The 72,089-nt window shown below is 49.1% G+C and overlaps 1 protein-coding gene and 1 long non-coding RNA gene across 3 annotated transcripts; one reads left to right on the forward strand and one right to left on the reverse strand.

Annotated features, from left to right (window-relative positions):
• The first annotated feature begins 22,582 nt into the window (after positions 1 to 22,582).
• Positions 22,583 to 27,581, forward strand: LOC137309128 (uncharacterized). The gene is made up of 2 exons (XR_010959759.1): positions 22,583 to 23,007; positions 27,192 to 27,581. It is a non-coding gene; the product is annotated as an uncharacterized lncRNA (long non-coding RNA).
• On the reverse strand, positions 25,034 to 55,952 carry LOC137309127 (E3 ubiquitin/ISG15 ligase TRIM25-like). 2 transcript variants are annotated; one of them, XM_067977418.1, is made up of 6 exons: positions 55,337 to 55,952; positions 46,312 to 46,407; positions 45,388 to 45,618; positions 36,457 to 36,479; positions 35,371 to 35,504; positions 25,034 to 28,039 (listed from the first exon to the last, which is right to left on the reverse strand). In XM_067977418.1, the coding sequence occupies exons 1-6, from the start codon at positions 55,895 to 55,897 to the stop codon at positions 27,516 to 27,518; spliced, it is 1,569 nt and encodes a 522-aa protein (XP_067833519.1). In that variant the 5' UTR covers positions 55,898 to 55,952; the 3' UTR covers positions 25,034 to 27,515. The 2 variants fall into 2 exon arrangements, with proteins under 2 accessions (XP_067833519.1, XP_067833517.1); XM_067977416.1 differs by having other exon boundaries at positions 35,296 to 35,504.
• Positions 55,953 to 72,089: the final 16,137 nt, after the last annotated feature.

The following is a 72,089-nucleotide window of genomic DNA, read 5'->3' on the forward strand; positions in this document are numbered from 1 at the left end:
TTCCTGATTTATCTCATCTTCTCTTTTCAAACTCACTCCTGTCGGGTATTGTGGGTCTCGGTTTCTCAATATCCATTATCAATATCAACCATCCCTGGATATGTCCTGTCCCACCAGCAGGACAGACCAACCAGAGGTGGCGGTACAGTGATATACAGTCAGGAGGGAGTGGCCCTAGGAGTCCTCAACATTGACTCTGGACCCCATGAAATCTCATGGCATCAGGTCAAACATGGGCAAGGAAACCTCCTGCTGATTACCACCTACCGTCTTCCCTCAGCTGATGAATCAGTCCTCCTCCATGTTGAGCACCACTTGGAGGAAGCACTGAGGGTAGCAAGGGCACAGAATGTGCTCTTGGTGGGGGACTTCAACGTCCATCACCAAGAGTGGCTCGGTAGCACCACTACTGACCGAGCTGGCCGAGTCCTGAAGGACATAGCTGCCAGACTGGGCCTGCGCAGGTGGTGAGCGAACCAACACGACGGAAAAACTTACTTGACCTCATCCTCACCAATCTACCTGTCACAAATGCATCTGTCCATGACAGTATTGGTAGGAGTGACCACCGCACAGTCCTCGTGGAGACGAAGTCCCGTCTTTGCACTGAGGACACCATCCAACGTGTTGTGTGGCACTACCACCGTGCTAAATGGGATAGATTCAGAACAGATCTAGCAGCTCAAAACTGGGCATCCATGAGGCGCTGTGGGCCATCAACAGCAGCAAAATTCTATTCCAGCACAATCTGTAACCTCATGGCCCGGCATATTCCTCACTCTACCATTACCAACAAGCCAGGGGATCAACCCTGGTTCAATGAGGAGTGTCGAAGAGCATGCCAGGAGCAGCACCAGGCGTACCTAAAAATGAGGTGTCAACCTGGTGAAGCAACAACTCAGGACTATATGCATGCTAAACAGCGGAAGCAACATGCTATAGACAGAGCGAAGCGATTCCACAACCAACGGATCAGATCAAAGCTCTGCAGTCCTGCCATATCCAGTTGTGAATGGTGGTGGACAATTAAACAACTAACAGGAGGAGGAGGCTCTGTGAACATCCCCATTCTCGATGATGGCGGAGTCCAGCACGTGAGTGCAAAAGACAAGGCTGAAGCGTTTGCAACCATCTTCAGCCAGAAGTGCCGAGTGGATGATCCATCTCGGCCTCCTCCCGATATCCCCACCATCACAGGAGCCAGTCTTCAGCCAATTCGATTCACTCCACGTGATATCAAGAAACGGCTGAGTGCACTGGATATAGCAAAGGCTATGGGCCCCGACAAAATCCCGGCTGTAGTGCTGAAGACTTGTGCTCCAGAACTAGCTGTGCCTCTAGCCAAACTGTTCCAGTACAGCTACAATACTGACATCTACCCGACAATGTGGAAAATTGCCCAGGTATGTCCTGTCCACAAAAAGCAGGACAAATCCAATCCGGCCAATTACCGCCCCATCAGTCGACTCTCAATCATCAGCAAAGTGATGGAAGGTGTCGTCGACAGTGCTATCAAGCGGCACTTATTCACCAATAACCTGCTCACCGATGCTCAGTTTGGGTTCCGCCAGGACCACTCGGCTCCAGACCTCATTACAGCCTTGGTCCAAACATGGACAAAAGAGCTGAATTCCAGAGGTGAGGTGAGAGTGACTGCCCTTGACATCAAGGCAGCATTTGACCGAGTGTGGCACCAAGGAGCCCTAGTAAAATTGAAGTCAAGAAGGTAGCTCACCACCACCTTCTCAAAGGCAATTAGGGATGGGCAATAAATGCCGGCCTCGTCAGCGAAGCCCACATCCCATGAACGAATATAAAAAAATGACAGAATTTTCTCGGCCGATTGTAAACAATCTGTCCTTTTGTAAATATAAATAAAAATTCAGCGTGACTTTAAAAGGAAAGATGATGAAATTAAAAGCTGTGGAAAAGACGGAGGGAGTGCTGCACTGTCGGAGGGTCAGTACTGAGGGAGTGATGCACTGTCGGAGGGTCAGTACTGAGGGAGTACTGCACTGTCGGAGGGTCAGTACTGAGGGAGTGCTGCACTGTCGGAGGGTCAGTACTGAGGGAGTGCTGCACTGTCGGAGGGTCAGTACTGAGGGAGTACTGCACTGTCGGAGGGTCAGTACTGAGGGAGTGCTGCACTGTCGGAGGGTCAGTACTGAGGGAGTGCTGCACTGTCGGAGGGTCAGTACTGAGGGAGTGCTGCACTGTCGGAGGGTCAGTACTGAGGGAGTGCTGCACTGTCGGAGGTGCTGTCTTAAGGATGAGATGTTAAACTGAAGCCCTCTCTGCCTTCTCAGGTGGATGTAAACTATTCAAAGATAAGCAGGAGAGTTCTCCCCGGTGTCCTGGCCAATATTTATCCCACAACCAACATCACTAAAACAGATTTTCTGATCATTATCTCATTGCTATTGTGGGATCTTGCTGTGCGCAAACAATCACATCTTCAGACGTCACAAGTGAAATATTTACTGCCTCTGATGACAAGATGTCCAGTGAGGGTTAAATCATATTGAAATAAATAGGTCGTAAAGATCAATAATTCAAAGATGTGTTTCTTTATTCTGACTGCAGTCAGTTAAAATATAAATCTTATCCCTGAGCCCATGGGTCAGGGAGGGTCTGTGGGAAAGTATTTGTGTTTCTGTGCGTTAAGTTTCCAGTCACCTGTTTATCATTGTCGATGTTTCTTTGTAAACTTCTCCCTTCTTCCTCCTTCATTGTTACAACCATTTCATCTTCCCTTTCACTCCCTCTCACTGCCCACCATTCACTGGATGGGAGGGTGGGCATGTAACTCACTCCCAGACCTCTGTCACAGCTGCTGGAACATCAGGGGACAGGGACAGGGGAAGGGCCTTCGACTCAAACAAGGACATCCCTTTCAACAAAGGAACAACTTGCATTTTTATTGCTCTTTTCACAACCTCAGGACGTCCCAAAGTGTTTCTTTTCTCTCTTTGTTGGTTTGAAGTGGGGATTCATTGATTGGAGACTGAGCTTGTTATCGAGCATCATTCAGACACCAGTCCATTGAGACCAGACTCTGTTCTCAGCCTCCACTTCACTAATTGTCACCATTGGGTAGAATGGGCCCAAACTCTCTGGGGTTTAGGAGAATGAGAGGTGATCTCATTGAAACATATAAGATTCTGAGGGGGATTGACAGGGTAGATGCTCAGAGGCTGTTTCCCCTGGCTGGAGAGTTTAGAACTAGGGGGCATAGTCTCAGGATAAGGGGTCGGCCATTGAAGACTGAGATGAGGAGGAATTTCTTCACTCAGAGGGTTGTGAACCTTTGGAATTCTCTACCCCAGAGGGCTGTGGATGCTGAGTCGTTGAGTATATTCAAGACTGAGATCGATGGATATTTGGACTCTCGGGAAATCAAGGGATATGGGGATCGGGCGGGAAAGTGGAGTTGATGTGGAAGATCAGCCACAATCTGATTGAATGGCGGGGCAGGCTCGAGGGGCCGAATGGCCTACTCCTGCTCCTATTTCTTATGTTCTTATCTCCTGATCTTCAAAGTACAACTGATGAGATTCGCCCTCTCACCACAAGCTCATTCCCTGATTGGTTTTATTATTGACATCAATCAGCTCCAAATAAAATGGAGCAATCAGTGAGAAATGAGGGGAGGCGATGAGTTTGTGAATAAACAGACGCTTCAGTTATAGATTCAGGGCGGTGCTGGAAGACCCAATGAGCCCAGGAGCTGCCTCGTGTTCAGGGTCCAATAAGGTCACGGTTGGGAGTTAATTTGTGGATCAAATCCTCTGCACCGTGAAAAACACTTTCTATAAAACAATCACTGTCCCTCCCCCTCCCCAAGGGCACTGAGGCCAAATGTGCTGCCCGTACTGTGGTTCTAGCTGAGTGTGATGGGTCAGGGGTGACCAGGGGTCAGGCCTACAGGTTATGTGAGGCCAGGTGGAGGTTAGATGTCAGGAGGTGGTTCTTTCCCCGGGGAATCGTGGGCCTCTGGAACAGGCTGCCGGCTCGTGCGGTGGACGCCGATTCACTGAATTCCTTCGAGCGAGAGCTGGACCTGTTTCTGTCTGGGGCGGAGATCTCCTGGTACAAAAGGTCGGTACCTGGTGACATTAATCAGGGTCAGAGTGACCTCCTGGACTAGTTTCAATCACCGAGGGGGGTCGGAGAGGAATTTCCCAGATTTTTCCCCTAATTGTCCTGGGTTTTTATCTGTTTTCTCGCCTCTCCCAGGAGATCCCATGGATTCCGGGTGGGTGGGGAGTGTCTGTATTGTGAAGCATTGGGCACCGTGACTATATGGGACAGGCTGGATGGACCAGAGGGTCTTTTCCTGTCCGTCCGTTTTGTAATATTTCTATGTTCAGAAAATCTTCAGAATAAAATCAGGCACCGACAGCAGCTTGGATTTATCTCTGGAATTTTTGGGAAATCCCGCTGTCATCGAAGGGTTAAAACTGCGGAGGAGGCAAAGCCCAAGAGAATCAACTCCGATCTAAGGGAGTTTCGGATTTCCTGCTGAAATATGTGAATATAAATCACACACTCGAGTTAATACCGGCCGCAGGTTCATCACTTTGTAATTTCTCCTGTTCCCAACATTATTCTTCATATTCCAGTAGAATCTTGTGGGGTAAAATCAGTCAAAGTCCAGGAACCAGTTCCAGATCTCCAGACTCACTGACCACAACCACCAATGTTAAACCCGGGCTGATTATTACGCTTCTCACTGAGGGTGAGGGGAGAATGTGATTCAAACACAATGCAGAGGAGATTTACCAGAATGGGACCAGGGATGAGGGACTTCAGTTATGGGGAAAGACTGGAGAAGCTGGGATTGTTCTCCTGAGAGCAGAGAAGGTTAAAGGGAGATTTAATAGAGGTGTGCAAAATCATGAGTGGCTTTGATAGAACAGAGAGGGAGAAACTGTTCCCACTGGCAGGAGGGTCGGTAACCAGAGGGCACAGATTTAAGGTAATTGGCAAAACATTGAGGGGAGAAATGAGGAGTTTTTTTTAACGCAGCGAGTTGTTCTGATCTGGAATGCGCTGCCTGAAAGGGCGGTGGAAGCAGATTCAATAATAACTTTCAAAAGGGAATTGGATAAATACTTGAAAAGGAGAAGTTTGCAGGCCGATGGGGAAAGAGCAGGGGAGTGGGACTAATTGGACAGCTCTTTCAAACAGCTGGCACAGGCATGATGGGCTGAATGGCCTCCTTCTGTGCTGTATGATTCGGTGATTTTATCCTTATATACTATGGGCACACTCCTGAATATAAGAAATAGGGACCACTTGTGGGAGTGACCAGAACTGGTGAAGCCCTGAACCCCTGAACACTGAACCCTGAAGCCTGGGAAATGTCAAAGGCAGACATGAAATTTATATCACTTGGGACAACACTCCTGAATTTATAAAGCAACATATCGAGTGACTCGCGATGAGTGATGCCATGGGAGATCTGCTGGACATTTTAAACAATGTCCTCTGTAAAAGTTAGAATAATGTACAATTGTTAATCGCTCTTTTTGCAGTGAGCAGAGGGGAGAGTCATTGGATCAGTTGTCTGGTGGAGTCAGGATAAAATAATCTGATTAATCGGAGTATTACATTCTGCAAATATAACGAGCTTTGGGAGTTGAAGGGGAGGAAGTTGCTGCGATTAAATTCATTCCCAATTACAGATAAACGGAGATGTTTCTGTCCATGATCCACACGATTAGATTAACTCCAGCTGGTTCCTACCGACACACGGAGTTAGAAATAATAATGTTTCATAAGGGAAAGATTTCATTCATCAGTGTCAATAATGGCTCAGTGGGCAGCACTCTCGCCTCTGGGTCAGAAGGTCATGGGTTCAGGTCCCACTCCAGAGATTTGAGCACAAAATCCAGGCTGACACTCCCAGTGCAGCACTGAGGGAGTGCAACACTGTCGGAGGGTCAGTACTGAGGGAGTGCAGCACTGTCGGAGGGTCAGTACTGAGGGAGTGCTGCACTGTCGGAGGGTCAGTACTGAGGGAGTGCTGCACTGTCGGAGGGTCAGTACTGAGGGAGTGCAGCACTGTCGGAGGGTCAGTACTGAGGGAGTGCAGCACTGTCGGAGGGTCAGTACTGAGGGAGTGCAGCACTGTCGGAGGGTCAGTACTGAGGGAGTGCTGCACTGTCGGAGGGTCAGTACTGAGGGCGTGCAACACTGTCGGAGGGTCAGTACTGAGGGAGTGCTGCACTGTCGGAGGGTTAGTACTGAGGGAGTACAACACTGTCGGAGGGTCAGTACTGAGGGAGTGCAACACTGTCGGAGGGTCAGGATTGAGGGAGTGCTGCACTGTCGGAGGGTCAGTACTGAGGGAGTGCAACACTGTCGGAGGGTCAGCACTGAGGGAGCGCAGCACTGTCGGAGGGTCAGTATTGAGGGAGTGCAACACTGTCGGAGGGTCAGTACTGAGGGAGCGCTGCACTGTCGGAGGGTCAGTACTGAGAGAGCTCTGCACTGTCGGAGGGTCAGTACTGAGGGAGCGCTGCACTGTCGGAGGGTCAGTACTGAGGGAGTGCTGTACTGTCAGAGGTCAGTACTGAGGGAGTGCTGCACTGTCGGAGGTGCCGCCCTTCGAATGAGATGTTAAATCAAGGCTCTGTCTGCCCTCTCCGGTGGACATAAAATGATCTGGAAAGGGCGGTGGAAGCAGATTCAATAGTAACTTTCAAAAGGGAATTGGATAAATACTTTGAAAGAAAACATTACAGGCCTATCGGGAAAGAGCAGGTGTGTGGGACTAATTGGATAGCTCGTTCAAAGAGCCAGCACATCGTGCACAGGCACGATGGGCTGAATGGCCTCGTTCTGTGCTGTATGATTCTATGGTTAAGCAGAAATGAATTTAATGATCTTCAATAATTGTCTCAGTGCCGACACATTAAAAACAGCTTCAGTCAAATTGTTTTGTGCTGATAGAAATCCCCTCAATGTACACTGGGTGCACGCTGATCGAAACCAACCTCCAATTAAACACGACACGAGCATCTTAAGTACATTTTAATGACATCCCATAATTTCCGTGCTCTGACTGTGTTTCTGGCCCCGGGTCCACCGTCAGTGTGATGCCCTCCACAGGCGATCAGCCTGAAAGGCCTCAGTCTATAAAGTGTGGCCGGGATCTGGAGCCCCGGGATTGTCTCAAACACCCACTCCCTTTTTAATGTTGGGACATTAAGAGATTCTTTGTTACGACCCCAATCCCAGGGAAGTTTTACTTTGCACGAATCCGGGTGTTTGAGAACTGACCCAGCCCATAATTTACAGGAGAGGAAAGAATTAGGACTTCAATTCCAATCAATTAACATCTCGTCAAATAATCTCCAGTAATGAGCGCGAGTGATTGGCATCGATCCTATCCAGCTGCTGAATTATTAATGGAGGGAAATTATATTCACAGCTCTTCATTCACAATTAAAACCTGTCCTTATTAGTTGATTTGAGGTGTACTCGGTACATTAGAACTGCCAGAACTACCTTTACCATTGTTACTAGTCCCCTAACTACTGACACGACTCCCCTATCTACTGTCACTCCTCCCCTAACTACTGTCACTCCTCCCCTAACTACTGCCCCTCCCAGTGTCACTCTGTGAATTCCTGCCGTCTTTTAATCCAATAACTGTAATGTAAACAAACCCAGCTCGAATATTCTTTATGAATGAATTGACACTAATTCTGGGCCAGGAATTACAGTAACTGTCGGGAGGTTGGTGTGTCGAGGGGAGAATGGTTTCTGTAACGATCGGATCCAAAGGTTGCAGCAATGAGGAAAGTGTATTTCAGAATAGTTATTCCTGGTGTTCCTGTTCACACTCACACTGTCAGACCAGAATCTGCCCTCCCCGACACTAACAGGGTCACTCTCTGTTCACACTCACACTGTCAGACCAGAATCTGCCCTCCCCGACACTAACAGGGTCACTCCCTGTTCACACTCACACTGTCAGACCAGAATCTGCCCTCCCCGACACTAACAGGGTCACTCCCTGTTCACACTCACACTGTCAGACCAGAATCTGCCCTCCCCGACACTAACAGGGTCACTCCCTGTTCACACTCACACTGTCAGACCAGAATCTGCCCTCCCCGACACTAACAGGGTCACTCCCTGTTCACACTCACACTGTCAGACCAGAATCTGCTCTCCCCGACACTAACAGGGTCACTCCCTGTTCACACTCACACTGTCAGACCAGAATCTGCTCTCCCCGACACTAACAGGGTCACTCCCTGTTCACACTCACACTGTCAGACCAGAATCTGCCCTCCCCGACACTAACAGGGTCACTCCCTGTTCACACTCACACTGTCAGACCAGAATCTGCCCTCCCCGACACTAACAGGGTCACTCCCTGTTCACACTCACACTGTCAGACCAGAATCTGCCCTCCCCGACACTAACAGGGTCACTCCCTGTTCACACTCACACTGTCAGACCAGAATCTGCCCTCCCCGACACTAACAGGGTCACTCCCTGTTCACACTCACACTGTCAGACCAGAATCTGCCCTCCCCGACACTAACAGGGTCACTCCCTGTTCTCTTGATCTCCGGCAAGTGACAAAAACAAATTAAAATCCAGGAATCCCTCGAGGATCAAAATCCATTTTCTAGAAACTATCCATTTAATGAAAACAATGTGCCTTTTAATCGAGGAGATGATGAGTGGGAATCTCACAGTCACTCTCGGGAGACACAGCCCAGCTTTGGGAACTGTTTGTATCGAATGTGGACCATCTCCTTACTTTAAATTCAGCCATTATATCGTTCCATGTCGAGTGTTATAAAAGGCCAGGGTCCTGGGTCCCTCACTCTGTGTCCTCAGCCCCAGTCCTGGACCCACTCTATGATTCAGTATCTCTGTCCCCGGGGACACACTGGGGGAGGTTTAATGAAGAGGGAGCTCAGACTACACACACCAGTCCTGGACCCACTCTATGATTCAGTATCTCTGTCCCCGGGGACACACTGGGGGAGGTTTAATGAAGAGGGAGCTCAGACTACACACACCAGTCCTGGGCCCACTCTATGATTCAGTATCTCTGTCCCCGGGGACACACTGGGGGAGGTTTAATGAAGAGGGAGCTCAGACTACACACACCAGTCCTGGACCCGCTCTATGATTCTATGAACCCAGGACTTGGGGCCTGAGAGACAAAGTACCTTTTTATCCTGGAGTCTCGCTGTCAGAGGCTCAGAGAAGAGGACGGGAAACCTTTGACCAGTGAAGGTCCTGACCCCTCTGAGAATGGCCAGTGACAGATTCACACTCAACATTAGAGGACAATTCAGAGGGGAAATCCCCTGAGGTGTCAGTGTGGTTCAGTGGGTCGTTCTCTCACCTCTGGGTCAGAAGGTCATGGGTTCAAGTCCCACTCCAGAAACTTGAGCACAAAATCAGAGGAGAGTTTTGGAAGATTTACAATCAGCACTGACTCCACTTTGTGAAGAGGCAAGGTTACCTCGATCAAAAGCCCTTCCCTTTTACACAGATATATGTTTAATCCTCGGGCAATGTTTAGAAACAAGCTTTCCAAAATATTAATCTCTCATCTGATATTTCTTCGTGACGTCAGAAGATTGGATTTAAAATCACTGAATGTTTTGCTGTGATGGGAAAATTCTGTGAAAGATTGTTTCCAAACGTCCCCTGTCTGTTAAAGACATCGTACAGCTCGATTGTAATATTAGAATCACACTAGTTTTACATTACATCGACAGAAGGTAAATTTAATCAGCATCACAGCATAACTGCAGTGTAAAGGGGCAATGAGCTGGGCAGGAAACGATATCTAAAACTGTCTGTGGATCATCAACACAAGGGACATCGGCCCAGAAAATTAATCCTCCAAAAATAATTAAATCCTCTTCACCCCCAATAAATATCCATCACTTCTTCACAATTAATTTTATTCCTTATCAAAATTACTGATCTAATCCCCCCTCCAATATCTAATCCTTTCCGATATCACAGGATTATAAAAACCTGATCCTCTTTCCCCAAATATTAAATCTCAGTAATAAGTTGGGTCTCGATGGCCCCAATCTTTGCTCCTTCTGTCCCCTGTTTGGTCTCAGAGGCCGGAATGTGTTTTCTGTTTAATTTCTCCTGGTATTTTTGAATGAAAGATTTCTCCCCCTCACTAATCTAATGATGGGCCTGAGATCAGAGAGCTCCAGCATTCCAAACCAGCCCCCTTTCCCCGATAGAAACCTCAGATCAAAGCGGCTCCCACACTTTCTCACTTTACTCCTTGGGTTTTACAGCTCGGGAACTCCTTCCGACCAATCTCCCCGTCATTGGAAAATGGCCACATTGATTTGTGGAACTGCAGGGAGCAGAGTTCAGGATTCCACCTCTCGTTAAATGTGGAAAGAAATCAGATTCTAATCGTGGGTTCAGTATCCAGGGTCACTGCGAGTAAAGTTATAATACAGGACAAGGCTGGTCCAGGATAATAAGGGGCAATAACCCCAACCCCAATCTCACCCCCAATATTAATATAATACAGGACAAGGCTGGTCCAGGATAATAAGGGGCAATAACCCCAACCCCAATCTCACCCCCAATATTAATATAATACAGGACAAGGCTGGTCCAGGATAATAAGGGGCAATAACCCCAACCCCAATCTCACCCCCAATATTAATATAATACAGGACAAGGCTGGTCCAGGATAATAAGGGGCAATAACCCCAACCCCAATCTCACCCCCAATATTAATATAATACAGGACAAGGCTGGTCCAGGATAATAAGGGGCAATAACCCCAACCCCAATCTCACCCCCAATATTAATATAATACAGGACAAGGCTGGTCCAGGATAATAAGGGGCAATAACCCCAACCCCAATCTCAACCCCCATTTTAATATAATACACACATTAATATAATGGTCCAGGATAATAAGGGGCAATAATGGAGCAAACGTTTCGATGAGATTATTTGTGTTTGTAAGAAGATGGAAGTTTGCCTCAATTCTCTCTCCCAATGTATCTGTGGATTATTATAAATACACAGATTATCTTATTTAGAAAATGAAAAAACGATTACAATCAAATGTCGACACGGGGGAGGGGTTCAGGGGGAGGGGTTCAGGGGGAGGGGGTGGGGATTACAGCCGAGTCTGGACAGAGGGGGTGGGAGAGTTCAGGGGAGGGGGTGGTGATTACAGCCGAGTCTGGACACAGGGGGGAGGGGTTCAGGGGGAGGGGTGGTGATTACAGTCGAGTCTGGGCAGAGGGGGTGGGAGAGTTCAGGGGAGGGGGTGGGGATTACAGTGGATTACACTGAGAACAAAGATGGGAAGGGAATCTGATGTGATATTAAAGTGAAATTGTATTACACTGAATTTTGCCCCACGATCCTAAAGACCATAAAGGGAAATATCTGCAGACTCACTGCTGTTTGTCTGTAATATGACAGTCCGCAATGTGACAGTCCGCAATGTGACAGTCTGTAAGAACATAAGGACATAAGAAATAGGAACAGGAGTGGGCCATGAGGCCCCTCGAGCCTGCTCCACCATTCAATCAGATCATGGCTGATCTTCGACCTCAACTCCACTTTCCCGCCCGATCCCCATATCCCTTGATTCCCCGAGAGTCAAAAAATCTATCGATCTCAGTCTTGAATATATTCAATGACTCAGCATCCACAGCCCTCTGGGGTGGAGAATTCCAAAGATTCACAACCCTGTGTGTGAAGAAATTCCTCCTCATCTCAGTCTGAAATGGCCGATCCCTTATCCTGAGACTATGCTCCCTCGTTCTAGACTCTCCAGCCAGGGGAAACAATCTCTCAGCATCGACCCTGACAAGCCCCCTCATAATCTTATATATTTCAATGAGATCATCTCTCATTCTTCTAAACTCCAGAGAGAATAGGCCCATTCTACTCAACCTCTCCTCATAGGACAATCCTCTCATCCCAGGAATCAATCTAGTGAACCTTCGTTGCACCACCTCCAAGGCAAGTATATCCTTCCTTAGATAAAGAGACCAAAACTGTACGGAGTATTCCGGTGAGGTCTCACCAAAGCCCTGTACAACTGTAGTAAGACTTCCTTACTCTTGTACTCCAACTCCCTTGCAATAAAGGCCAAAATGCCATTTGCCTTCCTAATTGCTTGCTGTACCTGCACGCTAACTTTTTGTGTTTCTTGTATCAGGACACCCAAGTCTCTCTGGACACCAACATTTAATAGTTTCTCACCATTTAAAAAATATTCTGTTTTTCGATTCTTTCCACCAAAGTGAATAACCTCACATTTCCCCACATTATATTCCATCTGTCACCTGCTTGCCCACTCCCTTTGCAGAATCTTTGTGTCCTCCTCACAGCTTACCTTTCCATCGAGCTTTGTATCGTCAGCAAACTTGGATACATTACACTCGGTCTCTTCATCTCCCACCTTTAAGGTGGGGGAGGGAGGGGGGTGTTTAAGGTGAGGGGAGGGAGGGACGGGGGTGTTTAACGTGAGGGGAGGGAGGGACGGGGGTGTTTAACGTGAGGGGAGGGAGGGGGTGTTTCAGGTGAGGGGAGGGAGGGACGGAGGGAGGGGGTGTTTAAGGTGGGGAGGGAGGGACGGAGGGAGGGGGTGTTTCAGGTGGGGAGGGAGGGGGTGTTTAAGGTGGGGAGGTGGGGTCGGAGGGAGGGGGTGTTTAAGGTGGGGGAGGGAGGGACGGAGGGAGGGGGTGTTTAAGGTGGGGAGGTGGGGACGGAGGGAGGGGGTGTTTAACGTGGGGAGGGAGGGACGGAGGGAGGGGGTGTTTAAGGTGGGGGAGGGAGGGATGGAGGGAGGGGTGTTTAAGGTGGGAGGGGGTGTTTAAGGTGGGGGAGAGAGAGGGTGGGGGTGTTTAAGGGGCGGATGGAGGGACGGTGTGTTTTAGGTGGGGGAGCAGGTGTTTAAGGGGGGAGCGGGTTTGGGAGGTCCCGTTGAAGGTGTGGGGGGGCGGTCTTGGGGGGTCCTGGTGAAGGGGGTGGGGTTTGGGAGGTCCTGGTGAAGGGGGAGCGGGTTTGGGGGGTCCTGGTGAAGGGGGTTTGGGGGGTCCTGGTGAAGGGGGAGCGGGTTTGGGGGGTCCTGGTGAAGGGGGAGCGGGTTTGGGGGGTCCTGAAGAGGGGAAGCGGATTTGGGAGGTCCTGTTGAAAGGGGGGGGAGCGGGTTTGGGAGGTCCTGTTGAAGGGGGAGCGGGTTTGGGGGGTCCTGGTGAAGGGGAGCGGGTTTGGGGGGTCCTGGTGAAGGGGGGTGTTGGGGGGTTTGGGGGGTCCTGGTGAAGGGGGAGGGGGTTTGGGGAGTCCTGGTGAAGGGGGGAGCGGGTTTGGGGGGTCCTGGTGAAGGGGGTGGGGGTTTGGGGGGTCCTGGTGAAGGGGGAGCGGGTTTGGGGGGTCCTGGTGAAGGGGGGCGGGGGTTTGGGGGGTCCTGGTGAAGGGGGAGCGGGTTTGGGGGGTCCTGGTGAAGGGGGAGGGGGTTTGGGGGGTCCTGGTGAAGGGGGAGCGGGTTTGGGGGGTCCTGGTGAAGGGGGGTGGGTTTGGGGGGTCCTGGTGAAGGGGGAGCGGGTTTGGGGGGTCCTGTGAAGGATCCTGGGCCAGTTGCTGCAGTGGAACTAACGCCCAGAGCAGCAGCTGTGTGGATCCGGCTGCAGAGAGATCGGGGCATAAATCCGTTCCCTCCCGTTTCTGGCCACGAACCGATCTGTTGCTCCCGTTGTCTCCGTCCTTCCATTTAAATTAAACCGTCCCGTGTTCACCAGCTGAAATATCACAGCTCCGAGACATTTAAATATTCTGAGATTGTTTTAATCTGGGCCCCGCTGACCCTCAATAATCTGTTTAAAGTTTCTGGTTAAACTGAACAACAGGGAACATGTTCACATTTTCTGTAAGTTTGTTCCTTCAAAAAGATTTCTCCCTCTGGCAGCGAATTAAAACCTGAACTCCCGGACATCCCATAATCCGTGGGCTCCACTCTCTCCCTTTGATGCTCAGTTCTGTCTCTCGGCCACATTTGTCTAATTGCGATCTGTTGATCGGAGTAATTAATTTCTAATTGTGTGAACCCGGGTCCCACAAACCATGGGATTTAGTGCAACCCCCGCTGATATCTCAGATCCTCAAACACAGCTCAGTGTGTGAACAGGAACATCTGAGACAACAGGAAACTCCACACACATTTAACCCCTTATTACTGCCTCCTTCTGGCACTCTCCTTCTGCCTGATATTTCTGGTGATCAATCAATGTGATTAAACCCAGGGCCGGCCGGGATACTAATGACACAATTGGGACCAATAACCGGTCAATCAGACGCGCTGATTGATATCAAGCGGCTCACTGTTGGTGAACGAGTTCTCACCGACTGACAAACGGAACAGAACCTGGAGCAGAAACTGAGCCCATCGGGACCGACATCTCTGCCGGTGTTTCTGTCCCTGAGAGATGGGAATATCAGCGTTTAATGGGATTGTTATTTCTCTCCTGTTTGGAGCAGAAGAGGGAGGAATCGCATCGCTCCCAACACGCAGAGGACTTTCTGGAACCAAGAGGGAGCAGCGAGATTAGACCCTCATTAAAAGGCAAACACAATTCTACTGATATCGATAGTCCAATAAACAGGAGAGTGTCTCAGGCCCAAAGCATTAATCAGAGGACGGAGGAAACCCAGGTGTTTCCCTGTGAGTGAGATTAGAAAGTGAGACCGAGCCAGTGCCCTGAATTACACACAGCCCCCGATTGATGGTCCAACTCTCCTGGGGGCAGGTTTTCCCCTCCCTCGGGGGCTCCTCACTCTTCTATTCACAGCTGATAATGATCTGAATGTCCCACAACACAGAGTTATTGCTCCAATCGCTGCCTTGCCCTGCGAGTTCCCAATATAACGTTGCTCACTCTGTGAATATCCAGGCAGCTCATTCCAGTCCTGCATCAAGTCAACCAGTGACACAAATTAAAACTCCTTCCACTTAAAGGAAGAATCAGACCAATTCCCTGAGACTCCCTCCAGCACGGGTCCATTTTAAAGAGGTCTGACGGTGTTAAAAGGAAGGTCATTCCCCTGTGTTGTGAGATTGAGAAGTCCCTTCCCCCACTGCGATCACTCCGTCCCTCTCAGTTACTCTGCCGTTTATAGCCCTGCGGGACAGAGCCCCCAGAACGAGGAAACAGTCCCAGCTCGGGCCGTGTAGAGATACAACACACTGAGGGGACAATGTAGGGCCCAGGGATCTCAGGATTCATGCTGGGCCCTGTAATTCCACGCACAACGACCTGCATTTATATAGCGCCTTTAACGGAGTAAAACGTCCCAAGGAAATTCACAGGAGTGTAAATCAGACAAAACATTTGACACCAAAACAAAGAAGGAGACATTAGGACAGGTGACCAAAAGCTTGGACAAAGAGGCTGGTTTTCAAGAAGCATCTTAAGGGAGGAGAGAGAGGTGGAGAGGCAGAAAGGTTCAGGGAGGGATTTCAGGAGCTTAGGGCCCAGGCAGCTGAAGGCACGGCCGCCAATGGTGGGGTGATGAAAACTGGGGATGCACAAGAGGCCAGAATTGGAGGAGCGCAGAGATCTCAGAGGGTTGTAGGACTGGAGGAGGTTACAGGGAGAGGGAGGGGTGTAGGGCTGGAGGAGGTTACAGAGATAGGGAGGGGTGTAGGGCTGGAGGAGGTTACAGGGAGAGGGAGGGGTGTAGGGCTGGAGGAGGTTACAGAGATGGGGAGGGGTGCAGAGATGGGGAGGCGTGTTGGGCTGGAGGGGGTTACAGAGAGAGGGAGGATTGTCGGGGTGGAGGAGGTTACAGAGATAGGGAGGGGTGTAGGGCTGGAGGGGGTTACAGAGATGGGGAGGGGTGTCGGGCTGGAAGGGGTTACAGAGATAGGGAGGGTTGTAGGGCTGGAGGGGGTGACAGAGATGGGGAGGGGTGTAGGGCTGGAGGAGGTTACAGAGATGGGGAGGGGTGTATGGCGGGAGGGGGTTCCAGAGATAGGGAGGGGTGTTGGGTTGGAGGAGGTTACAGAGATCTGGAGGGGGTTACAGAGATGGGGAGGAGTGTCGGGCTGGAGGGGGTGAGAGAGATGGGGAGGGGTGTAGGGCTGGAGGGGTTTACAGAGATAGGGAGGGGTGTCGGGCTGGAGGGGGTTACAGAGATCTGGAGGGGGTTACAGAGATGGGGAGGAGTGTCGGGCTGGAGGGGGTTAGAGAGATGGGGAGGGGTGTAGGGCTGGAGGGGTTTACAGAGATAGGGAGGGGTGTCGGGCTGGAGGGGGTTACAGAGATGGGGAGGGGTGTAGGGCTGGAGGAGGTTACAGAGATAGGGAGGGGTGTCGGGCTGGAGGGGGTTGCAGAGATGGGGAGGGGTGTCGGGCTGGAGGGGGTTCCAGAGATAGGGAGGGGTGCAGGGCTGGAGGGGGTTACAGAGATGGGGAGGGGTGTAGGGCTGGAGGAAGTTACAGAGATACGGAGGGGTGTGGGGCTGGAGGAGGTTACAGAGATAGGGAGGGGTGCAGGGCTGGAGGGGGTTACAGAGATGGGGAGGGGTGTAGGGCTGGAGGAGGTTACAGAGATAGGGAGGGGTGTCGGGCTGGAGGGGGTTGCAGAGATGGGGAGGGGTGTCGGGCTGGAGGGGGTTCCAGAGATGGGGAAACCTTCAATCACACTTCACTAAAGCCGTTCTCTCCATTACAACAGTTTATCTGTTACGATCTGATGCCCTCGACCTACACAGAGAGCAGCCGGTTACAGAAATCTGGTCATTTAATTTAATATTGAAGTGTTGTGATGTCTGGGGCCAGAGGAATAAATGTCTTATCGTGATGTTTATTGCTTTATCTCAATCTGGACGATTGCCCTGGTAACAACACAGATACAGTGAAGATGTGATGTGCCCGTAAATCGATCAGAACAGGATGAACATTAATGGCCTCCTGCAATAACTCACCGCAGTCCAAAAACAACATCCTCCATTTATATCACACCGTTAACATCGTAAAACGTCCTAAGGAGATTCACAGGAGCGATTATCAAAAAAAAATTGACACAGAGTCACATAAGGAGATATTAGGACAGGTGATCAAAAACTTGGTCAAAGACGCAGGTTTTAAGGAGCGTCTTAAAGGAGGAGAGAAAAGGGGAGAGGCGGAGAGGGTTAGGGAGGGAATTCCAGAGCTTAGAGCCCAGGCAGCTGAAGGCACGGCCGCCAATGGTGGAGCGATTAAAATCGGGGATGCGCAAGAGGCCAGAATTGGAGGAGTGCAGAGATCTCGGAGGGTTGTCGGGCTGGAGGAGGTTACAGAGATAGGGAGGGGCGAGGCCAGGGAGGGATTTGAACACAAGGATGAGAATTTTAAATTTCAGGTGTTGCTTGTCTGGGAGCCAATGTCAGTCAGCGAGTGCAGGGGTGATGGGTGAACGGGACTTGGTGCGAGTTAGGATACGGGCAGCAGAGTTTTGGAGGAGCTGAAGTTTACGGAGGGTGGAAATGGGAGGCCGGCCAGGAGAGCATTGGAATAGTCAAGTCTGGAGGTAACAAATGCATGGATGAGGGTTTCAGCAGCAGATGAGCTGAAGCAGGGGTGGAGATGGGTGAAGTTACAGAGGTGGAAGTTGGCGGTCTTGGTGATGGAGTGGATATGGTGTCAGAAGATCATCTCAGGGTCAAATAGAACTCCAAGGTTGCGAATGGTCTGGTTCAGCCTCAGACAGTGGCCAGGGAGAGGGATGGAATCGGTGACTCTGCATTGACGTCAATGAGCTCATAATCCAGGCCGACACACACAGTGCAGTACTGAGGGAGTGCTGCACTGTCGGAGGGTCAGTACTGAGGGAGTGCTGCACTGTCGGAGGGTCAGTACTGAGGGAGCGCTGCACCGTCGGAGGGTCAGTACTGAGGGAGCGCTGCACCGTCGGAGGGGCAGTACTGAGGGAGCGCTGCACTGCCGGAGGGTCAGGACTGAGGGAGCGCTGCACTGACGGAGGGTCAGTACTGAGGGAGTGCTGCACTGTCGGAGGGTCAGGACTGAGGGAGTGCTGCACTGTCGGAGGGTCAGGACTGAGGGAGTGCTGCACTGTCGGAGGGTCAGGACTGAGGGAGTTACGTGTGGAGACTGGAGAAGCGAGGATGGTTCTCCTTAATTGAGAAAGTTAAGTGGAGGTTTAACAGAGGTTTTCAAAATCATGAGGGGAGAAAAATTGGATCGGGGCCGTTTTTGGGCGTAGGTAGTGTGATGTGCTGTTACCCCGAGCCCAATGACCCCTGTGCAGGACACAAGTTTCAGCCCACCCGAGGACTCTCCTGCAATCAGCGTTCATTCCAGGCCTTGCGGGTGGAATCAATGCAATTCGCACTTTCCACCACCAGAAGGTGCTCAATCTCTTAAAGGGAGGATGTTCTTCGAAATCTCTTAAAGGTAGCTGGTACCTGTTATTTGCTGAAAATAACAGTCTACTGTCTGCTCGGAGTCTGAACGGAGACCAGACATCGCACACATAAAACACAGATGCAGATCCCATCCCTATGTTTACACACTAATGAGTTATGTTAAAATATTGAATCAAGGTTGCGCAGTAATAAATCGCACATCCTCCAATCTGCACACCAGACCTCACCAATCTGCCGATCTGAGTTGGTACCAGGCCTGCGAGAGTGCGTGCACCAAGGTTCTCTGCTGATGCACTACAGACCTTGGGTGCAAGAGGTGGACAGAAGGAGGGACATCCTATAACCGCGGGGGCAAGAGGCTCTCCAGACATATATCCAAAAGGCAGTGGGAGGCAGCGGGGGACGAAGTCAATGCCAGGCGCACAGCATCATGAACATGGATGCAGTGCAGGAAGAAGTTCAATGCTTTGACATGAGTGGTCAAGGTGAGTGAGGTCAACTGTCAAGTGGTGTCTCCGACCAACTGCTCCACACACCACACCCCCATCACCCACACACCAATAAACTCTTCCCATCAATACTCAACTCTTCCAATCAGATGCTTCCTCTCACCCTTACACATTACCACTGTTTCAAGCCGCCCACCCACAACTCACAGGCCACACCCACTGGCAGCTATTCAACCATGACAGGCACATCACCAAGACACACGTCCCGCTTTCTTGCAGGAGAAGGTGGCGCATATCAAGAGGCAGCAAGTGGCCGTGGCATTTAGCCCCTCGAGCCTGTTCCACCATTCAATGAGATCATGGTGGGACCTGTGACCGAACTCCATATACCCGTCTGAGCCCCATATCCCCTAATACCCTTGGTTCACAGAAATCAATCAATCTCAGATTTAACATTCACAATTGAGCGAGCATCAACTGCCGTCTGCAGAAGAGTGTTCCAAACATCTCGCACCCCTTTGCGTGCAGAAGCATTTCCTAACTTCACTCCTGCACGTCCTGGCTCTAAATGTTGGGCTATGTCCCCACGTCCGAGTATTGAAGTCCAGGAGACCTCCAAAAACAGTTACAAATGTCTCAGCAGCCAGAGGCAATAATCCAGCCACTAACCTGTAAATCCTGCATGGTCCCTTTAAATAGCGCCGGTGGGGGGTCCTCCAGGCACCGAAGACACGTTCAGATGGTCGGGGTGAAGACTGTGCGTTGAGTTCAGCGTTAGGTCCCAAAATGGTGTCCATCACTTTAAACCAGCGTTTCACACTGATTGAAGCCATTTTCTCCCCACTGTCCCCCCCCCCCCCCCATTCCAGCGTTCGTTATCTGCGCCTGCACAAACTCCGAGACCAAGATGGCGTCTGGCGCACATCACGCAGGAAACGTGCGTGCGCATCCATGACGCCATCTGTCTCCTGCCTCCGAACCAATTCCCTCCCATGTCAATCGGTTGCCTCCAATTCCAGGAGCTCTCATGTTTGTGAACAGTCTCTCATGTGGAACCTTGTCGAATGTCTTCTGAAACCCCAGGACCACATTTCACCACTGAGTTCAGGCCCCCACGGACTCTGTCCCCCCCCCCCATTCCCACACGGACTCTGTACCCCCCCATTCCCACACGGACTCTGTCCCCCCCCCCCCATTCCCACACGGACTCTGTCCCCCCCCCCCATTCCCCACACGGACTCTGTCCCCCCCCATTCCCACACGGACTCTGTCCCCCCCCCCCATTCCCACACGGACTCTGTCCCCCCCCCCCCATTCCCACAACGGACACTGTCCCCCCCCCCCATTCCCCACACGGACACTGTCCCCCCCCCCATTCCCACACGGACTCTGTCCCCCCCCCCCATTCCCACACGGACTCTGTCCCCCCCCCCATTCCCACACGGACTCTGTCCCCCCCCCCCATTCCCACACGGACTCTGTCCCCCCCCCCCATTCCCACACGACTCTGTCCCCCCCCCCCATTCCCACACGGCCTCTGTCCCCCCCCCGCATTCCCACACGGACTCTGTCCCCCCCCATTCCCACACGGACTCTGTCCCCACCCCCATTCCCACACGGACTCTGTCCCCCCCCCCCCATTCCCACACGGACTCTGTCCCCCCCCCCCCCCCCCATTCCCACACGGACTCTGTCCCCCCCCCCCATTCCCACACGGACATCTGTCCCCCCCCCCATTCCCACACGGACTCTGTCCCCCCCCCATTCCCACACGGACTCTGTCCCCCCCCCCATTCCCACACGGACTCTGTCCCCCCCCCCCCATTCCCACACGGACTCTGTTCCCCCCCCCCCCCCCCATTCCCACACGGACTCTGTCCCCCCCCATTCCCACACGGACTCTGTCCCCCCCCCATTCCCAACACGGACTCTGTCCCACCCCCCCCATTCCCACACGGACTCTGTCCCCCCCCCATTCCCACACGGACTCTGTCCCCCCCCCATTCCCACACGGACTCTGTCCCCCCCCCCCCATTCCCACACGGACTCTGTCCCCCCCCCCCATTCCACACGGACTCTGTCCCCCCCCCCCCCCCATTCCCACACGGACTCTGTCCCCCCCCCCCATTCCCACACGGACTCTGTCCCCCCCCCATTCCCACACGGACTCTGTCCCCCCCCCCCATTCCCCACACGGACTCTGTCCCCCCCCATTCCCACACGGACTCTGTGGCCCCCCCCATTCCCACACGGACTCTGTCCCCCCCCCCCCATTCCCACACGGACTCTGTCCCCCCCCCATTCCCACACGGACTCTGTCCCCCCCCCATTCCCACACGGACTCTGTCCCCCCCCCCCATTCCCACACGGACTCTGTCCCCCCCCCCCCCCACACGGACTCTGTCCCCCCCCCATTCCCACACGGACTCTGTCCCCCCCCCCCCATTCCCACACGGACTCTGTCCCCCCCCCCCCCCACACGGACTCTGTCCCCCCCCCATTCCCACACGGACTCTGTCCCCCCCCCATTCCCACACGGACTCTGTCCCCCCCCCCCCATTCCCACACGGACTCTGTCCCCCCACCATTCCCACACGGACTCTGTCCCCCCCCCCATTCCCACACGGACTCTGTCCCCCCCCCCATTCCCACACGGACTCTGTCCCCCCCCCATTCCCACACGGACTCTGTCCCCCCCCCCATTCCCACACGGACTCTGTCCCCCCCCCCCCATTCCCACACGGACTCTGTCCCCCCCCCCCCATTCCCACACGGACTCTGTCCCCCCCCCCCATTCCCACACGGACTCTGTCCCCCCACCATTCCCACACGGACTCTGTCCCCCCCCCCATTCCCACACGGACTCTGTCCCCCCCCCCATTCCCACACGGACTCTGTCCCCCCCCCATTCCCACACGGACTCTGTCCCCCCCCCCCCCCCCCCATTCCCACACGGACTCTGCCCCCCCCCCCCCCATTTCCCACACGGACTCTGTCCCCCCCCCATTCCCACACGGACTCTGTCCCCCCCCCCCCCATTCCCACACGGACTCTGTCCCCCCCCCCCATTCCCACACGGACTCTGTCCCCCCCCCCCATTCCCACACGGACTCTGTCCCCCCCCCATTCCCACACGGACTCTGTCCCCCCCCCCCCATTCCCACACGGACTCTGTCCCCCCCCCCCCCCCACACGGACTCTGTCCCCCCCCCCCATTCCCACACGGACTCTGTCCCCCCCCCCCATTCCCACACGGACTCTGTCCCCCCCCCCATTCCCACACGGACTCTGTCCCCCCCCCCCCATTCCCACACGGACTCTGTCCCCCCCCCCCCCCCCATTCCCACACGGACTCTGTCCCCCCCCCCCCCCCCATTCCCACACGGACTCTGTCCCCCCCCCCCCCCCATTCCCACACGGACTCTGTCCCCCCCCCCCCCATTCCCACACGGACTCTGTCCCCCCCCCCCCATTCCCACACGGACTCTGTCCCCCCCCCCCCCCATTCCCACACGGACTCTGTCCCCCCCCCCCCCATTCCCACACGGACTCTGTCCCCCCCCCCCCCCCCATTCCCACACGGACTCTGTCCCCCCCCCCCCCCATTCCCACACGGACTCTGTCCCCCCCCCCCCCCATTCCCACACGGACTCTGTCCCCCCCCCCATTCCCACACGGACTCTGTCCCCCCCCCCACACGGACTCGGGCCCGGCGCCTGCGCACTGTGCGTGTGTTGAGCGCGAGGGGCGGATTGAGCGGGAAATGAGAGTCGGAGAATCTGAAGGAGGGAAAATGGCGGAGTCACCGAGTGAATTCCCCGGGACCCGGGGTTTCTGCATCAGCCGATTAATCGCAGTCTGAGAGCTGCTGGATGTCCAGGTCAGACATTGAAATCCTCGCCGCCCGGCTCCCAGTGACTCAACACCTGATCGCAGCCTTTGGGAAGGAAGGTTTGGGGAGCAGTGAGCACTCGGTCTGGGCCCTCTCTCTCTCTCAATCAAATAGACCCAAATACAATTTAACTCAAAGAGGAACAAGAGCAGCCTGCGATCTCACTGAGTAACGGCTCCATTGGAGAGACACTGAGGAACTGACTCTTCACCGCCTCAGGACGGCCCAAAGCGCTTTACACACAATGAGGTGGGTTTGAAGTGTAGTCACTGTTGGAATGGAGGGAATGAGGCAGCTCATTGATGCACAGCAAGAAACAGCAATGATCCCACGGACACTATTGGGAGAGGAGCAGGGAGTTCTCCCCGTGTCCTGGACAATATTTATCCCTCAACCAACATCATAAAACAGATTATCGGTCATTATCACATCGCTGTTTATGGGACATCTTCAACCACTGGTTGGAGACAGGATTCCCCCCAAGGTCAAATATCCAGCTGACATTCACCATCACATGAACACTGGCCCCTTGGGGGTGAGGTACTGGGGGGGGGTGAGGGGGTGACCAGAGCTGTGGAACCTCAGACCAACAAGGAGCAGCTGGGAGGGAGAGGGAAGGGGATTGAAACAAATAGAAACAGCAAAAAGAAAATGTTTTAACGCAGAGTGAATGATGATAATTGGAGTGAGATTAATCCCCGGGATATCGAAGGACTGGGGCTGGAATCACACCGTCTGAATTCATCCCAATCCCGCAACTCCCAGCTCTGCTAATTTAACAGGATTTACAGCGTTAAAATGTGTAAACAGGGTGAGGATAAATGAGCAGAGCTCGAGGTAATTAGATCCTGGACGGCCCGATCTATCAAAATAAAAACTGGGAGAATTGAGAAACGCAGCGGGAAACATGAGCTGAGGCCGCGACTCGGGGGCAGAGCGGAATCTGAAATCTGACGGCATTTTTTGTCCTTCACCAGGGAAACAAACACAATCATTTAACTCTGAGCGAGAATCAGATCTGAAACCCCCCCAGCTCTGGGCCCAGTCATTAAAGAAAGAAAGAACTTTCATTTATATAGCGCCTTTCACAACCTCAGGACGTCCCAAAGTGCTTCACAACCAATTCAGCACTTTTGAAGTGTACTCACTGTTTTAATGTAGGAAACGCAGCAGCCAATTTGCGCACAGCAAGATCCCACAAACAGGAATGTGATAAATGATCAGATAATCTGTTTTTTCGTGATGTTTGTTGAGGGATAAATATTGGCCCCAGGTCACCGGGGAGAACTCCCCTGCTCCTCTTCCCATATTGGCGGTTCGATCGCGGAGGGTGAGGGTCCCGGGGAGGCAGCAGCCCAGATTATTTCTGTGGGTCCCTCCAGCTCCTCCATGACACACAAACATAATTGGCCACTTCCCTTTTCCGGGCCTCTGGTCCCATCGCCCGTGGAGCTGGTCGGAGTGAGCACAGCGCAGGCTCCGGACTAAAATGGCCATCGGGGGCCTATTTACCCCGATTTCCATATTAACAGGGGCTGATCACCTGAAACAGGCGGTGATTTGGACACCCGGCGGGAGGCCCCTTTCAAAATGGCACCGGCTCCATCGCCAGGGTTACCGGGGAGAGGCGACTGACCCCCATTCTCAGACCGGGAGGGGAGTGAGAATCGACCCCCGGGTCTAACTTCACAATCCCCTCTTTTGAATTTGGACTTGGGTGTGCAGGGCACAATTTCAAAATTTGCAGATGGTACAAATCTGGGAAGGACAATAAACAGTGCCCCACAGGCAGTGTGAGAACCAGGCCCCACGTTCCCCTCTCCTTCTCCCCTCCCCCCACTCTCCTCTCCCTCCCCTCTCCTCCCCCCACTCTCCTCTCCCCCTCACTTCCCTCCCACTGTTGCTGGCAAAAACATACTGTTGTTACTTTTTCCTCTCTCTCTTTCCTATGGTTCAAACAAGTTGATATTACAGCATCTGATGTTTACAACAGCTTCTCACAGACTTTCAAGGCCTTGCATCTGTCTTACCTTTAACCTTCGAGACAATCTGCTGAATGAGACTTTTCCAATGTGGCCAACCTTCCCAGCATGTCGTCTTGAACAGTCAGTTTAACCGTTCCTTTGTTGAATTAATACTTTTAACCAAACTCAGCTCCTTTAATAACTGGTATTGAAAGTCCAAAATCCTTCAATCGCCCCTCAAGTGAGTGTGAGGTCGAACAACTCACTTTAACCCATTCATTGAATCTGAATTGCACTCACCACAGATCAGGTTAAACATTGTTACAAGAAGTTTAATCACCGTCACATTTACACAAAAGTTCTTTCAAATCTGACAAATGGAAAAGAAAAGTGTTACAATCATGACAAGCTGTATAATAACAAGGATGCTGTCCCACATTATAGACGACCTCCCTCCATTCATGATCCCCAGGGGTAGAGGTCCCCTTTTCAATGTCAGCATTACGTTGTTTCGAATGCTCTGTCAGTCTATCAATATTAGGGGTTTTAAACTACAGAAGTAATCTAAGAAAGTGGTTTCCCTCATTACTTCTCAGTCTTAATCTTCAACAATCTCCCACCCCCTCCTTTGTGGGATCCTGGGGCCTTATCTCAGGTCCTCATCCTGTGAGCATCACAGACCGATCTCCAGCCATTTGCTCTTCTAATCTAAGTTTCATTTGGTTAATATCACACATCATGATACAGACAAAGAAAATCATAATACATTGTACAGAAAACTACAGAAACTAGGCTCCCCCCAAATACTACCATATTATCAAGAAATCTTGGACTTAAAAGATCCTCCAGCTCTCCTTTTTACCATTATCCATCTTGTGGATAATTCTGGCTCAGTATTATTTTTCCCCGGCCCTCAGTTTCCCAATTTCATCATTAACTCAAAGGAACCCAACCCTGAATTTTGGAAATCCAAATTCTATGTCTGTCTTTACTTTAATTTCAATCCCTCTGATCGGGACCAGTGTGTTTAACACTGTCCTGATTGTTTCATTAACTAGTTGGTTTCTCTATGGAGCATGTGTCAGTGCCTTGATTACCAAGTGTAAATCAGTAGTGATCCAGTATCTGTCCTCACTCTCCTGAGCACATTAACCATTTCATGTAGTGGTGTTGTCAACGTGACTGAGCATGTCTGAGACCCGTCCTTCAGGGCATCTCCATCATGCATTCCACAGACTAGTTGCCTCACGTGCAAAATATCACATTTATACACACAGCAGTTTCCCAAAATCACACCGAACGTGACATCAAATACAAGCCATTCCTGTGCTTTCAGGCTATCTGATCAACAGATCGGGGGGTGTCTGGAGGTCTTTGCTTATCTCCCCCTGCATGGTCCCGATGTCTCGGGTAGAGCCCAGGTTATAAAATATTCTTCTCACTGTTCAGTATAAGCAAGGACACAACCATCTCCAAGAGAAAGCTATCAATCAACGATTGTTAACTCCCCTTTCCTGACTTTCACTGGATTGTGTATTGATTCCTGATTGATGCCCTTTGGGGGTTGTTCCCAGGTGATCTTTGTTTCTCACCAGTCACTCACACATCGTTTTCCTGACCCTTTGGTTTTGGTCGTCACAAAATGTCCCATTATCACCCATGACCACCTGGGACGCTGATTGTAGACCCCAATTGGTGGGGCAATTTTCCTGTTTATATCTCACACACTCAGTCACCTCCACGTGTCTAATTAAGTCAAACATCCTATAATATTCCCATTTCCTGTTGGTTGTGAGCCCTGGAGGAACCTTACTGTCCAATAAACTAAAAATCACCACCCCATAAAACACAGATTAAAAGTTCCCAGTCTGGTCCAATGAATCAATACATTTACTTAGTTTCAGACAGATGTGTTACCCCCCTGGGCAGTCCCAGAAGCTCTCAGCGATGCCCAGAAGACCCCGGGGGTGAAATTAGTCTCTGGTGTTTGTGCAACACGGGCATCGTGAATGGACAGCCCATTTTACACCCGCACCATTTTCTTTCCCACTGAAGTCAGTGTAACTCGGGCTGTCGATTCACCATCGCTGTTTGGAGCGACCGTCAAAGAACAATTTCAAACCACAGCCTCAGATTCTCACAGCAGCACTTTAAAGGGACCGTGCCCTGTCACTACCATTCACTACTGAGATTCATACAGTCGTGCCCTGTCACTACCATTCACTACTGAGATTAATACAGTCGTGCCCTGTCACTACCATTCACGACTGACATTAATACAGTCGTGCCCTGCCACTACGATTCACTACTGTGATTAATGCAGTTGTGCCTGCTACTATTCTGATTCACTACTGTGATTAATACCACTACAATTCTGCAACTAAAGTGGTAAAATTCTACAACTGAAGGAGACAATTAATTGGAACGCTACGAATTACAAGCAAACTCACCAAAAGCAGCTATTTTTAGCTTTCGTGACAGATCCTCACAAAGAAAATCACAAAGACCCCGGATCCTAAAAAGCAGCGAAGCACTGAGCTCCTGACATCATCAGAGGGGCGGAGCTGGGAGCGACATCATCAGAGGGGCAGAGCCGGGAGCGACATCATCAGAGGGGCAGAGCCGGGAGCGACATCATCAGAGGGGCAGACCTGGGAGCGACATCAGAAGTGCAGTCCTGGAAGTGACATCATCAGAGGGGCGGTCCTGGAAGTGACATCATCAGAGGGGAAGACCTGAAAGTGACATCAGTCCTCAACCGGAAGTAACGTCACCGAGTCTCCGATATCAGGATTAATTTAACAGTTTTAGGGATGTTTTTTTCCCACAATAAAATGCCGGAAACACGGGTTCAGTGAATGTGGTTTGAAATGTGTGTAAATGTGTCAGTGAGTCAGTGACCCGGTGAAATGACACAGTCCTGGCCTCGTAATCCAACTGAACTCGGATCCGGCTCTTAGACGGGATCATTGGGAGGAGAGTGAACTGGAAATTGTGACCGGCTGTGAGAGAAACAACACCATAACTTAAACACCAGGATTTACTGCTGACACCGAGACCAGACTCTCTCCCCTCTCTCTCTGCGCTCCCACACACCATCCCTATTCTCCAGTCTTTCCCATCAGTCTCCACATCCCAGGAATGGGATCCTGAGGAGAAACTCTGGGAGCAGAGGACTTGGGGACAGTCTTTAAACCTCTCTGGGTGAGGTGAGTAGGGCTGATCCTGTTCAGTCCGTGTTACTGATCTCAGATCATCCGACAGAACCAAGTTCCAGTTTGCTGTCTTTGGATCCAGGCTCATCGCTGACCTTTGCCCTAGAGAGGAGAGAAGAGATTGGTCAGACAGGGTTATTCCACTCCCATCAATGATTGACAGCTGCAGGGTGGGAGTGTCAGTATTTCCCAGACACTGTCAGCCCCATATTACCTCTAAGACTGTGTTCATCCCCTGTTGAATAAATGGCCTTTGATCAGAATCCCTGTTAAATAGCAGTGTGTGGGTCCCAGTGCTGTACACTCAGTGCAAACACTGCAGTGGAGACACACAGTAGCAGTCAGTTTAATCACTAAAGCCCCTGGCACTGTGCACACGTTCTCCCAGACACAATGGAGGGGATTCACCGGCACACAACACATCCCACAGACTCACAGTTACAGCCCCACAATCTCAGCACTGGCTGTACTGGGAACACACAGCTCACAGGAGTGTGCCCTGGGCTCTCTCCCTCCTGTTACTGTCCCATCCTGAATACAGGTGTGTGTCCTGGGCTCTCTCCCTCCTGTTACTGTTCCATCCAGTTCCAGTACAGCTACAACACTGGCATCTACCCGACAATGTGGAAAATTGCCCAGGTATGTCCTGTCCACAAAAAGCAGGACAAATCCAATCCGGCCAATTACCGCCCCATCAGTCTACTCTTAATCATCAGCAAAGTGATGGAAGGTGTCGTCGACAGTGCAATCAAGCAGCACTTACTCACCAATAACCTGCTCACCAATGCTCATTTTGGGTTCCGCCAGTACCACTCGGCTCCAGACCTCATTACAGTCTTGGTCCAAACATGGACAAAAGAGCTGAATTCCAGAGGTGAGAGTGACAGCCCTTGACATCAAGGCAGCATTTGACCGAGTGTGGCACCAAGGAGCCCTAGTAAAATTGAAGTCAATGGGAATCGGGGGAAAACTCTCCAGTGGCTGGAGTCATACCTAGCACAAACGAAGATGGTAGTGGTTGATGGCGGCCAATCATCTCAGCCCCAGGACATTGCTGCAGGAGTTCCTCATGGCAGTGTCCGAGGCCCAACCATCTTCAGCTGCTTCATCAATATCCTTCCCTCCATCATAAGGTCAGAAATGGGGATGTTCGCTGATGATTGCACAGTGTTCAGTTCCATTCGCAACCCCTCAGATAATGAAGCAGTCCTAGCCGGCATGCAGCAAGACCTGGACAACATCCAGGCTAGGGCTCATAAGTAGCAAGTAACATTCGCGCCAGACAAGTACCAGGCAATGACCATCATCAATGGCATTACCATCGCTGAATCCCCCACCGTCAACATCCCGGGGGTCACCAATGACCAGAAACTTAACTGGACCAGCCATATAAATACTGTGGCTGCAAGAGCAGGTCAGAGGCTGGGTATTCTGTGGCGAGTGACTCACCTCCTGACTCCCCAAAGCCTTTCCACCATCTACAAGGCACAAGTCAGGAGCGTGATGGAATACTTTCCACTTGCCTGGATGACTGCAGCTCCAACAACACTCAAGAAGCTCGCCACCATTCAGTACAAAGCAGCCCGCTTGATTGGCACCCCATCCACCACGCGAAACATTCACTTCCTTCACCACCGGCGCACTGTGGCTGCAGTGTGTACCATCCACAGGATGCACTGCAGCAACTCACCAAGGCTTCTTCAACAGCACCTCCCAAACCCGTGACCTCTACCACCTAGAAGGACAAGAGCAGCAGGCACATGGGAACACCACCACCTGCACATTCCCCTCCAAGTCACACACCATCCGGACTTGGAAATATATCGCCGTTCCTTCATCGTTGCTAGGTCAAAATCCTGGAACTCCCTTCCTAACAGCACTGTGGGAGAACCTTCACCACACGGACTGCAGCGGTTCAAGAAGGCGGCTCACCACCACCTTCTCGAGGGCAATTAGGGATGGGCAATAAATGCTGGCCCACATCCCATGAACGAATCAAAAAAAATCCTGAAAAAGGAGTGTGCCCTGGGCTCTCTCCCTCCTGTTACTGTTCCATCCTGCTCACAGCTCTGATTAAAGTCTCCATTAGTTTCCACACAGCAGTGAGGATTCAGTTGTGAATTGAGATGAATCTGATGTCCCTTCTGTACATTAAACTGTTGCTCCCTGTTCACCCTGAATTCACCAAAACTCCCTCTGGCCCTGGGTCTCAGACTTGGACCAATTCCAAGCTGTGAGGAGGGAACAGGTGCAGGAACTCGACCCTCAAATCCCTCGCACTGAAGAAACATCACCAAGAATTCTTTGATTAAGAAAGGGAAGTTAGATTATGAAAAGAAATTAGCAAAAAATATAAAAACAGATAGCAAGAGTTTCTATCGTTATATAAAAAGAAAAAGGGTGGCTAAGGCAAACGTCGGTCCTTTAGAGGATGAGACCGGGAAATTAATGGTGGGAAACATGGAGATGGCAAAAATGCTGAACAAATATTTTGTTTCAGTCTTTACGGTAGAGGACACTAAGAATATCCCAACACTGGACAAACAGGGGACTCTCGGGGGGGTGGTAGGAGCTAAATACGATTAAAATCACTCAGGAGATGGTACTCAGTAAAATAATGGGACTCAAAGCGGATAAATCCCCTGGACCTGATGGCTTACATCCTAGGGTCTTGAGGGAAGTGGCAGTAGGGATTGTGGATGCTTTGGTGATAGTTTTCCAAAATTCCCTGGACTCAGGAGAGGTCCCGGCAGATTGGAAAACTGCTAATGTAACACCGTTATTTAAAAAGGGTAGTAGGCAGAAGGCTGGAAATTATAGGCCAGTTAGCCTAACATCTGTGGTGGGTAAAATTTTGGAGTCTATTATTAAGGAGACAGTAACGGAGCATTTAGATAAGCATAATTTAATAGGACAAAGTCAGCATGGCTTTATGAAGGGGAAGTCATGTCTGACAAATTTGCTTGAGTTCTTTGAGGATATAACGTACAGGGTGGATAAAGGGGAACCAGTGGACGTAGTGTATTTAGACTTCCAGAAGGCATTCGACAAGGTGCCACATAAAAGATTATTACTTAAGATAAAAAATCACGGGATTGGGGGTAATATTCTGGCATGGGTGGAGGATTGGTTATCGAACAGGAAGCAGAGAGTTGGGATAAATGGTTCATTCTCGGACTGGCAACCAGTAACCAGTGGTGTTCCACAGGGGTCGGTGCTGGGTCCCCAACTCTTTACAATCTATATTAACGATTTGGAGGAGGGGACCGAGTGCAACATATAAAAATTTGCAGATGATACAAAGATGGGAGGGAAAGTAGAGAGTGAGGAGGACATAAAAAACCTGCAAGGGGATATAGACAGGCTGGGTGAGTGGGCGGAGATTTGGCAGATGCAATATAATATTGGAAAATGTGAGGTTATGCACTTTGGCAGGAAAAATCAGAGAGCAAGTTATTTTCTTAATGGCGAGAGACTGGAAAGTACTGCAGTACAAAGGGATCTGAGGGTCCTCGTGCAAGAAAATCAAAAAGTTGGTATGCAGGTGCAGCAGGTGATCAAGAAAGCAAACGGAATGTTGCCTTTTATTGCTAGGGGGATAGAATATAAAAACAGGGAGGTATTGCTGCAGTTATATAAGGTATTGGTGAGACCGCACCTGGAATACTGCATACAGTTTTGGTGTCCACACTTAAGAAAAGACATACTTGCTCTCGAGGCAGTACAAAGAAGGTTCACTCGGTTAATCCCGGGGATGAGGGGGTGGACATATGAGGAGAGGTTGAGTAGATTGGGACTCTACTCATTGGAGTTCAGAAGAATGAGAGGCGATCTTATTGAAACATATAAGATTGTGAAGGGGCTTGATCGGGTGGATGCAGTAAGGATGTTCCCAAAGATGGGTGAAACTAGAACTAGGGGGCATAATCTTAGAATAAGGGGCTGCTCTTTCAAAACTGAGATGAGGAGAAACTTCTTCACTCAGAGGGTGGTGGGTCTGTGGAATTTGCTGCCCCAGGAAGCTGTGGAAGCTACATCATTAGATAAATTTAAAACAGAAATAGACAGTTTTCTAGAAGTAAAGGGAATTCGGGGTTATGGGGAGCGGGCAGGAAATTGGACATGAAGCTGAGCTCGGATTGGTCAGTGCCCTGTGGGTGGCGGAGAGGGCCCAGGGGCTGAGTGGCCGGGTCCTGCTCCTACTTCTTGTGTTCTTTAGATTTGTGGTTGGGATCAGATCAGCCATGATCTTATTGAATGGCGGAGCAGGCTCGAGGGGCCGATTTGCCGACTCCTGCTCCTATTTCTTATGTTATGTTCTTATGAGAAAGAAAAGGTTCAATGGAAAAATAAAGGGTTAAATAGAAATCATAGAATCTTACAGCACAGAAGGAGGCCATTTGGCCCATTGTGCCTGTGCCGGCTCTTTGAAAGAGCTGTCCAATTAGTCCCACTTCCCCGCTCTTTCCACATAGCCCTGCAAATTTTTCCTTTTCAAGTATTTATCCGATTCCCTTTTGAAAGTTATTATTGAATCTGCTTCCACCGCCCTTTCAGGCAGCGCATTCCAGATCAGAACAACTCGCTGTAAAAAAAATTCTCCAAATCTCCCCTCTGGTTCTTTTACCAATTACCTTAAATCTGTGTCCTCTGGTTACCGACCCTCCTGCCATTGGAAACAGTTTCTCCCTCTCTACTCTAGGAAAATCACTCAAAATTTTGAACTCCTCTGTTAAATCTGCCCTTAACCGTCTCTGCACTAAGGATAAATGAGCAGATAATGGAGAGCAAGTTGGCGACAAAACAGAAAACAGAGAGTCGGGGTTAAGGGTAGTTACTCAGACTGGCAAAAGGTGGGAAGTGGTGTTCCCCAGGGATCGGTGCTGGGACCACTGTTGTTCGCAATTTATATTAATGATTGGTATTCGGGTACAATTTCAAAATTTGCAGACGACACCAAATTGGGGGGTGTGGTTAATACAAAGGAAGAATGTGTCAAAATACAAGAGGACATTAATAAACTTACAGAGTCGGCTGTAATTGGCAAATGAATTGCAATATAGATAAGTGTGAGGTGGTGCATTTTAGTCGGAAGAATAAAGAGGCCACAAACTGCTTGTTCAATAAGAGTCTAAATGGGGTAGAGGAGCAAAGCGATCTGGGGGTACAGACACACAAATCACTAAAAGTAGCGACACAGGTTAATAAGGCCATAAAAAGGCAAATCAAGCACTGGGGTTCATTTCTAGATGGGTAGAATTGAAAAGCAAAGATGTTTAACCTATATAGAATCTTAGTTAGACCACACTTGGAGTATTGTGAACAGTTCTGGTCTCCATATTATAAATAGAATATAGAGGCATTGGAGAGGGTGCAAAAAAAGATTCACAAGGATGATATCAGAACTGAGAGGATAAACTTGTCAGGAAAGGCTGAACAGGCTGGGACTCTTTACTCTAGAAAAGAGAAGGCTGAGGGGTGACCTGATAGAGGTCTTTAAGATAGTGAAAGGGTTTGATAAGGTAGACGTAGAGAAAATGTTTCCACTTGTGGGGGAGTCCAAAACTAGAGGTCATAAGTACAAAATAGTCGCTAATAAATCCAATCGGGAATTCAGGAGAAACCTCTTTACCCAGAGAGTGGTGAGAATGTGGAACTCACTACCACAAGGAGCAGTTCAGGCAAATAGCACAGATGTATTTAAGGGAAAGCTCGATAAACACATGATGGAGAAAGGAATAGAAGGATATCCTGATAGGGTGAGATGAAGTAGAGAGGGAGGAGGCTCGTGTGGAGCATAAATGCCAGCATGAACCAGTTGGGCCGAATGGCCTGTTTCTGTGCTGTGGACAAGATGTGACTCGATGTAAAGAGAACAATCCCAGTTTCTCTAATCTCTCCACATCCCTGCACCATTCTAGTACATCTCCTCGGCACCCTCTCCAAGTCCTCGACATCAATTGAATTACATAGAATGTAAAGCAGAGAAATAGGCCATTCGGCCCAACTGGTCCATGCTGGTGTTAATGCTCCACACTAACCTCTTCCTTTCCTACTTCATCTCACCCTATCAGTATATCCTTCTATTCCTTTCTCCCTCATGTGTTTATCCAGCTTCCACTTAAATGTATCTGTGTCTTCGCCTCAACTACTCCTTGTGGTAGCGAGTTCCACATTCTCACCACTCTCAGTAAAGAAGATTCTCCTGAGTTCCCTATTGGATTTATTAGTGACCATCTTATATTTATGACCCCTAGTTTTGGGCTCCCGACAAGTGGCAACATCTACCTTATCTGTACCCTATCGAACACCTTCATAATCTTAAAGACCTCTATCAGGTCACCCCTCAGCTTCTCTTTTCGAGAGAAAGGAGCCCCAGCCTGTTCAACCTTTCATGATAGAACTGAGAGGTTGTACCTGTCATCATCCTTGTGAATTTTTTTTTTTTGCACATTATCCAGTGCCTCTAGATCCTTTTTATAATATGGAGACCAGAACTGTGCACCGTACTCCAAGTGTGGCCTATCCAAGATATATAGAGACCAGAACAGTGCACAGTATAGAATCATAGAAAAGTTACGGCACAGAAGGAGGCCATTCGGCCCATCGTGTCCGCGTCAACTGAAAATAAGCCACCCAGCCTAATCCCACTTTCCAGCACTTGACCCGTAGACTTGTAGTTACGGCGCTTCAGGTGCACATCCTGGTACTTTTCAAATGAGTTGAGGGTTTCTGCCTCTACCACCCTCTCAGGCAGTGAGTTCCAGACCCCCACCGCCCATTGGGTGAATTTTTTTTTTGTCAGCTCCCGTTTAATCCTTCTACCAATCAGTTTAATCTATGTCCCCTGGTTATTGACCTCTCTGCGAAGGGAAACAGGTCCTTCCTATCCACTCTATCAAGGCCCCTCAAAAAATTGTATATATTTCAGTTAAATCACCCGTCAGCCTCCTCTGTTCCAAAGAGAACAACCCCAGCCTGTCCAACCTTTCCTCACAGCTAAAATTCTCCAGTCCTGGCAACATCCCTCTGTACCCTCTCTTGTGGAATTACATCCTTCCTGTAATGTGGTGACCAGAACTGTATGCAGTACTGAAGCTGTGGCCGAGCCAGTGTTTCACTCCAAGTGTGGTCTAACCAAGGTTTGATACAAGTTTAACATAACTTCCCCACTTCTCCATTCAGATGTCTTCAGTACACACCGCCTTCCTACTCTTTCAGTCCAATCAGTATATTGATCGTAATCCCCCTGGAAATCTTATTTTAATGATTCAATAACAGTTTCTTCATGTCTCAGACAAGCCCAGCCAACGGCAATCATCTCTAACCTGAGGGCTTTAATCTAAGTGCCTCCTCACCTCTTGAAATTCTTAACCTTGACATCTCTCCTAAAGTGTGGTGCCCAGAATTGGAGAAAAGCTGCCTGTTTTTACTTATCATTCCCAATATGTCTGAGTGGTACTTTTCCGATCCATTCAGCCTCTTCTGGACAAGTTGAGATATTTTGGACAGGTTCAGGGTGAGCGCTGGAACATCTGGGTCTGTGACTCTCTGAGTCTCAGTCACTCTGTAATGAAAGAGGAGAGAATGTTTTTATCAGTGGGGACATTTCAGATCAGAAAGCCAAAGGGGAACGAGTGATCAGTGCAACAACCTGCACCCCTTCTAATGCTCGTACTGACACCCCGCAGCAACCTATCCTGAGAATGGCAGAATCCCGGGATTTGCAGTCTCCCTGCATTCACACTGATCGCCACACGAGCAGTGGGATCCTGGTTTGCTGCCACTTCAGCTCAGTTTGTGATTTTCAAAGCCGTCTGTGTTCAGTCCAGTTTCTCTGTACTGGAGCCCTTATCTTTCCATTATTAATAATTATTATTATCCCGAGGGTCTTCAGTCTGTGCTCCCCCCTCTCTGCAGGAACACACTCACTACGATCATGTGAAGTGAGGAGAGGAGAAGGAACAGCCTCCCAGGGACCTGGGATCGGTGGGATTCCCTCACAGAGTGTCCAGTCACACTGACATCACTGGGACATTTCAGCACACACTCATTTCTCTGTTAGTGAATAGAATGAGCCAATCACAAGACATTTTACTGTCACTCTGACACTGGGACCTGCCCCTCTCATTTCTCCATGGGCTGGTTGATAGAACAAGCCAATCACACAGCACTTACTGACCCAATGGAATAAAGCTGTCACTGACACACATGGAGCCTTTAGGAAGCCTCGGTTAGATACAGGTCACTGCAGGTTTCTCTCACTCTCAATTCCTGTCTAACAGGTTCCTGAGAAGCTCTACACACCGATGGAACAGCCCATCTCACTCCCATTTCCCACAGGCTGCCTGAGCCAAGAACCCCTCAAACCACAGTTAAACATCACTCAATATTCGCCCCATTTGAAAGCCCCTGATCTGGGGAGGTTTCTAAGCGGTGATTCTACTTTCACTCTTCTCCCAGATACAGGTGAAGGTTCCCTATCAGCAGCAGGTACTGTATGACTGGGAGGAACTTACCTGGAAAGGAGCTGCTTCGAGTTCTGCGAATAAAGAGAGGAGATCAAATCAGTCAATAGAATCATAGAATCATACAGCACAGGAGGAGGCCATTCGGCCCATCGTGCCTGTGTTAGCTCTTTGAAAGTGCAATCCAATTGGTTTCTCCTTATTTACTCTTAAATTATCTTAAATCTGTGTCCTCTGGTCACTGACCCCCGGCCAGTGGAAACAGTTTCTCCTTATTTACTCCGTCAAAAACTCTTCATGATTTTGGACACCTCTATTAAATCTCCCCTTGACATTCTCTGCTCTAAGGAGAACAATCCCAGCTTCTCCAGACTCTCCACATAACTGAAGTACCTCATCTCTGGTACCATTCTAGCAAATGTCCTCTGCACCCTCTTTGAGGCCTTGACATCCTTCCTAAAGTGTGGTGCCTAGAATTTGAAACAACACTCCAGCTGGGGCCTGACCAGTCATTTATAATATTATACTGGCATGGATTGAAAATTGGTTAACAGACAGGAAACAGAGAGTAGGAATAAATGGGTCTTTCTCGGGGTGGCAGGCAGTGACTAGTGGGTACCGCAGGGATCAGTGCTTGGGCCCCAGCTATTCACAATATATATCAGTGATTTGGATGAGGGAACCAAATGTAATATTTCCAAGTTTGCTGATGACACAAAACTAGGTGGGTTTGTGAGTTGTGAGGAGGATGCAAAGAGGCTTCAAGGCAATTTAGACAACTTGAGTGAGAGGGCAAATACATGGCAGATGCAGTATAATATGGATAAATGTGAAGTTATCCACTTCAGAAGGAAAAACAGAAAGGCAGAGTATTATTTAAATGGTGATTGATTGGGAGGTGTTGATGTACAAAGGGACCTGGTTGTCCTTGTATACCAGTCATTGAAAGCAAAAATGCAGGTACAGCAAGCAGTTAGGAAGGCAAATGGTATGTTGGTCTTCATTGCAAGAGGATTTGAGTACAGGAGCAAGGATGTCTTACTGCAGTTATACAGGGCCTTGGTGAGACCACACCCGGAGTATTGTGTGCAGTTTTGGTCTCCTTACCTCAGAAAGGATATATTTGCCATAGAGGGAGTGCAGCGAAGCTTCACCAGACTGATTCCTGGGATGGCAGGACTGTCGTATGACAAAAGATTGGGTCGACTAGGCCTGTATTCACTAGAGGGGATCTCATTGAAACATAAAATTCTGACAGGGCTAAACAGACTGGATGCAGGGAGGATGTTTCCCCTGCCTGGGGGGTCCAGAATGAGGGGTCACAGTCTCAGGATACAGGGTAGGACATTTAGGACGGGGATGAGGAGAAATTTCTTCACTCAGAGGGTGGTGAACCTGTGGAATTCTCTACCACAGAAGGCTGTGGAGGCCAAGTCACTGAATATATTTAAGAAGGAGATAGATAGATTTCTGGACTCAAAAGGCATAAAGGGGTATGGGGAGAGAGCGGGAATATGGTACTGAGATAGAGGATCAGCCATGATCATATTGAATGGCGGAGCAGGCTCAAAGGGCCGAATGGCCTACTCCTGCTCCTATTTTCTATAATGGTTTAGCATAACTTCCTTGCTCTATGCTACTGTTTATAAAGCCCAGGATCCCGTGTGCTTTTTTAACAGCCTTCTCACCTTGTCCTGCCACCTTCAAAGATTTGTGTACGTACACCCCCAGGTCTCTCTGTTCCTGCACCCTCTTTAAAATTGTACCATTTAGTTTATTTTGCCTCTCCTCATTCTTCCCACCAAAATACATCACTTCACACTTCTTTGCATTAAATTGCATCTACCATGTTTCTGCCCATTTCACCAGTCTGTCTACCAGTCTGTCAATCTCAGTTTTGAATATATTCAATGACTGAGCATCCACAGCCCTCTGGGTAGAGAATTCCAAAGATTCACAAACCTCTAAGTAAAGAAATTTCTCCTCATCTAGGTCCTAAATGGGCTAACTTCTCCTTATCTTGAGACTATGCCCTCCAGTTCTAGACTCTCCAGCCAGGGGAAACAGCCTCTCTGCATCTACCCTGTCGAGCCCTTTCAGAATCTTATATGTTTCAATGAGATCACCTCTCATTCTTCTAAACTCCAGAGAATATAAGCTCATTCCACTCAATCTCTCCTCATAAGACAACCCTCTCATCCCAAGAATCAATCTGGTGAACCTTTGCTGCACCCCCTCTAAGGCAAGTATATCCTTCGTTTGGTAAGGAGGTGAAAACTGTACACAGTACTCCAGATGTGGTCTCACCAGAGCCCTATATAATTGCAGCAAGACCTCCTTACTCTTAGACTCCAACCCTCTTGCAAAAAAGGCTAACGTACCATTTGCCTTCCTAATTGCTTGCTGTACCTGCATGTTAACTTTCTGTGATTCATGTGGAAGGACACCCAAATCCCTCTAAACACCAATATTTTTTAGTCTCTCACCTTTTAAAAAAATATTCTACTTTTCTATTCTTCCTGCCAAAGTGGATAATTTCACATTTCCCCACATTATACTCCACCTGCCACCGTCTCGCCCATTCACTTAACCTGTCTATATCCATTTGCAGCCTCTTTGCATCCTCCTCACAGCTTACTTTCCCACCGATCTTTGTATTGTCAGCAAACTTGGATACATTACACTCGGTCCACTAATCTAATCATTGATATATATTGTAAACAGCTGAGGCCCAAGCACTGATCCTTGCAGCACCCCACTAGTTACAACCTGTCAACCCGAAAATGACCCGTTTATTCCTACTCTCTGTTTTCTGTCCATTAAGCAATCCTCAATCCATGCTAATATATTATCCCCAATCACATGGGCCCTAATCTTCTGTGGCACCTTATCGAATGCCTTTTGAAAATCCAAATATACTACATCCACCAGTTCCCCCTCATCTACCCTGCTAGTTACACCCATAAAAAGCTCGAATAGATTTGTCAAACACAATTTCCCTTTCATAAAACCGTGCTGACTCTGCCTAATCATATTACGATTTTCTAAGTGCCCTGTTACTACGTCCTTAATAATAGATTCTAGCATTTTCTCTCCCACTGATGTCAGGCTAACTGGCCTACAGGTCCCTGTTTTCTCTCTCTCTTCTACCTTGAATACGGGGTTACATTAGCTACCTTCCAATCAACAGGTACCGTTCTAGAATCTAGGGAATTCTGGAAGATCAAAACCAATGCATCCACTATCTCTGCAGCCACCTCTTTTAAAACCCCACGATGTTGGCCATCAGGTCCAGGGGATTTGTCAGCTTTTAGTCCCATTAATTTCTCCAGTACTTTTTCTTTATGAAATCATAATTACTTTAAGTTCCTCACTCTCATTTGCCCCTTGGTTCCCCACTATTTCTGGTATGTTTTTGTCTCTTCAACGGTGAGGACAGATACAAAATATTAGTTTAACGTCTCTGCCATTTCCTTATTACGCAGGCAGAAAGGAAATGGGTGACCGCCAGGCAGAGTAAAAGGACTAGGCAGGTAGAGCAGGAGTCCCCTGGGGCCATCTCCCTCTCAAACAGATATTCTGCTTTGGATGCTGTTGGGGGAGATGGCTTATCGGGGGAAAGCAGCAAGAGCCAAGTTCGTGGCACCACGGGTGGCTCTGCTGCACAGGAGGGGAGGAAGAAGAGTGGCAGGGCTATAGTGATAGGGGATTCAATTGTAAGGGGAACAGATAGGCGTTTCTGCAGCCGCAAACATGACTCCAGGATGGTATGTTGCCTCCCTGGTGCTGGGGTCAAGGATGTCACGGAGCAGCTGCAGGGCATTCTGGAGGGGGAGCCAGTAGTCGTGAACAGCCAGTAGTCGTGGTCCATATTGGTACCAATGTCATAGGTTAAAAAAAAGGGATGAGGTCCTGCAAGGTGAATTTAAGGAGTTAGGAGATAAATTAAAAAGCAGGACTTCAAAGGTAGTGATCTCAGGATTACTACCAGTGCCACGTGCTAGTGAGCATAGGAACAGGAGAATAGACTGGATGAATGCGTGGCTGCAGGGATGGTGTAGGAGGGAGGGATTTAGATTCCTGGGACATTGGGACCGGTTCTGGGGAAGGTGGGACCTGTTCAAGCGGGACGGGTTACACCCGAGCAGGACCGGGACCAATGTCCTCGCGGGGGTGTTTGCTAGTGCTGTTGGGGAAGGTTTAAACTAGAGTGACAGGGGGATGGGAACCTGAGCAGGGAGTCAGAAGGGAGTAAAGTTGAGAGCAGCAAGAGAGGGGAAGACCCAGGGGAAATTTACAATACAAATAGTACAAACAGTTGTTCAAGAACAAGTGAACGGGAAAAGCGTAGAGCAGCGGAAAGAAAGTGTACTTTCGGCACTACAGATAAAGTAAAAACTAGAAGGCGTAAGGCGATTAACCCAGCATCAAAGCTGAAGGTCAGGCTAGGGTGTGTGGCCCAACTAAGAGTTCTATATACAAATGCACGGAGTATAAGGAATAAATTAAATGAACTACAGGTTCAAATTCAAATTGGAGGGTATGACATGATAGTTATTACGGAGACATGGCTACAGGATGGTCAGTATTGGGAACTAAATATACCAGGTTATAAGGTCCACAGGAGAGATAGGGAAAATGGAAGAGGGGAAGGAGTAGCCTTAATGATTAGAGATTAAATCACTTCAATGATAAAGGGGGATGTAACGAGAGGTAAGCAGCCAACAGAGACCTTATGGGTTGAATTGAGAAATAGGAAAGGATCTAAGACTATAGTGGGAGTTGCATATAGGAGCCCTGGCAGCAGCTCTGAAGTGCTAGATTGCATAAATGCAGAGATTAGACAAGCGTGTAAGAAAGGCATAGTGGTCTTAATGGGGGACTTTAATCTTCACATAGATTGGGAAAAGCAGACTAGAAACTATCAGAAAGGTAGCGAATTTCTTGAGTGTGTCCGGGATAGTTTTCTACAGCAGTATGTCCTAGAGGCAACAAGGGGGCAAGCCATACTAGATTTAGTAATGAGTAATGAACCAGATTTAGTTAACGGCTTAACTGTGCGTGAACATCTATCCAATAGTGATCATAACACGATCAAGTTCAATGTAGTGTTTGAAAGGGAAAAAAGTGAATCAGCAGCTAAGATTCTAGACTTGGGCAAAGCCGACTTCAATGGGATGAGACAGAGATTGTCCACAGTAAACTGGGCAAATCTGTTAATGGGTAAAACGACTGATGATCAGTGGGAAATGTTTAAAGAAACATTTAACGTGATACAGAATCGGTTTATACCCCTGAGGGGCAAGAACTCTACTTGCCAAAAAAACAGCCATGGACAACTAAAGAGGTAAGGGACAGTATAAGACATAAGGAAAGGGCATACAAAAAGGCAAAAAATGGCACAGATCCTGGCAAATGGGAAAGATACAAAGATCAACAAAGGGTCACAAAACAGATAGTAAGAGCTACAAAAAGAGAGTATGAAAAGAAACTTGCAAGGGATATCAAAACCAATACGAAGAACTTTTATAGTTATATTAGGAAAAAGAGGGTGGTCAGGAGCAGTGTTGGCCCCTTAAAAACTGAAAGTGGGGATATTGTCATTGACAATGGGGAAATGGCGGACATGTTGAACAATTACTTTGTGTCAGTATTTACAGTCGAAAAAGAGGATAGCATGCTGGAAATCCCAAGAAAACTAATATTGAATCGGGGACAGGGACTCGATCAAATTAACATAAGTAAAGCAACAGTAATGAAGAAAATAATAGCACTAAAGAGTGACAAATCTCCAGGACCAGATGGCATCCATCCCAGGGTTTTAAAGGAAGTAGGTGAGTACATTGCAGATGCCCTAACTATAATCTTTCAAAGTTCTCTAGATTCAGGAACTGTCCCTCTAGATTGGAAAATTGCACATGTCACTCTGCTTTTTAAGAAAGGAGAGAAGGGGAAGCCAGGGAATTATAGACCAGTTAGCCGAACATCTGTTGTGGGGAAAATGCTGGAGTCCAAAATTAAGGATAGGGTGACTGAACACCTTGAGAATTTTCAGTTAATCAGAGAGAGCCAGCATGGATTTGTGAAAGGTAGGTCGTGCCTGACAAATCTGATTGAATTTCTTGAAGAGGTGACGAAAGTAGTGGACAGGGGAATGTCAATGGATGTTATTTATATGGACTTCCAGAAGGCATTTGATAAGGTCCCACATAAGAGACTGTTAGCTATGATAGAAGCCCATGGAATCGAGGGAAAAGTACGGACTTGGTTAGGAAGTTGGCTGAGCGAAAGGCGACAGAGTAGGGATAATGGGTAGGTACTCACATTGGCAGGATGTGACTAGTGGAGTCCCGCAGGGATCTGTCTTGGGGCCTCAATTATTCACAATATTTATTAACGACTTAGATGAAGGCATAGAAAGTCTCATATCTAAGTTTGTCGATGACACAAAGATTGGTGGCATTGTAAGCAGTGGAGATGAAAAAATAAAATTACAAAGGGATATTGATAGATTAGGTGAATGGGCAAAACTGTGGCAAATGGAATTCAATGTAGACAAATGTGAGGTCATCCACTTTGGATCAAGAAAGGATAGAACAGGGTACTTTCTAAATGGTAAAAAGTTAAAAACAGTGGATGTCCAAAGGGACTTTGGGGTTCAGGTACATAGATCATTGAAGTGTCATGAACAGGTGCAGAAAATAATTAATAAGGCTAATGGAATGCTGGCTTTTATATCTAGAGGACTAGAGTACAAGGGGGTCGAAGTTATGCTGCAGCTATACAAAACCCTAGTTGGACCGCACCTGGAGTACTGTGAGCAGTTCTGGGCACCGCACCTTCGGAAGGACATATTGGCCTTGGAGGGAGTGCAGCGTAGGTTTACTAGAATGATACCCGGACTTCAAGGGTTAAGTTACGAGGAGCGATTACACAAATTGGGGTTGTATTCTCCAGAGTTTCGAAGGTTAAGGGGTGATCTGATCGAAGTTTATAAGATATTAAGGGGAACAGATAGGGTGGATAGAGAGAAACTATTTCCGCTGGTTGGGGATTTAAGGAGTAGGGGGCACAGTCTAAAAATTAGAGCCAGACCTTTCAGGAGCGAGATTAGAAAACATTTCCACACACAAAGGGTGGTAGAAGTTTGGAACTCTCTTCCGCAAATGGCAATTGATACGAGCTCAATTGCTAAATTTAAATCTGAGATAGATAGCATTTTGGCAACCAAAGGTATTAAGGGATATGGGCCAAAGGCAGGTATATGGAGTTAGATCACAGATCAGCCATGATCTTGTCAAATGGCGGAGCAGGCACAAGGGGCTGAATGGCCTACTCCTGTTCTTATGTTCCTATGTTCCTATTATTCCCCATTATAATTTCTCCTGTCTCTGCCTCTAAGTGACCCACATTTACTTTAACTAATCTCTTCCTTGTTACATACTGTAGAAACTCTTAAAATCTGTTTTCATATTTCTTGCTAGTTTACTCTCATATTCAATTTTCTCCCTCTGTATCATTTTCTTGGTCATCTCTTGCTGATTTCTAAAATCCTCCAAATCCTCAAGCTTACTGCTCTTTTTGGTAACATTGTAAGCCTCTTCTTTTAATCTAATACCATCCTTAACTTCTCTAGATAGCCACGGTTGGATCACTTTTCCTGTGGAGTTTTATGGGCCTTCATCGGCCCCACCTTTCCTTTAACCACCCTTTTACACTTTGTAAGTTTCTAAAAGACTTTATGTTCCCCGCTAATCTTTCCTCATACATTATCTTTGCCCCTTTCATGTCCTTTTTCAGTTCTCCTCTGCACTCTCTGTATTCTGTTTAATTCTCTACTGTGATTACTGTCTATTATGAACCTGACATTTATCATAAGCCTCCTTTTTCTGTTTCATTTTAATCTCTATTTCTTCAATCATCCAGGGAGCTCCAGCTTTGGATGCCCTTCCTTTCCCCCTCACAGGAATGTATCTAGTCTGTACCCTCTTTGAAGGCCTCCCATTGCTCATTTACTGTTTTACCTGCCAATCTTTGTTTCCAACCCACCTGGGCCAGATCCCTTTTCAACTCACTGAAATTAGCACTCCTCCAGTTGAGTATTTTTACATGTGATTGTTTCTTCTCCTTTTCCATTACTTTGCAAACCGAATGATATTGTGATCACTGTTTCCCAAATGCTCCCCCACTGAAATGTGCTCCATTTGTCCCACTTCATTCCCCAGAACGAGATTCAGCACTGCTTCCTTCCTCGTTGGGCTGGAAACATATTGAAGAAAGTTCTCCTGAACACATTTGGGGAATTCCTCCCCCTCTTTGCCCTTTACTCTGTTTTTTCCCCAGTCTATATTTGGATAATTGAACTCCCCCATTATCACTATTTGATTGTTTATGCAACAAACCAATCAACACCCAATGAAACCAAACCGTGAATTTGCGATTGAGAGTAAAGAGTTCAGTGTAAAACAGTAGGTGGGGCCAGTCACAGGAATGGGGAATAATCCAACATTTCACTGCACTCCATCCTGGGGCAGCACCAACACTCCTGGGGCAGGGCTGAGGGGGCAGCACCAACACTCCTGGGGCAGGGCTGAGGGGGCAGCACCAACACCCCTGGGGCAGGGCTGAGGGAGCAGCACCAACACTCCTGGGGCAGGGCTGAGGAGGCAGCACCAACACCCCTGGGGCAGGGCTGAGGGGGCAGCACCAACACTCCTGGGGCAGGGCTGAGGGGGCAGCACCAACACTCCTGGGGCAGGGCTGAGGGGGCAGCACCAACACTCCTGGGGCAGGGCTGAGGGGGCAGCACCAACACTCCTGGGGCAGGGCTGAGGGGGCAGCACCAACACTCCTCGGGCAGGGCTGAGGGGGCAGCACCATTGCTGGGCCCCACCAACAATCTTCAAACAATTCAGCCCTCTCACCAGCCTCACAGAAACGCCCCATTCCCCAGACATGGCCCTGTTTATATTGAAGATGTACCTGAATAAAGGAGAGAGGGTCCCTCTGTTCCAGACTCTGGTATTCTCCATCTATTAATGTCATCTGTTCCATCCTCTTGTTTAATGCTTCAGAACAGCTTCTAATCTGTGAGAGAGCTCGGAGCCCCTCCTCATCGATCAGTTTCAGTGCGTATTCTTCATCTTCTTCCAGCTGTCTCCTCCAGTCAGAGTAGCTCTTCGATAGCTTTCCTTTCAGCTCATTGATTCGTGTCTGAAACCCAAACCAACTCTCATTACAAATGGCCCTTCCACACAGCTCTTACCCTGAGCACACGGCACTTTCCAGGGACGGGACAGTTTGTTTCGATCACTACTCGATCACCCGTTAAAGATAGACGAGCAGTGGGGGGTGTCTACTGGGAGAGAAAACAGAGTTTAACGAGTGTTGCCTTGAGCCTTGAGTTTAAAAGAAAGAGCACTGTATTTAGACTGTGTATGGCACTGCCACCTGGTCCATCCACACCTGGAGTGATGGGTCCAGTTTTGGTGCCCACACCTGGTGAAGGAGATCGAGACTCTGGAGAGGACGGTGGCCAGAATGACACATAGTCTGATGGATTTAATTCTGAGGATCGGCTCCAAGAGGGAGGACGATTTAGAGAAAGGCAGGCCGAGAGGGACATGATTGAGGTTTTTAAAATGATCGAGGGATTATTGGACTCACTGGTTGGGTGAGGTATTGAGATGGATCGGGATGGTAGGACCAGAGGGTCTGTGTATAAAATCCATAGGTACAGAGTTAGTTTAGACACCAGAGTCCTCGATCTCTGGAACAGACTCCCTGAACATGTGGGGGGTTTGAAGTCACTCCCACCCTTTAAAAGGGAGCTGGGGAGGAATTTCCCAGAGTTTGTCCTGAATTGGCTGCAGATTCCAGAGTAAATCCAGTCCCACTTTTCCCTACCTTTATTTCAGCTTCTGATCTCTCCAAGTCTCGCTGTTTACTGGAACAATTCTGCTGGACTCCCCGAAGCCTCTCGATTTCTCTCTCCAATTCTTCCTGTAAAAGCAATTGGAAAGTTTTCAAAAGGGGTTCAAACTGGAATTTAAAGGGGAAATGATTCCATTCGAGGAGTGACCCCACTGGGTGTGGATAGAAAGTGGTTTGTGGGATTATCAGTGTCTGGACCCTGAGCAGAAATTTCCCTTCTGTGGCTCTCAGTAAAGAGGCGCTCCCTGCCCTGTATAAACTGAGTGACCACACACACCGGCTTCTTTTCACACTGACACACCGTGTGCTGCATTTTCACACGGACTCAGCTCCTCCATTTTCAGGAATCAGCTGAGGGGAAAGGGAGACAGACTCAGTCACACCAGCATTTCTCAAACACCAATTCCCTCTTGTGAGAAACAGTTTCTCCCCCCAGCCCCTGAGTCACCCCCCGTGGGTGTCCCTCACTCCCCCCACCGGTGATGGTCCTCTCCCTGATGGTCAGATGGCAGAATACCCCAGCATCATACAGGGCTACTACATGCTCTGCTCTACAGCCCTAATGTGGAGATGCCGGTGATGGACTGGGATCGACAAATGTAAGGAATTTTACAACACCAGGTTACAGTCCAACAGTTTTATTTGACATAAAACTGTTGGACTATAACCTACAGCCCTATGCCATGGAGTGCCAGTTCTCACAGGTGCCCACACAGTGAATTACTGAACTCCACAATGCCCTCACCAGGAGGGGCTGAGTGTGGGTGAGGGGCAGTCACCCTGGGTCACTCTAACACCCCTCCCAGTGCCCACCCTGTTCTCTAAGATAGACCAAGAGAGAAGGGAGAGAGCAAATCTGACTGACAAAAAACAATCAGCCGTAAACCCAGACCCAGGGCAGCAAGAAAACACTGGGCTAAATCAGCACTGTCTGCAATCAGTTCAAATTAATGTTCGTTATTAACAGGAAAACTCTCACTAAAAAGAATACAGAAAGACTTGCATTTATATCGTGCTTTTCACAACCTCAGAACGTCCCAAAGCGTTTTACAGCCAATGAAATATTTTTGAAGTGTCGTCACTGTTGTAATGTAGGTAACGCGGCAGCCAATTTGCGCACAGCAAGCTGCCACAAACAGCAATGTGATAATGACCAGACAGTTTGTTTTTAGTGATGTTGGTTAAGGGATAAATATTGGCCAGGACACCAGGGTTAACTCCCCTGCTCTTCAAGTATGTAAAAAGGAAGAGAGTAGCAAAAGTAAATGTTGGTCCCCTCGAGACTGAGACAGGAGAAATTATAATGGGGAATCAGGAAATGGCAGATGCGTTAAACAAATATTTTGTCTCTGTCTTCACAGTAGAAGACACAAAAAGCATACCAGAATTAGTGGGGAACCAAGGGTCTAATGAAAGCAAGGAACTTAAGTTAATTATCAGTGGAGAAAAAGTACTTGAGAAACTAATGGGACTAAAAGCCAATAAATCCCCTGGACCTGATGGCCTACATCCGGGGGTTCCAAAAGAGGTGGCTGTAGAGATAGTGGATGCATTGGTTATGATCTTCCAAAATTCCCGAGATTCCAGAACAGTCCCAGCGGATTGGAAGGTAACAAATGTAACCCCGCTATTCAAGAAAGGAGGGAGGGAGAAAACAGGAAACTACAGGCCAGTTAGCCTGACATCAGTCGTCGGGAAAATGCTGGAATCCATTATTAAGGAAGTGGCACTTAGAACATCATAATATGATTAGGCAGAGTCAACATGGTGTTATGAAAGGGAAATTGTGTTTGTCAAATTCATTTGAGTTTTTTGAGGATGTAACTAGCAGAATAGATAAAGGGGAAACAATGGATGTTGTATATTTGGATTTTCAAAAGGCATTCAATAAGGTGCCACGTAAAAGGTTGTTACACAAGATGGTGTTGGGGTAAGATATTAGCATGGATAGAGAATTGGTTAATGGACAGAAAACAGAGAGTAGGGATAAATGGGTCATTTTCAGGCTGGCAGGCTGTAACTAGTGGGGTACCGCAAGGATCAGTGCTTGGGCCTCAGCTATTTACAATCTATATTAATGACTTGGATGAAGGGACCGAGTGTATTGTATCCAAGTTTGCTGACGATACAAAGCTAGGTGGGAAAGTAAGCAGCAAGGAGGACACAAAGGGCTCGATTTTAGGAGCGTGTTTCCGGCGGGTTCCCAGCGGGGTGGCCCCGAAAATCCCGATCTCCGGTCACGTGACCGGATCGCAACGAAATCCCAGCCACTTCCGGGTACCGCGCTGACGTGCGGGGCTGCGCGCGCAAGCCCCGCTGGTGGGAATCCCGCAGGCAATTAAAGCCAGCGGGGTTCCACTTGAGAGTACTTAACTTGCTCATTGTGGTCAGTTAATGAGCTGAAGCAGCTGTCAAAAGACGAAGTGTGGGATTTTAGGTTCAAGGTAGTGAGTTTCCCACACTGGGGGAAACAGTCTCCCTCCAACCAGGCGTGTTGCAGCCAGCAGCCTGTGGCAGGTGCCAAGGTGCGCTCCACGGGGGAGAGCCCTCACCCACGCAGGAGGCCACCGCGTCACATAGGGCAACCCCTGCCCTCCACCACCCCCCGCCAAGCCAGAGGACAGACCGACACGAAACCGCAGCCCCAGTCCGAGGAACCACACACCTACCCTGCACAACCCCTCAGACCAACACCTGCCAGTTGGGTGGTGTGTGGACACCCTCGGAGGACGAAGATCATGACCAGCACCAGCAGCCTCGCAGTCCACGCCGTCCGCCTCAGAGACGTGGATCCCCCCAACACGGTGTTGTTGCACGCCCACCTGCACAGCAGGAGGGAGGGCTACCGCAGAGAGAGACGCGTCGCAGAGGGCACTACCCTCGCCACAGGGTCCACAGACCGAGGCGCAGCTCCCCGGACCTCTCCGAGCAGCAGTGCACAGGGAGGCGCAGATTCGCTCGACATGTAGTCGTGGAGATCTGCAGCCTCTTTCATGCCGAGCTGCTCCTGGCTGGCCCCAGCACCAACTGCTTACCTGTCGCTGGCAAAGTCACCACTGCCCACCACACCTTCTCCTCCGCATCCTTCCAGGGTGCAGCCGGCTACACCGCCGATGTCTCTCAGTCGTCTGCGCGGACGAGCCCTGCAAATACACCTGCACCTACTCTGCAGTAACACGATGGGTGGCATCAGTGGTGGGTCCTCATAGTGATACCCAGGAGCGGGCATTATTGGACACAACGGACAGGATTCGCGGAGACATGGCAATGGTGGTGTCAATATAATGTGTGCTGTTTGTTGCTCTGAAATTCAATATGGGTAACACCCATGACAAACCCTCAGACACCCTTGTGCACCCCCTTCATGCTGACGAGACGTTTGCCTTACGCTGCCTACTGCACATATGTGATGCATGCCCTGTGGCTGCAGCACAGGTGGTGGCAGGTTGAGTGAGGCTGGCCGTGAGGGAGATGCACGAGAGGGTGAGTATGGGATAGAGCCATGAGATTGTATGAGGATTGGGTTGCGTGTTAGTGGCAGGATGAGTACTGGCGAGGTGAGTAGGTGGAGGTAAGATGAGGATGGGGTGTGAGTGGGTATGAAGGGTGATGTGACAGAATAGTGTTGGCGGTGCCGAAGGAGATGTGGGGTGGGGGCAGTGTTGTGGCAGACGGAGTGTAGGGGAAAGACTTCGTGTTCTCACTGTGGCGGACCTACTGCGGTCATTGCAGCGCCTCCTGCACTGTATGCAGGTGGGCCATATGTTGGTGGCGCAGGTGACCCCCTCTGCCACCTCGAGCCAGGCCTTCTTGGTGGCAGAGGCAGGCCGCTTCCTCCCGCCCGCCGGGGGGAAGATCTGTGTCCTCCCCCTCCTCCTCACCCCATCTGATGATACCTGGGGTGAGGCATCATTAAACTGGGAGCAGCCTTCCCCCTGGGCTGCTCCATGCTGCAATTTGTCCCATTGGTTGCAGCATCTGTCAGTGGAGGACTGCCCCTTTAACTAGAGAGCCTCCAGCTGACAGATCGTACTGCGCATGCGCAGCCTGACCGACACGCAGGCCAGCGCCGTGGACCCCGGAGGAGCAGGTAATTGATTCCTATTAGGGTGTTGCCTGCTACGATCGCGTGGACAACCCACTAATTTCGCCGTCCGCGTTTTCGACGCTCCCGGAGGACCACCCGCTGGGAACCCGCAGGCCTGCTAAATTCGAGCCCAAAGAGTCTGCAAAGGAATATAGACAGGTTAAGTGAGTGGGCAAGAAGGTGGCAGATGGAGTATAATGTGGGGAAATGTGAGATTATTCACTTTGGTAGGAAGAATAGAAAAACGGAATATTTTTTAAATGGTGAGAAATTATTAAATGTTGGTGTCCAGAGAGACTTAGGTGTCCTGGTACAAGAAACACAAAAAGTTAACATGCAGGTACAGCAAACAATTAGGAAAGCAAATGGCATGTTGGCCTTTATTGCAAGGGGGTTGGAGTACAAGAGTAAGGAAGTCTTACTACAATTGTACAGGGCTTTGGTGAGACCACACCTGGAGTACTGTGTACAGTTTTGGTCTTCTTATCTAAGGAAGGATATACTGGCCTTAGAGGCGGTGCAACAAAGGTTCACAAGTTTGATTCCTGGGATGAAGAAAGTAATAGCACTAAAGAGTGACAAATCCCCAGGACCAGATGGTTTCCATCCCAGGGTTTTAAAGGAAGTAGGTGAGCACATTGCAGATGCCCTAACTATAATCTTTTGAAGTTCTCCAGATTCAGGAACTGTCCCTCTAGATTGGAAAATTGCACATGTCACTCCACTTTTTAAGAAAGGAGAGAGAGGGAAACCAGGGAATTATAGACCAGTTAGCCTAACATCTGTTGTGGGGAAAATGCTGGAGTCTATGGGCCCGATGTTAGCAGGGCTGCGGGTTCTCGGCGGGGAGGGGGGCTATCGGGCGTGTGGGTAATGCGCCCGGTGAAATTAGTCAGCTTCCCGCGCGATTGTAGCAGACAATCCACTAATTGGATCCACTTATCTGGTCCTCCGGGTTCCCCACTGCTGATCTGCGCGTCGGGCGGGCTGCGCATGCGCAGTAAGATCTGTCAGCTGGAGGCGCTCTATTTAAAGGGGCAGTCCTCCACTGACAGATGCTGCAACAAATAACAAAAATTACAGCACGGAGCAGCCCAGGGGAAAGGCTGCTCCCAGTTTAATGATGCCTCACTCCAGGTATCAATACATGGGGTGAGGAGGAGGAGGAGGACAGAGATCTTCCTCCCGGCGGGCAGGAGGAAGCGGCCTGCCTCCGCCACCAGGAAGGCCTGGCTCAAGGTGGCAGAGGAGGTCACCAGCGCAACCAACATATCGCCCATCTGCATACAGTGCAGGAGGCGCTCCAATGACCTCAGTAGGTCAGCCAAAGTGAGTACACGTAGTCTTTCCCCTACACTCCGTCTGCCACATCACTGCCCCCACCCCACATCTCCTTCAGCACTGCCAACACTACTGTGTCACATCACCCCTCATACCCACTCAAACCTCATCCTCATCTTACCTGCACCTACTCACCTCGCCAGTACTCATCCCGCCACTACCACGCAACCCAATCCTCATACAATCTCATGTCTCTATCTCATACTCACCCTCTCGTGCATCTCCCTCACGGCCAGCCTCACTCAACCTGCCACTACCTGTGCTGCAGCCACAGGGCATGCATCACATATGTGCAGTAGGCAGCATAAAGCAAACATATCATGACCATGAAGGGGATGCACAAAGGTGTTTGAGGGTTTGTCATGGGTGTTACTTATATTGAATTTCTGAACAACTCACATTACATATTATATTGGCACCACCACTGCCATGTCTTCGCGAATCCTGTCTGGTTTGTGCAATAATGCCTGCTCCTGAGGATCACTATGAGGACCCACAACTGATGCCACCCATTGTGTCACTGCAGAGTGGGTGTAGGTGTATTTGCAGGGCTCTTCTGCGCAGACGACTGAGAGACATCGGCGATGTCCCCGGTTGCACCCTGGAAGGATGCAGAGGAGAGTTTTTGAGGGCTGTGGTGACTTTGACAGCGACAGATAAGAAGATGGTGCTCGGGCCAGCCAGGAGCAGCTCGGCATGAAAGAGGCTGCAGATGTCCACGACTACATGTCGAGTGACTCTGAGCCTCCGTGTGCACTGCTGCTCAGAGAGGTCCAGGAGGCTGAGCCTCGGTCTGTGGACTCTGTGGCGAAGGTAGTGCCCTCTGCAACGCATCTCTCTCTGCGGTAGCCCTCCCTCCTGCTGTACAGGTGGATGTGTCACAGCACTCTGTTGTGGAGCTCCACGTGTCAGAGGTGGACGGCGTGGATGGTGAGGCTGGTGATGCTGTTTGCCCTCCGAGGAGGTCATGACTGCAGCTACGGCGGCCCCCATCCACAAGATGTACATCTGAGGGGGTCCGCAAGGTAGGTACATGTCTCTGGACCCCGGGGTAAGTGTGCAGGTTGGTGACTTTGACTGTCAGGAGGAGGGTGGTGGAGGCCAAACTTTGTCCCAAGTGACAGAGTGGCCTCCTGCAATGGGTGAGGGTCTCCCCCCATCCCACCTGTCAAATGGACCTTTGCAGCTGCCACAGGCTAACAGCTGCAACAGGTCCATTTGACCTGGGAGTGTTTCCCCCAGTGTGGGAAACAGTCCCAGTTTGTTCAAAAATCCCACCCCTCCTTACATAATCCCTTAATCAGGTCAGTTAATGACCTGAAATACCTAAATAAATACTTTCAAGTGGCATCCCGCTGGCTTTAATTGCCTGCGGGATTCCCACCAGCGGGGGCTGCGCGCGCATGCCGGCACGTCAGTGGGGAACCCGGAAGTGCGCGGGTTCGGGGCGGGCTCCGGTCCAGCTCCGGGATTCTCCCATTTTCGGAGCCCCCCCCCGCCAGGAACGCACCCGATAGCGGGTGCTAAAATGACGCCCTATAATTAAGGATAGAGTGACTGAACACCTCGAGAATTTTCAGTTAATCAGAGAGAGCCAGCAAGGATTTGTGAAAGGTAGGTCGTGCCTGACAAATCTGATTGAATTTTTTGAAGAGGTGACTAAAGTAGTGGTCAGGGGAATGTCAATGGATGTTATTTATATGGACTTCCAGAACGCATTTGATAAGGTCCCACATAAGAGACTGTTAGCTAAGATAGAAGCCCATGGAATCAAGGGAAAAGTACAGACTTGGTTAGGAAGTTGGCTGAGCGAAAGGCGACAGAGAGTAGGGATAATGGGTAAGTATTCATATTGGCAGGATGTGACCAGTGGAGTCCCGCAGGGATCTGTCTTGGGGCCTCAATTACTCACAATATTTATCAATGACTTAGATGAAGGCATAGAAAGTCTCATATCTAAGTTTGTCGATGACATTAAGATTGGTGGCATTGTAAGCAGTGTAGATGAAAACATAAAATTACAAAGCGATATTGATAGATTAGGTGAAAGGGCAAAACTGTGGCAAATGGATTTCAATGTAGACAAATGTGAGGTCATCCACTTTGGATCAAAAAAGGATAGAACAGGGTACTTTCTAAATGGTAAAAAGTTAAAAACAGTGGATGTCCAAAGGGACTTAGGGGTTCAGGTACATAGATCATTGAAGTGTCATGAACAGGCGCAGAAAATGTTCAATAAGGCGAATGGAATGCTGACCTTTATATCAAGAGGACTAGAGTACAAGGGGGCAGAAGTTATGCCGCACCTGGAGGACTGTGAGCAGTTCTGGGCACCGCACCTTCGGAAGGACATATTGGCCTTGGAAGGAGTGCAGCATAGGTTGACTAGAATGATACCCGGACTTCAAGGGTTAAGTTACGAGGAGAGATTACACAAATTGGGGTTGTATTCTCTAGAGTTTCGAAGGTTAAGGGGTGATCTGATCAAAGTTTATAAGATATGAAGGGGAACAGATAGGGTTCATAGAGAGAAACTATTTCTGCTGGTTGGGGATTCAAGGAGTAGGGGGCACAGTCTAAAAATTAGAGCCAGACCTTTCAGGAGTGAGATTAGAAAACACTTCTACACACAAAGGGTGGTAGAAGTTTGGAACTATCTTCCGCAAATGGCAATTGATACTAGCTCAATTGCTAAACTTAAATCTGAGATAGATAGCTTTTTGGTAACCAAAGGTATTAAGGGATATGGGCCAAAGGCAGGCATATGGAGTAAGATCACAGATAAGCCATAATCTTATTAAATGGTGGAGCAGGCTCGAGGGGGTGAATGGCCTACTTCTGTTCCTATGTTCCTATGAGAGGGTTGTCCTATGAGGAGAGGTTGAGTAAAATGGGCCTATACTCCCTGGAATTTAGAAGAATTAGAGGGAATCTCACTGAAACATGTAAGATTCTGAGGAGGCTTGACAGGGTGGAGGCTGAGAGGTTGCTTCCCCTGGCTGGAGAGTCTAGAACGAGGGGGCATAGTCGCAGGATAAAGGGTCGGCCATTCAAGACTGAGATGAGGAGGAATTTCTTCACTCAGAGGGTAGTGAATCTTTGGAATTCTCTATCCCAGAGGGCTGTGGATGCTGAGTCATTGAGTATATTCAGGGCTGAGATAGATAAATTTTTGGACTGCAGGGGAATCAAGGGATCTGGGGATCGGGCGGGAAAGTGGAGTTGAGGTTGAAGATCAGCCATGATCTGATTAAATGGGGGAGTGGGCTCGAGGGGCCGTATGGCCCACTCCTGCTCCTGATTCTTATGTTCTTATGTTCAAAATAGTGCCCTGGGATCTTTTACCTCCACCTGAGAGGGCAGGTGGGGCCTCGGTTTAAAGTCTCATCCAAAAGATGGCACCTCCAACAATGCAGCACTCCCTCATTACTGCACTGGAGGGTCAGCCGAGATTTTGTGCTCAAGTCTCTGGAGTGGGACATAAACCCATGCCTTCCTGCCTCAGAGGCGAGAGTGCTGCCCACTGAGCCATGGCTGACTGTATTTAATATCAGGAATTGTGTCACTCACCTTAATTGCAGCTTGTGCCTGATCGAGGCTCAGCACTGTGTGGGATTTATGTTTCCCTATTATTGTACAGGAAACACACACACTCTCTGCATCATCTTTACAGTAGTATTCAAAGACCTTCTTATGGTCAAGGCAGTGTCTCTCTGTAAGGTCAGCCGTAGGCTCGATTAGGGTGTGATCTTTCAAGGCCTCATTCCGTAAATGTGGCTTTAAATGAAGGGAACAAAAGGAAGTTTCACATTTCAGACACGTCTTCACAGCTGGGGTTGGATTTTCTTCACAGTACTCACACATGACACGGCCTGAATCAGCAGGAGGCTGTGAGCGATTGTATTTCTCCACGATATTACACAGCGTGAAGTTTCTCTCCAGACTGGGCCTGGGGTTGAATTTCCGGCGACACTGAGGGCACTCAAACCCTTCTGGGCCTGCTGTCTGGGCCCAAACTCCCATAATACATTTCAAACAGAAACTGTGCAGACAGGGTAATATCACCGGGTCCTGGTACACCTGGAGACACACAGCACAGGTTAATTCATCCTCGAAAGCTCCGGGCTCCATTCCTCCAGCACCTGAAAGAGTTTTCCTGCAGCACAGAGAGAGAGAGAGAGAGAGAGCGAAGGACCAGAGCAGGAAGTGAAATTCTCATAAACACTCGGTGCAAGGAGTGACAAAGTTAGTTTCAGTTTCATGACTCACTTTGGCTGAAGATTAACCCTTTCAGGCCTGCAGTAGCAGCTCAGAAATAAAATCAGAAAACCAAGATTGCAATTTTACAATCTGGAGCCAGAATACAGCAAGCTGGGCTCAGTAAACACAAACCGAAAACTAATCAGCTCAGACCAGACCCTAAACGGTTTAACAAATGATTTAAAACTGATATAAAGAGGAACAATAACCTTTATAAATCCCCCAGAGAAGAAAGGGAAGGAGCTCTCTGGGAGGAATGGAAAAATGTACAGAAAAAGTTAAAAGGTTTATCAGTGGTTAAAGAGAGATGAGAAAAAGCAAAGCAGCAGAGGCTACAAGTCTTAGTAAACTTGACACGAAACATGTCCGACCAACACAGAGCTGGAAACCAACAAAGACAAAAGAATGTTGGACAACAAATCCAAATCAGGAGAATACAGTCAGAGGAAGTCATGGTCAAACTGTACAGGGCTCTGGTCATTCCCATTCCAGTACTGTGTCCAGTTCTGGTCAGACCCACCCCGAGCACTGTGTCCAGTTCTGGTCAGACCAACCTTGAGTACTGTGTCCAGTTCTGGTCAAACTCACCTCACGTACTATGTCCAGTTCTGGTTAGACTCACCTTGAGTACTGTGTCCAGTTCTGGTCAGACCCCCCTTGAGTATTGTGTCCAGTTCTGGTCAGACCCCCCTTGAGTATTGTGTCCAGTTCTGGTCAGACCCACTCCAGTACTGTGTCCAGTTCTGGTCAGACCCACCTCGAGTACTGTGTCCAGTTATGGACATATGAACATAGGAACAGGAGGAGGCCATTCGGCCCCTCCAGCCTGTTCCACCATTCAGTAAGATCATGGCTAATCTGTATCATAATTCCATCTACCCCCTTTGGTTCCGTAACCCTTAATACCCTTACGCAACAATAATCTATCAATCTCAGTTTTGAAATTTTCTATTGGCCCCCTGCCTCAACAGCTTTTTGGGGGAGAGAGTTCCAGATTTCCACTCCCCTTTTTGTGAAGAAGTGTTTCCTGACATCACCCCTGAACGACTGAGCTCTAATTTTAAGATTATTCCCCCTTGTTTTGGAAGTTCCCGACCAGAGGAAATAGTTTCTCTCTATCTACCCTATCACATCCTTTAAACATTTGAAACATCCCTTAATCTTCTCAACTCAAGTGAATACAAGCCTAGTCTATGCAACCTGTCCTTATAATTTAACCCTTTTAGCCCTGGTATCATTCTGGTGAATCTGCACTGCACCCACTCCGAGGCCAAGGTATCTTTCCTGAGGTGCGGTGCCCAGACCTGAACCCAGTCTCCAGATGTGGTCTTACCAGAGCTCTGCACAGCTGGAACATCACTTCCACCCCTTTATACTTGAGATAAAGGCTCACATTCCATTCATCTTTTTAATTATTTTTTGTACCTGTCCACTAGCATTTGGTAATTTCTATACCAGGCCCAACCATCTTCAGCTGCTTCATCAATGACCTTCCCTCCATCATAAGGTCAGAAATGGGGATGTTCGCCAATGATTGCTCAGTGTTCAGTTCCATTCGCAACCCTTCAAATAATGAAGCAGTCCGAGCCCGCATGCAGCAAGACCTGGACAACATCCAGGCTTGGGCTCATAAGTGGCAAGTAACATTCGTGCCAGACAAGTGCCAGACAATGACCATCTCCAATAAGAGAGAGTCTAACCACCTCCCCTTGACATTCAATAGCATTACTATTGCCGAATCCCCCACCATCAACATCCTGGGGGTCACCATTGACCAGAAACTTAACTGGACCAGCCACATAAATACTGAGGCTACAAGAGCAGGTCAGAGGCTGGGTATTCTGCGGCGAGTGACTCACCTCCTGACTCCCCAAAGCTTTTCCACCATCTACAAGGCACAACTCAGGAGTACGATGGAACACTCTCAATTTGCCTGGATGAATGCAGCTCCAACAACACTCAAGAAGCTCGACGCCATCCAGGACAAAGCAGCCCGCTTGATTGGCATCCAATCCAACACCCTAAACATTCACTCCCTTCACCACCGGCTGCAGTGTGGCAGCAGTGTGTACCATCCACAGGATGCACTGCAACAACTCGCCAAGGCTTCTTTGAAAGCACCTCCCAAACCTGCGACCTCTACCACCTAGAAGGACAAGGGCAGCAGGCACATGGGAACAACACCACCTGCACGTTTCCCTCCAAGTCACACACCATCCTGACTTGGAAATATATCGCCATTCCTTCATCGTTGCTGGGTCAAAATCTTGGAACTCTCTTCCTAACAGCACTGTGGGAGAACCTTCAACACACGGACTGCAGCGGTTCAAGAAGGATGGGCAATAAATGCTGACCTTGCCAGTGAGGCCTACATCCCATGAACGAATGAAAAATGTACACTATACATACATACACATACATTCACACATATATATAGACACATGCAGGTACATATACATACATACATATGTAAACACACATACAAATACAGACAAACATACACACATATATACAAACATGCATACATTATATCACTGAAATGTATAAAATTCTTAGAGGGCTTGACAGGGTGGATGCTGAGAGGATGCTTCCCCTGGCTGGAGAGTCTAGAACGAGGGGTCACAGTCTCAGGATAAGGGGTCGGCTATTTAGGACTGAGATGAGGAGGAATTTCTTCACTCAGAGAGTTCTCTACCCCAGAGGGTTGTCGATGCTCAGTCGTTGATTATATTCAAGACTGAGATCAATGGATATTTGGACTAAGGGAATCAAGGGATATGGGGATCGGGCAGGAAAGTGGAATTGAGGTTGAAGATCAGCCACGATCCGATTGAAAAGGGGAGCAGGCTCGAGGGGCCGTGTGGCCTACTCCTGCTCCTATTTCTTATGGTCTCATGTTCTAATGCACATACATACATCTATATAGACACACACACATATACATACAAACACACATACTCATATACATGGACATGCGCACATACATAAACATGACACATATACATATAAACACGCACATACATAAACACACACAAACACACACACCTACATAAAGACTTACACGTACATACACACAAACACACACACATAAACACAGACACATAGACACACACACAGGGCAGGTCAGTCAGTGTGAACACGGACGGGGGGAACATGTCCATTCTTGGCCCTTCCTCAGGCGTTCTGTTTCTTTACAATTTTCAGAGACATCTTTGGAATTTGAGGTGAGCACCACTGCCCTGTGAAACAATGTTTGTTTTCTGGCATCACAATTATCTCTCGATGTAAAATGCCTGGTTGTGATGGAAACGGAGGAGTGAGAAGCATTCCGATTGAACTTAAGGAAACAAAAGCAGGTGGTGACGAGCCAATGGCCCGAATATTTGTCAGTTGGCCCTCGCTGCGATAAGCAAAATAATTCAATTTTGAAGCCTGATACTCCCTACATTACAACAGTGAGTACACTTCAAAAAGCACTTCATTGGCTGTAAAGCTCTTTGGGACATCATGAGGTCGTGAAAGGTGCTTTATAAATGCAAGTTCTTTCTTTTCCTTGATATTGGTACGGATAAAACTACATTGACAACTGGTTTAAGATTATTCTGATTGTCTCTGGGGAACGAGGCCATTGGCGCAGAACACAAGGACCTGTTGACAAGACTCCTGTTAGAACTCGTCGTCACATTTTTCTTCTTGCAGAAAGAAACCTGCGGGGAATCAGACCGGTTCGACTTGTTTTAACGAGAAGAAGCCGATTCCCTCCAGTGATAAAGGAGCATCAGGAATGAGAAGGTTTCCCCCTCCCTCCCTTCTTAAATAGTGGGGTGACATTTTCAATTTTCCAATCCAAAGGCACAATTCCTGAACCGAGAGAGTTTTGGTAAATAATGACGAGTGCACCTGCTCTGGTCATTGCATTTCGACAGAATGAACAAGTGTATCTCTGACCATTTGTAACCCCAGGTAATAACAAATGATTCCAATCATTCTTTGGCAAACCTCCCTTTTGGTGATCTATTATGTGGAGGAGCTTTAAAGTGCTGCCACTTTCATGGATCGTTGAACGGTGGTTTCTGCATTTTATGAAATATCTTTCGATGATCTTCAGCTGTTCTCTGCTTCCACCACAAGCTCCACTCAATTCCCTTCAAATGTCACTAAGTGAAGTGGCTCTGTGAACAATCTGCTCATTGCAACCTCTCAAGAACAGAGTTGAGAAACACTGGGGGTGAAAACGGGCGGCTGATTCACTATCAATCGTTTTGCACAACTCCCAAAGATGATTTTTATTATTGATTCTGGGGATGTGGGCGTCCCTGGCAAGGCCGGCATTTATTGCCCATCCCTAGTTGCCCTGAGAAGGTGGTGCTGGGCCTTCTTCTTGAACCACTGGGAGCGGGTTTGAGACAAACTGAGTGTCTCGCTCGGCCACTTCAGTGGGAGGTTAAGGGTCAACCACGTTGGTGTGGGACTGGAGTCACATGTAGGCCCAGACCGGGTAAGGACGGCAGGTTTCCTTCCCTACAGGACATTAATGAACCAGTTGGGTTTTTACGCCAATTCGACAGCTTCATGGTCACTTTTACAGAAACCAGATTGTTTAAATTGAATTCAAATCCTCAAACTCCCATGGTGGGATTTGAACTCATGAACTCTGGATTGTTAGTCCAACCCCCATCGTTCTGGAATTCCCTCCCCAAACTCCTCTGCCTCTCCAATCCGTCTCCTCCTTTAAGATTTTCCTTAAAAACCCCTTTTGGTCAACTCTGTAATATCACGGGGGTGAAATCGTTCGACACCAGGAGCGAATCAACGGCCGGTTTCACACTGTGTCCGATTCCCACCTCCATTCACAATCGATCCTCGGGCGAGGTGTGAAACAGGCTGTCGATTCACCATCACCCGTTTCACACTGTGTCCGATTCCCACCTCCATTCACAATCGATCCTCGGGCGAGGTGTGAAACAGGCTGTCGATTCCCCATCACCCGTTTCACACTGTGTCCGATTCCCACCTCCATTCACAATCGATCCTCGGGCGAGGTGTGAAACAGGCTGTCGATTCCCCATCACCCGTTTCACACTGTGTCCGATTCCCACCTCCATTCACAATCGATCCTCGGGCGAGGTGTGAAACAGGCTGTCGATTCCCCATCACCCGTTTCACACTGTGTCCGATTCCCACCTCCATTCACAATCGATCCTCGGGCGAGGTGTGAAACAGGCTGTCGATTCCCCATCACCCGTTTCACACTGTGTCCGATTCCCACCTCCATTCACAATCGATCCTCGGGCGAGGTGTGAAACAGGCTGTCGATTCCCCATCACCCGTTTCACACTGTGTCCGATTCCCACCTCCATTCACAATCGATCCTCGGGCGAGGTGTGAAACAGGCTGTCGATTCACCATCACCCGTTTCACACTGTGTCCGATTCCCACCTCCATTCACAATCGATCCTCGGGCGAGGTGTGAAACAGGCTGTCCATTCCCCATCACCCGTTTCACACTGGCCCAGAAATTGTTCACCTCGAAACGCTGTTCCATAATTTTTTTTAAATTTTACTTTTAACTTCTGTCTGTTTCATTAAATTAAATCATTTGCTTGTTTTTTTGTAAGAAGATATGTTAATTTTTTATTTACACTGACTCACAGAAGTTTTAATGAATGAACTTTGCTTGCCTGTTTGTGGGCGGGTCTTCACATTGTGACAGATTTTGTGGGCGGGTCTTCACTTTGTGACAGATTTTGTGGGCGGGTCTTCACTTTGTGACAGATTTTGTGGGCGGGTCTTCACTTTGCGACTGATTTTGTGGGCGTGTCTTCACTTTGTGACAGATTTTGTGGGCGGGACATCACTTTGTGACTGATTTTGTGGGCGGGACTTCACTTTGTGACTGATTTTGTGGGCGGGTCTTCACTTTGTGACAGATTTTGTGGGCGGGTCTTCACTTTGTGACAGATTTTGTGGGCGGGTCTTCACTTTGTGACAGATTTTGTGGGCGTGTCTTCACTTTGTGACAGATTTTGTGGGCGGGTCTTCACATTGTGACTGATTTTGTTGGCGGGTCTTCACTTTGTGACAGATTTTGTGGGCGGGTCTTCACTTTGTGACAGATTTTGTGGGCGTGTCTTCACTTTGTGACTGATTTTGTGGGCGGGTCTTCACTTTGTGACTGATTTTGTGGGCGGGTCTTCACTTTGTGACAGATTTTGTGGGCGGGTCTTCACTTTGTGACAGATTTTGTGGGCGTGTCTTCACTTTGTGACAGATTTTGTGGACGGGTCTTCACTTTGTGACAGATTTTTTTTGGGCGTGTCTTCACTTTGTGACAGATTTTGTGGGCGGGTCTTCACTTTGTGACTGATTTTGTGGGCGGGTCTTCACTTTGTGACAGATTTCGTGGGCGGGTCTTCCATTCCCACAGACATTTCCCTTGTGAATCAACCCACGCTGTTCAGAGGCTGAGCTCATGTCCTGATTTTTTTCAAAACTTCAAATTCACACAAGTCTATGCCACGGATCCGCGGTAAGTGAATTCGTACATTTTATTCGCAGGAGCTGCTGCGAACGTTGCCATGCCGATGTGAGAAATTTCCGGCCCAGTGTGTCCGATTTCCACCTCCATTCACTTCACGATATTCGATCCTCGGGCGAGGTGTAAAACAGGCTGTCGATTCCCCATCACCCGTTTCACACTGTGTCCGATTCCCACCTCCATTCACAATCGATCCTCGGGCGAGGTGTAAAACAGGCTGTCGATTCCCCATCACCCGTTTCACACTGTGTCCGATTCCCACCTCCATTCACAATCGATCCTCGGGCGAGGTGTGAAACAGGCTGTCGATTCACCATCACCCGTTTCACACTGTGTCCGATTCCCACCTCCATTCACAATCGATCCTCGGGCGAGGTGTGAAACAGGCTGTCGATTCACCATCACCCGTTTCACACTGTGTCCGATTCCCACCTCCATTCACAATCGATCCTCGGGCGAGGTGTAAAACAGGCTGTCGATTCCCCATCACCCGTTTCACACTGTGTCTGATTCCCACCTCCATTCACAATCGATCCTCGGGCGAGGTGTGAAACAGGCTGTCGATTCCCCATCACCCGTTTCACACTGTGTCTGATTCCCACCTCCATTCACAATCGATCCTCGGGCGAGGTGTGAAACAGGCTGTCGATTCACCATCACCCGTTTCACACTGTGTCCGATTCCCACCTCCATTCACAATCGATCCTCGGGCGAGGTGTGAAACAGGCTGTCGATTTACACTATTGGCACAGACCAATTTCACACCTTTCTACATTGGCTCCATGTCCCACTCTCCTGTGAAGCACCTTCGGGTGTTTCTTCAATGTTAAAGACGCTATATAAATGCAAGTTATTTGTTTGTTATGGAACATTTCCTTCAATGGGCTAAGTCTTGGCTCCTTATAATGGCCAACAGTAAATGAATAAAATAACGATACAAGCAACATTGTACAACACTGACCCCAATGATATTTGACACAGAAAAACAAGTGCACCATGAAAGTAATTAAATCATTTATTCTCACCTCTGAGTCTGAAGGTCAAGGGTTCAAGTCCCACTCCTGAGACTTGAGGACAAAATCCAGGCTCATACTCCAGTCCAGTACTGAGGGAGTGCTGCACTGTCGGAGGGTCAGTATTGAGGGAGCGCTGCACTGTCGGAGGGTCAGTACTGAGGGAGTGCTGCACTGTCGGAGGGTCAGTACTGAGAGAGTGCTGCACTGTCGGAGGGTCAGTATTGAGGGAGCGCTGCACTGTTGGAGGGTCAGCACTGAGGCAGCGCTGCACTGTCGGAGGGTCAGTACTGAGGGAGCGCTGCACTGTCGGAGGGTCAGTACTGAGGGATAGAATGTGAACTGGTTTATCTTCACAGAATGTCACACGACTGGCTGAGAATGGACAGAGAGATGAAGCATCGAAGTATTTACTGGACATGGTGATGAGGAGAGTTGTTCGGGCAGGAATGGCCATGTGGGAGATATTTGTGAAATTGCAGATTGCAAAACCAAAGCTCAGAACGATCCTGAAAGAAACCTGCAGGAAGGGTATTGTACGACATGTACTATAATCAGAGGCAAAGGCAAGAGTTTATTTTCATGTGTTTTTGCATTGTTTCAGACGGATTTTAATTTTTTAAACCAGGTTCTGATTTACATTATGAAGCAACCTGGAATCAGCTGGGGTCTGAAGCAATGCATTACCTGAAAGCTGTGTTACTGATGCCCATTTATTTTTAAGTTTAATTTTAAGTGAAATAAGTAAGATTAATGAAGATAAAGTCATTGAATTGTAGCATTTCACAGGATAATACAGCACAGGAGGAGGCCATTGGGCCCATCGTGTCTGTGCCGGCTCTTTGAAAGATCTATCCAATCAGTCCCACTCCCCCGCTCCTTCACCAAGGCCCTGCAAATTTTTCCTTTTCAAGTATTTATCCGATTCCCTTTTGAAAGTTATTATTGAATCTGCTCCCTCCATCCTTTCAGGCAGTGAATTCCAGATCAGAACAACTCACTGCGTAAAAAAAAATCTCCTCATTTCCCCTCTGCTTCTTTTGCCAATTATCTTAAATCTGTGTCCTCTGGTTACTGACCCTCCTGCCACTGGAAACAGTTTCTCCTTATTTACTCAGTCAAAAACCCTTCATGATTTTGAACACCTCTATTAAATCTCCCCTTAACGTTCTCTGCTCTAAGGAGAACAATCCCAGCTTCTCCAGTCTCTCCACATAACTGAAGACCCTCATCCCTGGTACTATTCTAGTAAATCTCCTCTGCACCCTCTCTAAGGCCTTGACATCCTTCCGAAAGTGCAGTGCCCAGAATTGGACACAATACTCCAGCTGAGGCCTGACCAGTGATAATCTGTTCTGTTGTAATTCTGAGTGCAACAATTAACATTTTCTGAAACGATCCCAAGATATTGAGCAACAACACAAGGAAACTCTCTGCAAACAACATCAAACACTGACGATGAGAACGATACAGGGAAAGCAGTCTGTGAAGACCTTACCACCGTCTGATCAATACCCGGAATTAATAGTCACTTCCTCTGCCCGTGAGCTGAGACTTGTGGAGCAGGAACTGTTGGCCAGAGGTCAGGACCATGAGAAGTGACAACAGAACCAAGTCAAGAATGAGCTGGAGAAAATCCAGATTGGTCAATTATTCGGAAGCAGTTTTGGTAAAGGCTGCCGATCTGGGACCTCAGTGGTCAGCGGTGTGGCCAGGATTGGGAACAGCACCATGGTGCAAAAGACTGTCCATGATTGGGCCGCGGGGAAAATCTACTCTCAGTTTCAGTTTGTCTTTCATTTCAGATTCCGTGACCTGAACGCCATTCACGGTAGAACGAGCCTGAAAGCCGTGGCACCGGATTACTTACACACGGAGCTGGAACATGTGTGGGAAGCCCCGGAGAACCTGCTCTTCATCTTTGACCAACTGAATGAATTCAAGGATACCACTGATTTCACAGATACCAAGAGAGACACAGAGGCTCAGTCCCACTGTTTGGGAGCGGACTGTAGGTGTGAAGTGTCTGACATTATGTGCTGTCCCATACAGCAGAAGCTGCTGCCAGGCTGCTCAGTGTTGGTCACCAGCCGTCCGACTGCCTTCGACACTGGACAAGGCTGAGGTCAATCAGTTGGCCCAAATCTTGGGCTTCCTGGCCAATGAAAGGAAGGAATACTGCGGGCGGATCTTTGGGAATGAGAAGCTTGGAGACGATGGGGAAAAATTCGATAAAGGTCCGTTTTGGGCGGACTCCACACCCGACGAACCCTCCGTAAGCAGGACGCAAACTTGGACCCATCGGAGAACACACCCGCAATCAGCCTTCCTTTCCAGGCCTTGTGGGTGGAATCAATGCAATTCGCACTTTGCAACGCCAGAGGGAGCTCAATCTCTTAAAGGGAGGATGTTTCTCAGAAATCTCTTAAAGGTAGCTGGTACCTGTTATTTGCTGAAAATAACAGTCTACTGTCTGCACGGAGTCTGAACAGAGATCAGACATCGCACACGTAAAACACAGATTTAGATCCCATCCCTATGTTTACAAACTGATGTGTTATGTTAAAATATTGAATAAAGGTTGCGCACTACTAAATCCCACATCCTCCAATCTGCACACCAGACCTCACCAATCTGCCGATCTGAGTTGGTACCAGGCCTGTGAGAGTGCGTGCACCAAGGTTCTCTGCTGATGCACTACAGACCTTGGGTGCAAGAGGTGGACAGAAGGAGGGACATCCTATAACCGCGGTGGGGGCAAGAGGCCCTCCAGACATATACTCAAAAAACAGTGGGAGGCAGCGGGGGACGAAGTCAATGCCAGGCGCACAGCATCATGAACATGGATGCAGTGCAGGAAGACGTTCAATGCTTTGACATGAGTGGTCAAGGTGAGTGAGGTCAACTGTCAAGTGGCGTCTCCGACCAACTGCACCACACACTACACCCCCATCACCCACACACCAATAAACTCTTCCCATCAATACTCAACTCTTCCAATCAGATGCTTCCTCTCACCCTTACACATTACCGCTGTTTCGAGCCGCCCACCCACAACTCACAGGTCACACACACTGGCAGCTATTCAACCATGACAGGCACATCACCCAGACACACGTCCCGCTTTCTTGCAGGAGAAGGTGGCGCATATCAAGAGGCAGCAAGTGGCAGTGGCCATTTAGCCCCTCGAGCCTGTTCCACCATTCAATGAGATCATGGTGGACCTGTGACCTAACTCCATATACCCGTCATCGCCCCATATCCCTTAATACCCTTGGTTCACAGAAATCGATCAATCTCAGATTTAACATTCACAATTGAGCGAGCATCAACTGCCGTCTGCAGAAGAGCGTTGCAAACGTCTCCCACCCTTTGCGTGTAGAAGCATTTCCTAACTTCACTCCTGCACGTCCTGGCTCTAAATCTTAGGCTATGTCCCCGCGTTCTAGTATTGAAGTGTAGGAGACCTCCAAAGACAATAATCCAGTCATTAACCTGTAAATCCTGCATGGCCCCTTTAAATAGCGCCGGTGGGGTGTCCTCCAGGCACTCGAAGACACGTTCAGATGGTCGGGGTTAAGACTGTGCATTGAGCTGAGCGTTAAGTCCCAAAATGGTGTCTAGCACTTTAAATCAGCCATAATGAAGCCATTTTCTCCTGACTTTACTTGATTCCAGCGTTTGTTATCTGCGCCTGCGCTAACTCCTATACCAAGATGGCGTCTGGCGCACGTCACGCAGGAAACATGTGTGTGCATCCAAGACGCCATCTTGGATGTCGGAGAGGCCGTGTAGCGTCGAAACAACAAGCGCTACATGGCCCCATTTAGCGCCCGATGTGTTTAAATACGTGGGGGAGAATGATGTCGTGAACATCATGTGTTTCAACACTTCCTACTGTGGGATCTTCTGCTCCATTGGAACCTCTTTAAAGACCCCTGGGGAGCGAGGCCCTTTCCCAGAACCATCACCCAATTGTTCTCAAATTACATCCACAACATTTTTCAACCCCATGACCGTCCTGATGTGGACATCCCTAGTGAGGTGTTTTTTTTATTCATTCATGGGATGTGGGCATCGCTGGCGAGGCTGGCATTTATTGCCCATCCCTAATTGCCCTCGAGAAGGTGGTGGTGAGCCGCCTTCTTGAACCGCTGCAGTCCGTGTGGTGAAGGTTCTCCCACAGTGCTGTTAGGAAGGGAGTTCCAGGATTTTGAGCCAGCGATGATAAAGGAACAGCGATATATTTCCAAGTCGGGATGGTGTGTGACTTGGAGGGGAATGTGCAGGTGGTGTTGTTCCCATGTGCCTGCTGCTTTTGTCCTTCGAAGTGGTAAAGGTCGCGGGTTTGGGAGGTGCTGTCGAAGAAGCCTTGGCGAGTTGCTGCAGTGCATCCTATGGATGGTACACACTGCAGCCACTGTGCGCCGGTGGTGAAGGGAGTGAATGTTTCGGGTGGTGGATGGGGTGCCAATCAAGCGGGCTGCTTTGTCCTGGATGGTGTCGAGCTTCTTGAGTGTTGTTGGAGCTGCACTCATCCAGACAAGTGAAGAGTATCCCATCACATTCCTGATTTGTACCTTATAGATGGTGGAAAGGCTTTGGGGAGTCAGGAGGTGAGTCACTCGGCACAGAATACTCAGCCTCTGACCTGCTCTTGTAGCCACAGTATTTATATGGCTGGTCCAGTTAAGTTTCTGGTCAATGGTGACCCCAGGATGTTGATGGTGGGGGATTCGGTGATGGTAATGCATTGAATGTCATGGGGACGTGGTTAGATTCTCTCTTGTTGGAGATGGTCATTGCCTTGCAGTTGTCTGGCGCGAATGTTACTTGCCACTTATCAGCCCAAGCCTGGATGCTGTTCAGGTGTTGCTGCATGCGAGCTCGGACTGCTTCATTATTTGAGGGGTTGCAAATGGAACTGAACACTGTGCAATCATCAGCGAACATCCCCATTTCTGACCTTATGATGGAGGAAAGGTCATTGATGAAGCAGCTGAAGATGGTTGGGCCCAGGACACTGCCCTGAGGAACTCCTGCAGCAATGCCCTGGGGCTGAGATGATTGGCCTCCAACAACCACGACCATCTTCCTTTGTGCTCGGGATGACTCCAGCCACTGGAGAGTTTTCCCCCTGATTCCCATTGACTTCAATTTTACTCGGGCTCCTTGGTGCCACACTCGGTCAAATGCTGCCTTGATGTCAAGGGCAGTCATTCTCACCTCACCTCTAGAATTCAGCTCTTTTGTCCATGTTTGGACCAAGGCTGTAATGAGGTCTGGAGCCAAGTGGTCCTGGCAGAACCCAAACTGAGCATCGGTGAGCAGGTTATTGGTGAGTAAGTGCCGCTTGATAGCACTGTGGACGACACCTTCCATCACTTTGCTGATGATTGAGAGTAGACTGATGGGGCGGTAATTGGCCGGATTGGATTTGTCCTGCTTTTTGTGGACAGGACACACCTGGGCAATTTTCCACATTGTCGGGTCGATGCCAGTGTTGTGGCTGGACTGGAACAGCTTGGCTAGAGGCGCAGCTAATTCTGGAGCACAAGCCTTCAGCACTACAGCCGGGACATTGTCAGGGCCCATAGCCTTTGCTGTATCCAGTACACGCGGTCCGTTTCTTGATATCATGTGGAGTGAATCGAATTGGCTGAAGACCGGCTTCTGTGATGGTGGGGATATCAGGAGGAGGCCGAGATGGATCATCCACTTGGCACTTCTGGCTGCAAAGGCTTCGGCCTTGTCTTTTGCACTCACGTGCTGGACTCTGCCATCATTGAGGTTGGGGATGTTTGCAGAGCCTCCTCCTCCCATTCGTTGTTTAATTGTCCACCACCATTCACGACTGGATGTGGCAGGACTGCAGAGCTTTGATCTGATCCGTTGGTTGCAGAATCACTTAGCTCTGTCTATTGCATGTTGCTTCCGCTGTTTAGCATGCATGTCGTCCTGAGTTGTAGCTTCACCAGGTTGGCACCTAATTTTTAGGTACGCCTGGTGCTGCTCCTGGCATGCTCTTCTACGCTCCTCATTGAACCAGATTTGATCCCCTGGCTTGTTGGTAATGGTAGAGTGAGGAATATGCCAGGCCATGAGGTTACAGATTGTGCTGGAATACAATTCTGCTGCTGCTGGTGGCCCACAGCGCCTCATGGATGCCCAGTTTTGAGCTGCTCGATCTGTTCTGAATCTATCCCATTTAGGACAGTGGTGGTGCCACACAACACGTTACGTTGGATGGTGTCCTCAGTGCGAATACGGGACTTCGTCTCCACGAGGACTGTGCGGTGGTCACTCCTACCAATACTGTCATGGACAGATGCATTTGTTGACAGGTAGATTGGTGAGGACGAGGTCAAGTAAGTTTTTCCCTCGTGTTAGTTCACTCACCACCTGCCACAGGCCCAGTCTGGCAGTTATGTCCTTCAGGACTCAGCCAGCTCGGTCAGTAGTGGTGCTGCCGAGCCACTCTTGGTGATGGACATTGAAGTCCCCCACCCAGAGTACATTCTGTGCCCTTGCTCCCCTCAGTGCTTCCTCCAAGTGGTGCTTAACATGGAGGAGGACTGATTCATCAGCTGAGGGAGGGTGGTAGGTGGTAATCAGCAGGAGGTTTCCTTGTCCATGTTTGACCTGATGCCATGAGATTTCATGGGGTCCAGAGTCAATGTTGAGGACTCCCAGGGCCACTCCCTCCTGACTGTATATCACTGTACCGCCACCTCTGGTGGGTCTATCCTGCCGATGGGACAGGACATACCCAGGGATGGTGATGGAAGAGTCTGGGACGTTGGCTGAAAGGTATGATTCTGTGAGTATGGCTATGTCAGGCTGTTGCTTGACTGGTCTGTGGGACAGCTCTCCCAATTTTGGCACAAGTCCCCAGATGTTAGTGAGGAGGACTTTGCAGGGTCGACTGGGCTTGGTTTGCCTTTGTCTTGTCCAGTGCCTAGAGGTCCATCCGGTTTTATTCTTATTGTGACTTTTTTTAGCGAGATTTTACAACTGAGTGTCTTGCTGGGCCATTTCAGAGGGAAATTAAGAATCAACCACATTGCTGTGGGTCTGGAGTCACATATGGGCCAGACCAGGTAAGGACGGCAGGTTTCCTTCCCTCAAAGGGCATTAGTGAACCAGATGGGTTTTTACGACAATCCGGTAGTTTCATGGCCACCATTACTGATACTAATATTTTAATTCCAGATTAATTTAATTGATTGAATTTAAATTCCCCAGCTGCCATGGCGGGATTTGAATTTATGACTCAGGATTATTAGTCCAGGCCTCTAGGTTCCTGGTCCAGTAACTTAGCCACTATGCTACTGTACCCTGTTGCTCCGAGCTGGCCACTTGGCTTATGACAGGGTCTCCAGCAGGAAAATAGGGGGAAAAGTTGGATAAGGGTCTGTTCTGGGCGATGGTAACGTGATGCGCTAACACCCCACGCCCAACGGACCCTGGGCAGGCAAGATGCAAGTTTGGTCCCAAGGGAGCACTGACCCACAATCCGCCTTCCTTTCTCGGCCTTGCACGTGGAATGAATGCAATTCGCACTTTGCACCACCAGAGGGAGCTCCATCTCTTAAAGGGAAGATGTTTCTGAGAAATCTCTTAAAGGTCGCTGGTACCTGTTATTTGCTGAAAATAACAGTCTGCTGTCTGCACAGAGTCTGAACGGAGACCAGACGTCGCACACATAAAACACGGATTCAGATCCCATCCTTATGTTTACACACTGATGCGTTATGTTAAAACATTGAATAAAGGTTGCACACTACTAAATCCCACATCCTCCAATCTGCACACCAGACCTCACTAATCTGCCGATCTGAGTTGGTACCAGGCCTGCGAGAGTGCGTGCACCAAGGTTCTCTGCTGATGCACTACAGACCTTGGGTGCAAGAGGTGGACAGAAGGAGGAACATCCTAGAACCGCAGGGGGGCAAGAGGCTCTCCAGACATATATACAAAAAACAGTGGGAGGCAGCGGGGGACGAAGTCAATGCCAGGCGCACAGCATCATGAACATGGATGCAGTGCAGGAAGAAGTTCAATGCTTTGACATGAGTGGTCAAGGTGAGTGAGGTCAACTGTCAAGTGGCGTCTCCAACCAACTGCACCACACACTACACCCCCATCACCCACACACCAATAAACTCTTCCCATCAATACTCAACTCTTCCAATCAGATGCTTCCTCTCACCCTTACACATTACCGCTGTTTCGAGCCGCCCACCCACAACTCACAGGTCACACACACTAGCAGCTATTCAACCATGACAGGCACATCACCCAGACACACGTCCCGCTTTCTTGCAGGAGAAGGTGGCGCATATCAAGAGGCAGCAAGTGGCCGTGGCATTTAGCCCCTCGAGCCTGTTCCACCATTCAATGAGATCATGGTGGACCTGTGACCGAACTCCATATACAGAACCAAGGCCCCATTTCCCTTAATACGCTTGGTTCACAGAAATCGATCAATCTCAGATTTATCATTCACAAG

The sequence above is a fragment of the Heptranchias perlo genome, unplaced genomic scaffold (genome assembly GCF_035084215.1).
Source record: "Heptranchias perlo isolate sHepPer1 unplaced genomic scaffold, sHepPer1.hap1 HAP1_SCAFFOLD_148, whole genome shotgun sequence".
In the NCBI taxonomy this organism is placed as follows: domain Eukaryota; kingdom Metazoa; phylum Chordata; class Chondrichthyes; order Hexanchiformes; family Hexanchidae; genus Heptranchias; species Heptranchias perlo.

What these genes read in the sequence shown, in the direction of transcription:
- LOC137309127 (XM_067977416.1), bottom strand. Translation starts at nt 55,897, where the DNA reads ATGGAGCCCGGAGCTTTCGAGGATGAATTAACCTGTGCTGTGTGTCTC. An exon ending in ACCCTCTCTCCTTTATTCAG is followed by an intron (nt 36,480 to 45,387) that starts GTACATCTTCAA and finishes CTTTATTCGCAG; the next exon opens with AACTCGAAGCAGCTCCTTTC. An exon ending in AAGGTTAAGAATTTCAAGAG is followed by an intron (nt 28,040 to 35,295) that starts GTGAGGAGGCAC and finishes TCTCCTCTCTAG; the next exon opens with GGCAAAGGTCAGCGATGAGC.